The 72089-nt window shown below is 38.3% G+C and overlaps 2 protein-coding genes and 1 pseudogene across 2 annotated transcripts; 2 read left to right on the top strand and 1 right to left on the bottom strand.

The window, feature by feature from the left end:
- The first annotated feature begins 28839 nt into the window (after positions 1-28839).
- Positions 28840-32686, top strand: LOC145040954 (senescence-associated carboxylesterase 101-like; annotated as a pseudogene).
- A 20167-nt stretch (positions 32687-52853) lies between these two features.
- LOC145040953 (protein MIZU-KUSSEI 1-like) lies at positions 52854-54752 on the bottom strand. The gene is made up of 2 exons (XM_078988836.1): positions 54143-54752; positions 52854-52894 (listed from the first exon to the last, which is right to left on the bottom strand). The coding sequence occupies exons 1-2, from the start codon at positions 54750-54752 to the stop codon at positions 52854-52856; spliced, it is 651 nt and encodes a 216-aa protein (XP_078844962.1).
- A 724-nt stretch (positions 54753-55476) lies between these two features.
- On the top strand, positions 55477-57482 carry LOC145044136 (senescence-associated carboxylesterase 101-like). Its single transcript, XM_078992965.1, has 3 exons — positions 55477-55617; positions 55704-56016; positions 56099-57482. The coding sequence occupies exons 1-3, from the start codon at positions 55604-55606 to the stop codon at positions 57371-57373; spliced, it is 1602 nt and encodes a 533-aa protein (XP_078849091.1). The 5' UTR covers positions 55477-55603; the 3' UTR covers positions 57374-57482.
- Positions 57483-72089: the final 14607 nt, after the last annotated feature.

Genomic DNA, 72089 nt, shown 5'->3' with positions numbered 1-72089 from the left:
GAGTTTACATGTTCGTAGTCATCCAAGGATTCATGGAGCTTCCAATATATAATCCTTCTTCCATCACTACCACGATTACATCACTATTTATCCAAGACATCCCCATCTCTAACCCTACTTTGGTTATGCTTGGAACGGAGTCCAGAAGACTAATGGTGATCGGAAAGTATACGACAATTCCAACTGGAGATGATAATTTCAGTGCTCAAAATCGGAAAACTGGTGGTTTTCAGAAAACTGTTGGGGAATTTTGGAGGAGGGAAGTGAGATCAATAAAGAGAAAAAGAAGAAAATCATCTCAATGAAGATTTTGATGGTGTTGTTGTGTGTACAGGACATTATACAGATCCCTGAATTGCATAGATTCCAAGTATTCATTCCTCTTCTCTTGATTCAGTACCCTTTTGGTTAATTCATGATCATTAAACTGAAACTATGCACCCCCAAATTCTCAATAAAATTGAAATCAGAAGAATCTTAAACGATATTTGGTTCCTACTAGGTACCGATCGGTAGCTGAGGAAACAGAAACATATACGCATACCATACACCGGAGCCCTTGTGAGAACACGCATCATTGTTCTTGTATGTCTTAAGGTTTTCAAACATGGAATTTGAGAAAAAATAATAGATGAGTAATAAGTTGACAGGTTGTGGTGATAATTAGGAGGTCTGCAACTGTTGTCAATATTTTTAGAGAGATTGCAATTATTGCTAAGAATTCTATGTTGTATCTTGGTCAACCTCTAATGACGGAGGTGATGCAGCTGGATGGTGGAGAAGATGAAGTGACGAAGGGTGTGGGTGGTATAGTAGATGTTAAGGGTTTGTGGTAGAGGTCCCATTTTATTTTATTTTTTAATTGTTAATAATATAAACAAATCAAAAAAATCAAAAAAGAAATTGATAAGGGTAAATTTGTCTTTTTGGGTCCGGTTAATGAAACTAGGGACGAAACGTGCACCTTTTAAACAAATCAGGGACTGTCCGAGTTAATTTTTGAAAATAAGGACTAAACGTGCCTTTTGACACCTACACGAGGTACGATTCATGTAATTTACTCTTAATTTAACTAGCCCGAATCTGCGAGCATTACAATTATCTCCCCCTTAGGATGATTACATCCAAGAATCATCAAGGAGATACGGCGTGTATAATGACTTCATATGTTATCTCTTCATCCTAGGTAATAATCATAACTTCTATGTTCCTTCGAAGGAGTATCTAACTCTTAGACTTCTTACTACAAATGGTGCTTAATCTTACACTCGCTCTTTATGTTGGGTTTTGGTCATAAGACATCCTATGTGCTCATACAAACCCTAATGCTTGGATCTAGGTTTCTCTATTGTACATGCTTTGAATCCAAGACTATAAACCCTAATTCTAGCATACATATAATCATATTAACATGAGAATAAGTTTATAGTGTTACCTTGATTGTTATGTAGCAATAACAATCACAAATCTCCTTGAATTGACTTTGGAAGGCTTAGAGTCACAAGTGTCACTCCTCTAATGGTTCACAAACACCATAAGCAAGAGGATGAAAAGGAGAGAGGTTGGAGGCTGCCAAAAACGTGTGTAAACCCTTACAAGAAGCTTAGCCACGTTTTTGAGCCTTAAGGGTTCTTTATATAGTTGGGCTATTAGGGTTATCTAACAAGGAAACCCTAATTTGGATGCTTAAGCCCTAAGCAACCCATAGACTCCTTTTATTAAGCCCATGGACGATTTCCTTATGGGTTTCCCACTAGAATTCGTCCATCCTTTAATACAAGGCAATCCATGGCCCAAATTGCAATTATCTTATAATTACAATTCCAGTCCCTTAAGTTTAATTAATCTCTTTTAGTCACAAAACTAATTACCAATTAATTATTGACTAATATTAATTAAACAATATGATTTCTCCTTTAATATATTATTCCCATAATATATTAATAAACCATATTTAATCCTTACTCTCCATAATTCATCCTATCAAGTTGCTTTGGTGAAGGCAACCCAAAAGGACCATGCACTATCGGGTCAAGTACATACCAAAATAGTTATGGACTTAGACACTAATCCAACAGTCTCCCACTTGGATAAGTCTAACAACTATTCTGCGTATGACTTCAGATCCTGATCTGCAATCGTAGCTTTCCAAAGCCGCTGTCAACTCTGATCATATCAGATACGCGTGTCCTTAGATAAGGGATCATATATTCCTCCATTCTTGATATCGTCTGAGATATGATTTCTAATCATTCTCTTTGTACTACTTCTCGATTTCTGATTTATGACGACAGACTAATTGAACAAATCAAATTAGCCCTAGCCCGGCCGAGCATTTACGTATGTCATCACTAAACCATCGAGGGGCCCAAAGATATCGCTTTTATCCTACTTTGGATAAAAGGAACGGATAAACTTTGATACAATGCTTGCTTGCACTCATTAACCAAATCACACACAACAATATGTTTTATAACACCAAGTTACTGGTGCGTTTACATATTATCAATGTGCAACCGATTCGCAAGATACAACTCACACATCTCGATTTCAAGAATATAAGATGTTATCGTCTCACTAATCACTCGTAATACAATTCATGGAGTGATCCAAGTGAGCGTGGGTTTAATCCAATGCTCAAATCATATTCATAAGCACTCATGAACGTTGCAGCAAACATTTGCTTATGTCTAATACTCTTCTAGACAATCCACACACCAATTCACGACAGTCTTCATTCATATCTACTTCCAACATATGAACGACTGTGGCCCGTTTGAATAATTCGATTATTCTTAATAAACTCAATTATTCTGGAAGTCAAAACATGCAAGGCGAAACACAAGAATAATACTAATCCCATATGGCCTCAAACCTTTGAGTATAAACAAACACGTTTTATTTATCACCATATCGATTACTCATTATTTGTCGTTTCGGGTAATCAACTTCGCATTTGAATTCCAACACTTGTCCCATGCTCCTAGCATGCACACAATGTTTACCTATGGTTCTTACTTTTGCGAAATAGACAAATTTAACACATTTCCAATCATTCTCATTTTACAACACCAATTCCATTTTTCTTAAGTGTAAGAATGTCAAATTCTTGTTACTTATAGAATATACTAGATTCTAACACTTTATGCAACGATCCTTTTGTAATGTCACTGCACCAAAGTCTCAAAGACTATTGCCAATGATGTTACAAATTCCTCTATCGGAGATTGTTACAATACAATTCCTTAGATATGATGTCTCTCACTCAAAGTACATTCCTTTGAACATCCTTTCGCATAAAGTTTCTAATCTAGACATAGATTTTACTTCCCAACATGGACACACTTCCATATTTTCTATATGACAACTCATTCTTAATAGAATCTTATCTATTCGTAATGATGTCGATATCGTCCATCCAATATGGAAACACTTCCATAATTTCCAATACTATACTTCCAACTACTGGCAAGCGACCAATCCTCGTCGAACTTTGGATTGTCCTTTGATAGTTGTTTAATTATTTTAGTCAAAACCAATTCTAGTCCCTTTTCCCTCTAAATGCACTATACATTTGGAAAATTTTAGAATGGTCAAACATTAAAGCATTCGCAATCGATCCTATACCCGAAGCGTATGGGACACGACGCATAATGTTTTATTTGCTATGTTCTCAAAACTCGAATTGCGAAGAGGAATGCCGTAATCACAATCGAAATTTTAAGAACACACTATGTACCTTTGACTAAATTTATCAACATTTCGCAACCTAATCCTTTAGATTTGAAATGAAGCATAATATTCTCTCCCTTAATTATAGCAAAACAACCTTTCAACTCTTACAACTTTGCAAAGTATGACTCTTGTTTTCTATAATTAATATTGCCAACTATGCAATACGTGCCTTAATAATCATACAATCATAACATTTATGCTCCCACTATCATGATGATTATTATAAAACATAACATCTATGCTCCCACTAGCTTCGACATGTATTCATAAACATCTTAACTTTCAGAAAAACAATACTTATTGAATTTCTTAAGTTCATGTTTCTAATACTTAGTGCTTTGATAATCTTTTATCAAGGCTTCTTGAACTTATACACTTTTGCCTTAGATAGTTCATATGTGTGTCTTAACAATTAAGACTAATTGCCAAACCTCACAATTCAAATTATGGAAAGGGATGCCGTAACCATGATCGAATTTGAGAATGCAATTTTACAATCACTATCTTTTAAAATCTTTCTTAGTGAAAGCATTTTCTCACAATCATTTTCATGAAGGAGGAAATCTTATGACACTTAGATTTAAACGGTGTATGTGATCCTATCCATGTGAATTTGTTAAAAACCAAAGTTTACGACAAATTCAAACTCATATGGATCGAACTTTCTTAATCTTGATTTCTTGCCTTATGGTAGCACAGCTGCCCACCACGTCTTCCAAGTAGTTAAGCAGCTCACCTTTTCCTATCAATGTACTTTCCATTGATCAAGGTCCTTGCCTTTTATGCATTCAAATAAGAACTCATAGGACTCACATGCATAATTAACTCGATTGGATTGGCACGGAAACAAAATAATGTCTTCACGATAGGTTGTAAACCTCAACTCGTGTGCTAGTGATGATCAATAAGGTTTATTTGATTTGTCCTTGAAACCTTTCAAGACCATTAAGACTCCCACTGACTCCTTGACATATAAGATTCTTTTGTCAATAAACATTTCTTGACAAACAAATATTCAAGATTTAGTGTAGTTTTTATCAAAACACTTCACAATTGGTCCTAGTTGGTCTTTTGTCTTATCCAAGACATCACAACTTTCCACATTTGATGAATGTTATAAACCTTTAATACTTTTCACTCAATGTCACAATCTAGACTTTAAGACTTGTTTTGGAACTAAGTATGATTGTCTTCTTGATTTGACCATTTCATCAATCTTTGATTCCTCTTCTTTGACATACAATTGTACCAAGACTCACTTGGAGGATCAATTGAGATATGGTTCTTAATCATTAAGACCTATCATAAAGCATAAAAGCTACTCTCCCTTCTTCTTAGAATGGAGAAACTCTTATCTTTCTGCCTATTTGATTCTTCTTATTCGTTTTGCTATTGATCTAAACCCTTTAATCAAATCAAAATTACACTTAATCTTGTAAGTATAATCATATTTACTAAACCATTAGTAAATGATGACGAATATCTTTGTTACTCTTATGGTGAACTTGATCAACACACAACTTTGTGTACTCGATCTCCTAGTCCTTCACTTGACACTTTGTCAACGAATTAGTCTAATTATCAAATATGAAATTTCTCATTCATCATGCAACCAAGTTGCATGATTCCAAGTTTCTGTCCAATTGAAACTTGGGCGATGAGAAACTCTCCCTATTTGGTAAATTCTTGACTTTCCATAACACAATAAGAAAAAAATCCATTATTGCTAATAATTTTAACATCAATTTTTCATACACGCCATTGTAAGGATAAATAAATAAAATTTAAAATCAAAATTTATTTTATTGCGGAAAAATTTGTCCTTCACAATGCAACTCATTGAAAAACTTATGCGAATACATCTTTCTTAGCAAGCTAATTCTAACTCTAAGTAGTAGCTCAAGAATCTAATCTTCGAGAAACGCAATCGAAATCCATTCCTTCACGGTTAGATTCTGCTCACTTCTTCCCTTAAGCTTCTTTTCTTTTCTTTGATCCTTCTAAACATCATTTGTAATCTTATCACATTATGTATTCAGAACCTAGAATGAAGCTTAAAAGAGTTAGTCAATGGATTTTACCTAAATTAGAGCCATACGTTTCGACTCTCCCATCTCTTAGATCTCTTAGGTAAATAGGGCAGCTTCGTCTCCAATGCCCCTTCTCTTGGCAATAAAACAAATTGACTCTTTTTGGAACAACACATGGAACTACTTCAGACATCGCCTTTCTCTTATGATCAAACTTTTCGATCATTGCATGTCTTTCATTGCCATTATCTATATCCACAGAGGTCTCGAAGGCAGATTCACCAATCAACTTTGCTTTTCTATTGCGCCAAACCATTGCTAATTCAGCAGCAATAAGCATGTAGGTGAGATCTATAAGGTTCACGTCGCAGTTCATCATATAGTACTCTCTTACGAACTCACTATATGAGTTAGGAAGTGACCGAAGAACCCAATCAACAGCCATCGCTTCACCGACAACGGATCCCATCATTCTTAATCTATTAATGTGTGATTTCATCCCTAAGACGTGTGCACACACCGACTTGCCTTCTTTATGTTTACTTGCCAAAAGGGCTTGAGTGATATTGAACCTTTCAATGTTACAATCTTGTGGGTTAGGGAGAATAATTGGAGGAGGAGGAGGAAGTGAAGCATGATTTCTTGTTCCTCGATCGAATCGTGGAATATCATCTTCATGTGGAATGCTTGTTCCACGGGATTTGAGAAGACCATAGTTGTCGAACTTTGACATCGGGAGAAAAACGAATTCAAGTTAGTTGATTGATTGAGTCCTTGGTAAATCACCCAAATGAAATTCCAAGGCTAGGACCCAACACAATATCCTACAACTCGGGAGAGGGATGCCATAACCCAAATCGTAGAACATTTGAAGGTAAGTGAATGACAATTCACTAGTTTTCACCATGAGAAACGAAAAAGAAATTTAAGTTTTAAATCTATGAAAACTCCTAGATCCTTTGAGATTCATTGAACATTTCAATGGCATGTTTAAATCTCGATATGCCCCTCTTGTTTGTGACTGGGATGCCGAGGATCACAAAGCGGGTGTGAATAACCATGCAAACTACATGGTGCCCTCACATGTTACAATCACCTATTCGATGTGCCGGTAAACCACACACGCTCCACCGAACTATGACAAACATTGAGTCACCCTTTGCTACCTTTGCTTAGAACCATTTAGTGTGCCGGTAAACCACACACGCTCCACTAACGTCTTCGCAAGGGCAAAAAGTGTAATTTCATGGAATTGCATCAATTCACTTTTGCCTAAGTAACTAAGATTGGGAATTTGTGAAACATTTAGTTACCCTGTATTTCATTATACTTATAATGGAAGGTTTCGTCCTATCCTACCCGTTCGGCTAACGACCCTCCACTAGTCAAGAGTGCGGTGGGTAAGAGTGGATACCCATTCAATCGCCATTTTATAGGCAATTTCCTTAAACACCCCTTATAGACCAGCTTCGTGAATGAGGCCTACTAACGGTAAGACTGACTTTTACTTATACATATATATAATGTTAGACTTTTAATGTTATATATAGTATAGGGTGTATTTTATACTTTTAAATATTATATGGTTAACTTTAACAATTACACCTTTAATTCAATTAAAAGGTTAACCTAAACTTTTATGGATTTATTAAACCTCTTTTAATTATACTCCTTAATTAATTAATAAAACCATAAGGGTGTGATTTGAACTTTTCAAAACATTACTAGAGTTTTAGAATTTAACATTTCTAATTAACCTTTTAATCAACTTTAAATTCCAAAACTTGAGGGCAAGTTTTTGAAACATTTCAAAACATTAGGGTTTTAACTATTTAAATTTCAAAACAACAAAACTTTTGGGGTTCAAATTTAAACTATAAAACCTAAAGGGATAAATTGAAACTATTTCACAAGATAATTCAAATCTAAATTACAAATAATCAAACTTTATCTAATAAAACAAGTGATTATCTAAATTTTGACAATTATCTTCTATTTTGGTAAGGATAATCACATAATAATGAAAAAATTCGGATTTTATCACAAAAACAAGTTTATGGTAATTATCCAAAACCAAAACAAGAAGAAAATCGCGAATCTGAGCTGTCAGACCCTTTGACTCGTCGAGTCTGGACCTGGACTCGTCGAGTACAGCTGACTCGGCGAGTTCACCAAGTGACTCGGCGAGTCAAACATTCAAAAACTCCAAAAATCGATTTTCAGTGCTTATTTCGATCAAATATGCATCAATACAATTGAAACCAATCTAGGCTCTGATACCACTGTTGGGTTTTGGTCATAAGACATCCTATGTGCTCATACAAACCCTAATGCTTGGATCTAGGTTTCTCTATTGTACATGCTTTGAATCCAAGACTATAAACCCTAATTCTAGCATACATATAATCATATTAACATGAGAATAAGTTTATAGTGTTACCTTGATTGTTATGTAGCAATAACAATCACAAATCTCCTTGAATTGACTTTGGAAGGCTTAGAGTCACAAGTGTCACTCCTCTAATGGTTCACAAACACCATAAGCAAGAGGATGAAAAGGAGAGAGGTTGGAGGCTGCCAAAAACGTGTGTAAACCCTTACAAGAAGCTTAGCCACGTTTTTGAGCCTTAAGGGTTCTTTATATAGTTGGGCTATTAGGGTTATCTAACAAGGAAACCCTAATTTGGATGCTTAAGCCCTAAGCAACCCATAGACTCCTTTTATTAAGCCCATGGACGATTTCCTTATGGGTTTCCCACTAGAATTCGTCCATCCTTTAATACAAGGTAATCCATGGCCCAAATTGCAATTATCTTATAATTACAATTCCAGTCCCTTAAGTTTAATTAATCTCTTTTAGTCACAAAACTAATTACCAATTAATTATTGACTAATATTAATTAAACAATATGATCTCTCCTTTAATATATTATTCCCATAATATATTAATAAACCATATTTAATCCTTACTCTCCATAATTCATCCTATCAAGTTGCTTTGGTGAAGGCAACCCAAAAGGACCATGCACTATCGGGTCAAGTACATACCAAAATAGTTATGGACTTAGACACTAATCCAACACTTTATTCTATGTTGGACTTCCAACCGTGACCTTCAAGTTATAAAATCGATCTTTATTGGAGACAACTTCTTCCTATAAACAAAATTAACTCAAGAGAAGTTCTTTACTTCGATTATCATGACAGGCTGATGGGTCATGTTCTAATGGTGCTTAATCTTACTACAAATGGTGCTTAATCTTACACTCGCTCTTTATTCTATGTTGGACTTCCAACCGTGACCTTCAAGTTATAAAATCGATCTTTATTGGAGACAACTTCTTCCTATAAACAAAATTAACTCAAGAGAAGTTCTTTACTTCGATTATCATGACAGGCTGATGGGTCATGTTCTAATGACCTCTCATCGTATGATGCAATGCTTAGACTTAGGTCTCTTAGAGTCAAATTCCAGAATGGAATATACATTCCTTCATGTTCTAATGTGATATAATCACATCCTAGCATGTAGTACTTCTAGCTACAAGCTTCTTTACTTTAATGGTGATCACTGATAGCTTATTTTATTTCCTTATTTTTATTAGTTTATTTCATATTTTTAGATCTTTTTATCAATATTGCATTGTATTTTATTTATTTTCTTTATCATGGATCGTACTGGGGACTTTTTATTTTGCATGAAGTATTTTGTAGGGTTTTGGAGCTTGTTGCGGTTGTGGATTAACTTGGAATGGGCTTTGTGGGCTTCCGATGCATTATTGGGCTTTGTGGATCCATTAAAGGAGATTTGGGCTTAAAAAGCTAAAGAGTTGGATGAAGTGGGCTTGTGAAGATGGGTCATGGATTATTGTTTTGGGCTTACAGCATCCATATTTGAAGCTAAAAGATGATTGGTTAATTTGAATCATGTGGGATATGGAGGGGACCAAGGGAATCTTGGGTAGTGGAATGGTGTAGTGGAGGAAAAAAAATAAGCCAATAGCATTCCAACAATATTTGTACGGGTGGAATCTCACATGTGCGGGTACCCTGCCAACTGCCTAGTTTTGGGCATTTTGGTCATTTGGCTTACCATTTACCTTAAGGGTTGGATCTTTCAGCTATGGCTTCAATTTTCCACCATTGAAGACCAGAGGAGGCGATTTTTGGAGCTTCGATACGCATTCTTCTTATCTTCCAAGGTAATTGTTAGTTTCTTGATGAAATTAGACTTTTGTGATTGTTATTCTATTGCCACGAGTGGCAAATTTCTCTATTTTGGTTGACCTTGGTTAAAACCTTTGAATGTTTCTAGATTTTTGAAGGATTTATGCTTATTTATCCTTTATCTTATGTCTATGATTCTTGTTCATATTTCCTATGCTTGTTTAATGCATTGATCTTGAGCTTGGTACTTTAATAAGCAATTGTTGGTTTCACTACTAGAAAAACAGCCTTTTACGACGCTCATTGCGCGTCGTAAAAGGCTCAGACGACGCGCAAATGCACGTCAAGGAAGGCCCTGTCATAAAGAGAGACGACGCGCTTTTGCGCGTCATCTATAGACGACGTGCATTTACGACGCTCATTTACGACGCACAATTACGACGCGCGTTTACGACACGCAATGCGTATCAAGGAAGGCCCTGTCATAAAGTAAGACGACCCGCATTCGTGTGTCATAACCTTACGACGCGCATGTTAATGACACACAATGCGTATCAAGAAAGCCCCTGTCAAGAAAGGCCATGTCATAAATGAAGATGACACACATTTTTGCGTATCATAATTTTAAATGTTTAAAAAAAATATTATTTATAGATTTTAAATTAAATTTTCATTTAATGTATCATAATAGAAATAAAATACCATATACAAAAAATGCAATCCACTACATAATATAAAATAAAATTTCATACACAAAAAATAAAATAAATTGCACAAATTATAAAACTTCATACAAATAATCATTCAAATGTTAAACAAAAATAATACATTGCTAACATGAGTTATATATTCCTATAAAACTATCAAATAATCATCCAACTCTATTTCTTATTGGAATATGTGTGTAATTGTCTCCTTCATCTGCCTCCATGTCCCAAGTCGGATCTACCTTCCTTATCTATATGTATAACAAAGACACATAAATATATTGTGAATTTGTGATCTTATCTGAAATAAGAATCTTGATTGTTGGTTGTACCTTGTGCTTAATTTCAGCGTCTTCAATCCTTCTACAAAGATTTCACTGAAACAAGAGAATGAAATCTTTTTTGAAAACACAGCTACACCATTCTATTGGGAACAACTAAGATGATGCAATAATAAAAAACATGATATTAAGTCCATTTGATAGGAACTAATATAAACCAAATTCTAACATGATTATATGTAATATATACATGGAAAAGAACGAAAAAAACTTAATACCTGATATCTGAAACTGAAATATAGGTTTTAAATGCAACAGTGAAAGAAAATGGTTTTCGATATGTGTTTGTATTTCTGACACGAGATGTTAACAGCAAGCTTGCTACATTGCTATTAAGGGACAATTTCGGCAATGTAATGCTATACAAACTAAAAAGATATACACAAATATGATAAACATCAAATTCCAACTAAGTAGAGTTGCATCTTTCCTTTCATAATTCTTTAAGACTAATGAAAACCCTGCTCCGATAATTCTTGTGACCTGATCAAATAAAAGTCAAAAAAGTAATTTACAAATCTAATTATTAGAAGAATCAATGTTCGTTGCAGATAATACCTCAGGGTAATAGACAATCCTTGATCCTATGAACTAGAGAGTATATCATCACAATTTCATCTAACATATCATGTCATGTAATGTATTTTTTGTCAGTATATTTTCACATAGAAAAAAAGTGAAATAAATAAAAATTGTAAGTACCAATAATGATGTATGATTTCCAGTGAGCTGGAGCTTGTAGACTATCTCGTATTTAAATATGAAGAACCACAAGCACAATATAGTTTCAAGTACACGCCCTCTGATTTTCTGGATATGTGCCTGTTCATCCCGCCAAGATTCCCAACTATTGTCTCCTTTCACTCCAACTCCACCTTTATACATAAGCCAATTAATCCAATCATCAAAATCTTCCACAACTCTGTTGACATCACATCCCAATCATCATATCTTATAATATAGATTCATGAATTTGGAAAAAGAAAATAAAATAATTGGAAGCATACTTCTGCCATTCGAAGCTAGATGGGTTGAAGATATATGGTATAAACAACCATTTTCCTACTTATTATCCAGTCCCAACTCCCAAATATAAGCACTAGACCCCAATAAAAGCAACAAGGTCTCACTTGACCACCTCCACTGTCCCTATCCCTGTCCCACATAATAGATCCCTTTCATTAAATTAATTATTAATACAAAACAAGAAACGCAAACCAGTTAATCAGTCACATACATAATCTCAATCAATAATACATAACAAATTTGTTTTTCATTTTTCCCTAAAAGCTCAATCAGGTGGAGCGAGGGGGGCTATAGTTTGATCAATATTTTTGTCTAATTTATTTTTTCCTATATACAAAAAACTATAGCTCTCAAATATTACACGACACTGTGTGTGGTTGGGTGGCTGACGTCAGCACACAACCTCCCTCCAATGACCAATGACTACTGACCCTTGCCTTTCTTTTTATCGTATCATGTTCATGTCCATGTCCAATTCAAAAAATTAAATAAAAAGGAATTGAGAGAGAGAGAGAGGGGGGGGGGGGGATAGGTACCTGTAATATTAATTCATCAGGGACATGGGGAAGGACTTCACGAACGGTTTCAACCATGGCGATTATGTTTGACAAGTCAACATCCGGGACAAGTGGAGTTGGCATGGTTCTGATAAGGGACCCACCCCCACCCCGAGTAGTGTGCCCTCCTTGGTGTCTTACAGTACTTGTGAAAGGATTTGGATTGTTTGAAGAAGAAGTGGATGTAGATGTGCTGGCCTGAGAAGGATTTACATGCCACAGGTTCCAAGCAGCATCTTCAAGGGCAGTTTGGGCATACGTTTCACCAATAGCTGCCATGTGTCTCATCATCATCTAGACTCTTCCTAAACCCACCGATCTCGGTAGACCCCCTCCCAATCAAATCCCAACCAACGTGAATCCGCCTCTAACCTCCTATCCCCCCTCCCCCCCCCCCCCCCCCAAAAAAAAAGCAAAAGGTTTAGTTAACACTCGTCCACTCCCACAGTGAACCTGCACACATCCATTCCCATGATTTGGTTAACAAGTCAATGTGACTCAACAGAACAGAATGATAAAAATTAGAGTCTTACATGCTGCAGACATATCTAAAAGTTTCGATATTTTGGAATTTGGAATTTATGAAAGCATATAAGCCCATTAACATCTTAGAAATATAATGCCATCTCAGCGATTAAACAAAAGTATTTTGACTTCTGTCATATTATTAATTTTTATATTTCTATTTGGCAAAAAACTTTTATTAAAGAACCTTTTCAATGGTGAACCTTTTATAAAGCTTTTCTCAAAAGTTAATCAAATTATCTTTTTATCTATCTTAAATGTTCTATTAAATCCACTCGTACAATTTATAATTTTACCAACATATGTAGTATTTTCGGAGAAAAAAACTCTTACATGAAATTATTATTAAAATTAAAAAAAAAAAAAAAAAACATTATTCAACATTATAATGAAAAAACGATAAAAGATTATGTAACTGCATAATTTTTATTTTGTTTATTAAATAAATTAATTAACTAAATACAAAGCCTAAAATAAATCTAATATGTAAATATAGTTGGTGTATAAATAAAGAGCTAGAAAATGTAAATATCAAATGTGACAGAGCTTAAAAGACAAATAAAAGGTTAGGGAAAATAAGTGTTAGTCTTCTTCTCCAATGGTAAGCTTTTTCAAATAGTAAAAAGCTTTAAAAAAAAAACTATCATTGGAGATGATCTCATAAAAAAACATAAAGAAAATTGAAGAGAAAAAAACAAAAACTGGATAGAGAGAAGAGCTAAATTAGAAGGATCTTAAACCAAAGTTAAAAAAATTATTAATCTGATCTTTAATAAAAGTAAAACAGCTATGCCTATCTATGTTAATTTATAAAGTTGACATTTAGTATGATTCATATGGTTTATTAGTATGATTCATATGGTTTATTTAGTCTAGTAAAGAAAGACTTTGTGTATACAACAATTTATCCAGACAGAAAGACTTAATATTAAAAAAATGTTTTATTGGTTTCAATTTTTACCTGTGCTGCAGCAGATCTTCCCCACCCAGACGACATATTAACAAGAATCCCTTGTTTTTTCTCAATCATAAGAGGAATGAAGTGACGTAACATATTTTCTACTCCTTTTAGATTAGTATCTATCACAGTTTTAAATTCCTCTTCTGGAACCTCCCATAGCTGTTTAAAAATACAACATGGATTGGTGTACTACAACAGCCTCCAAGAGGATCACCAATAGCTGTTTAAAAATACAAAAATGAAAAATTATAGTCCAAAAAACATAACTTTATGAACACCGAGAGTTAGTAGAAGTAGAACTGACCTGCATCAAATCCTACTGAAACTAGAATTATATCAGGTTTAAATTCTCTTGCAACATGGATTGGTATATGGTCCCATGCTGCAATATAATCTGCATAACCACATTTTCCATCTCCCATGGAACATTTATATTGTACCCTTCACCTTCTCCCTCACCCTTCATGTCATATGATCTATCATCACCACAAGGATAAAACATCTCAATCAACAATTAGTATCTTGTTAATACCTAATTCCTACACGAATATAAACATCATGCAAACTAATTTGATAATTATTATGATAATGTCTTAAATAAACCTCATTTTTAAACCTCAGATATAGTATACTTAGCTAAAACTAAGCCTTCAGTTGTGCTTGCAGCCAAAAAAAAGAGATGATTTTGACTTCACAAAGTTGTAGCATCTGAAGAAAGAGGATTTAAAGCTATTAATGAAAAAAAATCCTTTAATAAATTTAACATAAGATCGTAGTTTACAATAAGAACTTACAATAGATAAAATCTTTGAGTTTAGCCTAGAAACCACCACCATAAGATGAGAGTCTTTGCATTGAGGAAGTTTCATCTTGAACCAATCAAAGAACACCACCTTATTTGCGAAGATCCTGTAGAAGGATAGAATGAGTATTGTTGTTAGAAAGTGGAAGATAGATACAATTAAAGATAAAAAATGACACAATAAAAAAGATAAAAATGGAAGAAAATATTTCTTACTTTAGGCGAGTGGCACCAAATCTCTCTGCAAACAACTGGAGGTTAGCTACTGGGTCATGGTTAAAACTAGCAGCAGTGGCACGAGCACAAGCTGTATTCAAATCCTGCTTCACAGCTATCAGCCTTACATCAATTTCCCTCAAAAGCTCCTTCCTGTAAAAAAGGAAACGAATAGTCAACTCAACAGTCAACACAGACTGCAACAAAACCAAAAAAAGATAGCACATTCAATAAAATTTAACTATACTTTATTGCATCAGCCCTAGTTGTTGTGCTTGATCTACCATCACCTATGTTACTCGATGGTTAATCAGATGATCCCTGAAACTAACATGAAACCTTTAGTTAAATGAACACCCTTAATTATATATGTATATGAACAATTATACATAGTTTAAAAATTAAAACCACATACATGTGAAATATATTTTACGAGCTGCTTCTAGTTGAGACATCTCAGCATCAAAGGTGATCACTAGTTCAACAATTTTAGGTGTACTTACAAAAAGAACAAACCTAATGACAAAAGCTATCAATTATATGATTATATCCAAATTTCAAACGTATAAGCTTTAAATTTTGTATAACGACACTACCTCTCAAGTGTTCCCTTTGTGCACCATGAGTCCACATTTTTACGTTTATTTACTTCAAGCTTAATGAATTGAGCTGAGGATCCAACTTGTTCCTCCACAACCTTCAAATGTGTCAAAATTGGCTTCACTAAACCCGATGTGTAACATCCAGATTTTTTCAGGTATTATATAAATTTAATTGTGTTATTTTGTGAGAGGGACTCGGCGAGTTGGGGCTTGAACTCGCCGAGTAGGGACGCAGAACTGATGGGGGGTGCGGACTTGGACTCGCCGAGTCCAGGGTATGGACTCGGCGAGTACTCGTTGTGTATTGGAACCCTAAATCTCCGGGTTGTGGCCTATTTAAAGGACCTTATGGCCGACTTTTGTGCTCACCCAACCCCCAGAGAGAAACCCTAAAGAGATCTAGAGCGTTTGTGAGGAAGGAGAGGCCAATCTTGAACTTTTGTGGGTGTTGTTGCAAGAAGGAAGTGTTCAAGGCAAGAGGAGGCTGAAGGAGGTGCGATTTTTGTGGTCTTTGAGCTCATAGAGGCTGTATTGAGGTATTATTCTCGGACCTTCTTCACTTTTTGGTGTTTATTCTTAGTGTTAGGGTTTTCTAACCCTTTTAGAGGTTGATTAAGTGGAGTAGTTGGTCCCTTCTCGAGTTGTGTTTTGGATCTGGACCCAAAGAGGTCCAGAGACCTTAACCCATGGAGCTTTATGAGTCATTTTGGGAGTCTTGAGCTTGGAATGTCATTTTTGGGGCTAAAGCACCATTTTGGACCATTTAGATGTTATATGTGTGTCAAGGTCCCAACTTTACGTGATTATCATGCTTGGGGAGGCCAGATCTATGATTGTATGGAACAGATCTGACCTCAGAAGTTGTTTTGAGTTCGTGCATGGCATGAACTCGCCGAGTCCAAAGAACGGACTCGGCGAGTAGTATGAAGGTGGCCCGTTAATCACTCAGTGAGTGGACTTGCCGAGTTGGGGGAAATGACTCGGTGAGTCAGGGAGAGTCAGGGGTCTAAGTTCAAGTTGGAACTCGCCGAGTTATTCTGAGACTCGGCGAGTTGAGTCGGGGTGGCCCCACGATTCATGCTAGGTGGAACTCGTCGGATCAAGGGGAGTACTCGACGTGCCAAGAGAGGATCTAAGAGAGTCAGTGGACACGTGTAGACTCGCCGAGTCGCCCTAGTGCACTCGACGAGTCGGGTCAAAGTTTGACCGTTGACCTTGTTGACTTTTAGGGTTGAGTACAGTTGTATTTATGAGAGTTTTATGTGATTAGGCGGAGGCTAGATCACACTTCTTCCGAGTCAGATATTTACCGAGACATCGAGGTGAGTCTCCTCTCTATACTTTACCTTGAGTAGGTAACCAGAGTTATGTGATTGAGTAATTGTATGCTATGTATGTTATGTGTTGTACTGCATGATTTCTATGTGATTTATGTAGTGCATGTTATTCAGAGCTAGAACCTGAGGGTTCACGGATTTTGGGTGCACGGACCCACAAAGTTATAGCCTCGAGTGGCTAATATGTGTTATATGTGGTATTTTGGGGAACTCACTAAGCTTTGTGCTTACAGTGTTGATGTTATTTGTTTCAGGTGCTAGTGACGACCGCGGGAAGGCGCCGGCTTGATCCGTACACACACGTTTGGAGTTTTTACATGTTGATCTTGGGATTTTGTACTGTTATGTTGAACTATTGAAATGGTTGTTTTTATGAGGAACAAGTAAAATGGTTGTTTTTATGAATATTAATGGAATTATGTTTTTATAAAAAAAAAATTAAAAAAAATAAAAAAATTTGGCTTTAAATTTCCGGTGTTACACGATGCAAGCTTTTCAGTGTTTCCAATACTGGAAACAATCAATTCACATCTGCACAAAAGGTGGATAAAAGGATTAAATGCAGTTAGACAAAATCATCAAAACAAATTGTACTATTAAGTATTAAAAATTGAAGTTACCTTGAATGTTTTGGTGAGAGTTGGAATGATGCGTAATCAAGAGGCATGTCCAATTCCATCTTTTTTTAACATAGGATACAAGATATCAGTAAGTAGCCTCAAAGATCCCTAAAAAACAACGTGAATTATTTACGTTAAAAAGATTAAATGAATTGTTCGTAGTTGGTTCGCCATTTTGTGTACTAAAGATCCTACTTTGCTAATCAAACCAAAATGTGAACCATTTGACCTAATAAAGACTAAAAACGCGATACACCTGAAATGAAAAGTTGCCTCATATCTGATTCTACACAGAAGAATCGAAATGCTCATCAATTGGTTGTTGAAGCAAAAATTTCCAAATTCACTTTTTTTGTGCTAAAATCATTTTTCTATGGAGACTGATTTCAATCAGGTAAATCAAGTAATTCTCATAAACATTGATCATAAACTTTTTTAATTTCTTCAGATACAACACAAAGGGAAAAACTCACATGGATTCGTGTTTGGTAAATCGGATCTCATTCGCGAACCATGGGAAGGCAAGAAGTAGGCGATACGGAGAACATTGGTTAGAAGAGTAAGTCGATGACTGAGAATGAGTTGTAGTGGTGTTGTTGAGATGTGTCGAGATCATGATAAACATACCTTAATCAGCCCTAGGGCTTGGAAACTTGAGCAGTCGTTCCATTCTCCAGTGAGGTGAGGTGAGCCTAAGGTCTATGGTGGAAAGAGGTGAGTTGAGGTCGCTTGCAGGTGAGGAGAGTTGAGGTAGAGAACGTTGCAAAGAGCACTCCTTGAAAAAATCCCTAGATAATGGCCCCTGTGATTTTTTGATAAGATAAATAATCTGTTCAATGAAGACGAGGGTTGGAAGACGATGTTCAATGAAGTTTTCAACAGTGAGGGTAAGAACGTTCATCCAGAAAACCATACATGTGCATCCTCCTCATGAGAGCTTCGCCTTCGAAGATTCTTCATGGATCTTTATCCTCAAGAGTTAGAAGCATTCTCACATCATTACGGATTTTGCTGAGTCGTTCCTTTTCAACTTTGCATCGTAGACTGTATTCTCTGACCAATTTCAACTTTGCATCGTAGTCGTTCCTTTTCATTTGAGCATCGATAATTAGGGCAAGAGGGAAAGGAGGGCAAGAGGGAAAGGAGAAAAAAGGAAGGCGGTGTTTTTAATTTTTTAGGTTTTCATTTCCCCCCTGGTTATTAAGGGATGGAACGCGCGTTCCATTAAAATTTATAAAGCGACATCCATAGACGACGCCTATTTTATAATAGGTGCCCTCCATGTTTTTTTTTTGGATTACACACTAATTTAAGGGCGCACAGTAATACGCGACCTAAATCATTAAACTTTTTGAATAGATGACACTTTTTTAATGTCACTCTCTTTTACGTAACGTAAATCAGTGAGTGTCGTGGTTTGTGCGTCGTAAAAGGCTATTTTTCTAGTAGTGTTTATTTCTTTGGTTTAGCATTGAATCATTGAATTTACTTAGAATAAGGGCTTTATTATGGTAGAAATCATCCCTAGCTTATGAATCATAACTCCTTTATGGATATGTAAGCATTGGCATCCTGTAGGAATTGGGTATTCCTTCATTCTTAAGGCTAATCAACGTCTTGGGTTCAATTGTTTCAATTAGATCCTTGATTTTGATTAATAAGGTGTGTTGTGGGCTTCCCCAACCTCCATACAACTTATGAGGAATCTTGGAATCTCATGCTTCATGATTGCTATAACCAATTTAGGATGAATGATAAGCTTCAAATTAAATCCTAATGATAAACACACAAATGTTCATTGTGTTGAATTGCCTTGGTTAACCAATTCTCTCCAATATTTGAGCATCTCATCACTTTGCTTAATTGCAAGTTTTATAGTTATTCAAGTCTTTTAGTTTTCAAGCAATCATAACAACCCCCCCCCCCCCCCATTTTAGTTTAATTGTAGTTAGTTAGTTTATTTACACTAGTTCTATTGGATTGCATTGGTGATTGAATACAACCATTTCCCCGAGGATCGATACCCCTTTTTACCATTATATTACATTTTATTTGCAAACAAAGGGTGTAATTTGATTGGTGGACTTGACATCCCACCAATCGCAATACTTCTATTAATCGTTTCGATTATCTTTCACTTCAATCTTTTGGCTTAAGTAAGATGTTATATCGATCTTGGTTCTCTGAACCACGTAACATACTTATCTTATTCGGAATCAATTTGATATGACCATTAGGGTCAAAATAACAATCATCTTTTTAGTCATTACTGAAACAATGGTAAAAACAGACATAAACAAAACAAAATCAATTACTAGCGCCTTGGTAACCTTGTGACTTTCCATGTTCTAAGTGCGAGTCATGTGCTTCCGGTAGTACACACCTCTACTACCTTTCACACCTACTAATACTCGTCCCAAGTATTGTCTCGCGGTTCTCCAATTCATCATACAAGAATTTCACATAGTCATTTAGCATCTCAGATAACATAACCAAGGTCTATATTATTTCTTGAAATAATTTCATGGATGTTGAAGTTCACCCTATACTATGCCTCTAATAGGCTACACCACATGATACTATTTGAAAGGCTACTTTATATCCAGATCTTCAGATATACAGATCTTCACTCCTGATCCCTTGCATTGTCACCTACTCGTCGAGGATCATCTGGAATGCTCTTGCCTTTGGCTTTGGCAGTGCATTTGGATTTGCTGCTTCATTTTTCTTCGGGCAGTCCCTAGAAATATGACCTTCTTCTTTACATCCGAAACACACCTTCTTGTTGAATATGCACTCCTTGGCATAATGCCCAAACTTTCCACACTTGAAACATATCACCTCCTCGCCATATTTTCCAACGTGTTTCTTCTTGCACTTATCGCACCATCTTGCTTCACCTCCTCCTCATCCAGAATTCGAGAATTTTCTCTTCTTTTGTGTAACGCCCGTAGATCAAGGCTAGTCAATTTAGAGACAATAAGCGTCAAAAATGACTTTTTGATAGAATATTATTTAGGATGAATAATCCTAACTAAGTTGTAGTATATGTTACAAGGTTTCCATGCATATAAAGAACGCCAAAATCCGAGTTATAACGAAGAAGTTATGACTTGTTAAAGTTTCGCGATAGAACCGGCACAACACTGAATGACGTAAAAAGTAAATTTACGTTAGAGTGATATTTAGCCTTAGCGATCTAAACGAGAATCGAAGATCTCGTTGTTAGTAGCGAAACGACGAAAAGTTAGGCGAGAACGGACGTCAAACGAAGAAGTTATGAATTTATAACGAAATTTTCTATCCCGGCCTATTAAAAATAAATAATAAAAATAAATTCAAAATTAGCCGACGGAATCTAAACGAAAGTTGTAGAGCATAGTCTCACCTACGCGTGGATATAAAGAATGTCGAAAACGGAGTTCGTATGAAGAAGATATGAATTTTTGAAGTTTATTAATTAATTAATAATTAAATTTAATTATTAAACCCCGGCAATATCCGAAGAGGAGTCAGCGGTCCGATCCGAAGTACGCCCCGCGTACAGCGAAGATGTCGACACTCGCACTCGAGGACTTCGGATGACGCATGCAGTGACGAATTCGGACGCGTACGCCCCGCGTACTCCGAGGCTCCAGCCTCCTATAAATAGGATGCGAGGCTGCCGAGTTTCTTTGCTATTTTTCTCCATTCTCTCTCCCGTTTTGCCTCGATTTACGTGCCAGAAATACCCCGAAGTCCCAGTAATATTCTCGAGCCCCGAAGCAAGTTCCGAGATCCCGAAGACCCCGAGAAGTGCGGTTCCCGAGCCGAAGCTCTGCCCGCGAGAAGTTCGATTTTTGTGGAGATCTTCCAGATCTACCGAAGAATACTACTTCTGCAAGTCGTAGTGTTGTCCGATCATCTTCTGATCAAGTGAGTGTATACTACCTTTCATAAACACGATAATAATACAAGTATGGTTTGAGTATATTAAGTTTATTGTTGTTTATATGTGTGAGTGTGTAGTTACTTTCTTCTAACACATAAATATGATGTATTTGCTATGAAATACGTGCTGTGTGTTTATATGTTATTTGTCTATTTGAGATGGACATGGAAATTGGAGTTTTATACAGGTGTTAAATGATTTAAATTGTGTAAGTATTTATATCTACAAAATTGTTGGGTAGAACATAGGTAGATAGAATAGTTGGTGACTATGGAGTTAGCGCTTATTGTATAAACCTTGGCGACTATGGAGTTAGCGCACGTTGAGTAAACCTTGGCGACTATGGAGTTAGCGCACGTTGAGTAAACTTTGGTGACTATGGAGTTAGCGCTTGTTGAGTAAGCCTTGGCGACTATGGAGTTAGCGCTTGTTAAGTGAACGTTGGTGACTATGGAGTTAGCGCCAGATAACTATGGATTTAGTACTTGATAAATAAGCTTTGGCAGCAATGGAATTCGTGCCAAATTCCTTACGAATAAATGAATGAAGGATAGTTGGTTCTTAGGGTAAAACCTTAAGAAGATAATGGGGATGGGTAATTGGGTTAATTGTTTGCTGATTACATATAATAATTATATTATTGTGGGTTGAAAACCCTATATGCTCACCAGGCTCCCAAGCTTGACCCACTCAGTTTTCTTTTCATTACAGGTAATGGCACAAGGGCATAAGTTGGTGGACTTGACGAGAGATTTTGGATTATAGATCAGTAGTTGAATAACTATTGTACGGTCTATTTTATATTGTTTATGCTTTTGGTCTGTATCGAACATGACATCCCAAGGTTTTATTATTTAATGAAAATACATTCTTTTCGAGAAATGTTTTGATAAATGGTTATCATATTTTATTTTAGGAACAAATTCCGCAACTCTTTTAATCAAAAGATTACTCTTATTTTATAAAACAAAGCATAAACAAATCGGTCTTTTCTGGCCATGAAATTGGGGATGTCACATTCTGGACCTTAAAGATCTGTCAAATTTGCTTTTCTCGCCAACCTTAACTCTCTCCTAGCCCTTTTATCTTATCTAGGTCTCAACATTCTTAGCTGCCCAAATGGCGGCTTTCAAAGTGGTTGCTTGCTTGACAATCAGACCAAGGTTCGCTGGCAATCCATTAACAAACTTGTTGACCTTGGAGAGTTTAGTCGGAACTAGGTAAGGAACAAGCTTCATCTTCTCCGTAAAACTTGCAGCACACTCGGTGAAACTCATTCTTCCCTTCTTTAGGTTCTCAAATTCGTTGTTGATCTCCAAAAGATCTTGCTCAGAGCAGTACTACATTTTCAGTTGCACCAAAAAGTCTTCCTAAGACATTTTTCTAACTTCTCCCTTGGTATCAGCTAGTAGCTTCCACCAACTCAGTACTCCTGAATTTAACAGTACAACAGCGAGATCGGTCTTCTGTTTGTTGTTGTAGTCGCAACTTTCAAATATCATCTCTATCTTGGAGATCCAATCCATGACTTCCAGCGACGTTGGGCTTCCAGAAAGACTCGTTGGTTTGGATGTCATGAAATCCTTGTACTTGCATCCACGTCCATCATTTCCTCCATCGGGGTGGTTTATCCTACCCACTCGTGGTTCAGCTTGACTGACAGTCTGACTATAGCTCCTTTCATCATATTGCTCAATGTTCAGCTCGGGTTGTTCAACAGGCATAGTAGGCTCCTCTGTATTCTGTTGAAGTAAATGCCTTGTTTCCTCCATCTGACGGTCCAACATCGTTTGGATCATTGCTTGCACTCCTGCCATCGTGATTGGCTCAGGTCCAGCTGTGACTTCTGGTGCACGCTCAATCACAGGCTGTTGATTAACATTTCCATTAGCATTTCTGAATCCACTTCGAGTTCTTTCCATGTCGATCTATACACGAAATCAGACGTTCGGTGTGCAATGACGATAATTTAGATAGGAAAGCTTTATTTGCGATAGACATATAAATCTCCTTATCTTTTCGAAACGTTATATGTCAATTCTAGTACCGTAATTAAACATTTAGAAATCTGAACACATAAAGTTTTCAGATCCGGTCGGCAACAGACCATAAATCCGATCAAACGATAGCATCCTAAAGCATATAAGGCATCTTATAGCATAAATCATTTGGCACATAAAACCAATTTAGGAATCTTCTCAAAATAAGCTAGTAAAACCAATTTAGGCATCTTATAGCATAAACGTGTAACAAAAATAAATAATAGGGACCAAGCGTGTAACAAACACAAACAGTAGGGCCTTCCGAGTTAAAAAATTTAGTTAGGGTTCAAACGTGCAAATTACTCCAAACCATAGGGACCATTCGTTTAATTTACTCTAAAATATATTAGACACTCGTCTCACAATCTTCGCTTAGCATTTTAAATTTAAGTCTAGAAATAAATCCTTATTCCTAGTTCGCTTAAACTAATGCTCTGATACCAACTGTGATATCTCCAAATTCACGGCCATTCTAAAAATTTTATTTACACTTATTTGAAAATCAGAGTATCCTTTTTAAAGAATAATATTGCGGAATTTGTTCATAGAAAAAATGATAAATATATTATCAAAGCACTTCCAAAGAAATGCGTTTTTGTATATATTAAAACTTAGGGATATCATCGTCAATAAAAAAACATAAGCATAAACAGACCTTACATTCATTTACACTAGTGATCTACATTTCCTTTAATCTCTTAGTGTAAAGTAGTTTCATATCGATAACTGTGATACAAGTAGACTGAGTGGGTCAGGCTGGGAAACCTGGTTAGTACATAGGGTTTTCAACTCACAATAATATAATTGTTATGTTTAATCATCAAACAATCAACCTAATTACCCATCCTCATTATCTTCTTTATTCTTAAGGATCTACCCTAAGAAGCAGCTACCCTTGATTTATTCATTCCTAAGGATTATTCTAAGGAATAGGCACCAAGTCCACCGCTTCCAGGATTTATCTAACATGCACTAAGTCCATAGTTTTCAATGTTATCTATTAGGCACAGATGCCACCATTATCCTTTAGGCGCAACTCCTAGGATCTGGTGAACATGTAGTTCAAAAACATCTATAGGTTGTGACGCAACTGCTAATGTTCATCTATAGGGCACTAAACCCATAGCTGCCAGTTTTTTCTGTTATCGACAGTATTATTTTAGAGAATCCACCCACAATACATGTCAATGGGTTTTTAGAGTACATCTAGTGAAAACATCGTTCACAACACATACAGGTTGCGAGTCTGCTAGTGTTCTACTGGACTATCTATAATAGTATGTGGTTGTCATCTCTAATCTGCTAGATGACTAGGCCATCGCTTGGGTCATCTCTTCTCATCATATATATCATCTTTCATCTCCCATCATTCATCTCATCTCTAATCTAGCCATCTTTACCCATCATAATTATAGGTATAAAATACGTATACAATTTAAATCAAATAAAACATGTATAATTTTTTCATCCAGCATAGATATCAAGAACACAGAAATATGAACACATAGCAAGTAATTTATATTAAACACTTCATATCTATGTGTAAGATGAAAGTAACTATGCACTCAGATCTTAAAGTGATGATTCCAAACTCGGGTAGTGCTTCGCTTCTAACGATTCTATTTTCCTTCGACGAAAGCTAGCATTATTATCGCTAAGTTTTAGTCTAATCTTTATTGTGGCTCATTATTAGACTAGATTCATCATTATCTAAAAGTCTTCTTTCATGATCTATCAAGTTAGGAGCAACCATGTAGGATCATATCGGACGTAGGATCCGTTTAGTATACGAAGTATACTGTTTGGAAATATCATTTTAAACACCTCACTAAATCACAGCCCATACATCATCCCTGTAAGTAGATCAATCAGTATAACGACTTGGAATCACTGATAAATCTTGTTTATAGGTTCATAATAACGATAATGAACTGAAACATAAGTTATAGTTAAAGTACAGTAATCGTAAATCTACTTAAAGGGGGGTTTTGTGAGGAACCAGGCTCTGCGGGGGGCAGACATTTCGAGCCGAAATCTCTTTTTTCTCGGATCCTTTTAGCTTTCCAGGGCTTTCCTTTAGCAATTAGGATTTAGTAGGGCTTTGAGAGAGGTTTAGAGAGAAGTTAGAGAGAGATAGTGAAGGGTTATGGTGTGAGGAAAAAGGGTGGGCTTCGCATGGTATTTATAGGCTAAAAAAATGGCCAAACTTGTCGAGTTTGAGCCTCCAACTCTTCGAGTTGGTGCCACATGTCACCATTTGGTGGCAATGCATGGGGAGAATGCAATGATCCAGATTAAGCCACGTCACCCCTTTCGCAGTAGCACCCTTCTGACTTCTAAAATCCATAACTTTTGCATACAAGCTATGTTTTCGAAGTTCTCTATATCCACGCATATGTATTGACAAGATCTAAAACTCTCCTTTTGACTCCATAATCTAACTTTCGACCAATTTTAAATTTAACAGTATGAGAATATTATATTGTTAACGACCGTGTAAAATTCATAACTTCTACATACGGACTCTATTTCCGAATGTCTTTTTATCGTTGAACTACTATTAATGAGATCTTCAATTCTCATTTAGGTTGTGTTGGCTAAAAATTGATTGATCTAAATTCGAATTCCGGTTGTGCACTACTATGCTAAATCTTAGAAAAATCATAACTTCCTCATACAAAGTCAGATTTTGGACGTTTTTTATTCATGTTCTCGGTTTAACGTATACTAAGACTTTCATTTAGATCACTAAGGCTAAAAAGTAATTTATCAAAAATTCACTTTTTACATTACACGGTGTCATGTTGGTTTTGTAGTAAAACTTTGACGAGTCATAACTTCTTCGTTATAACTCGAATTTCAGCGTTCTTTATATGTACGGAACCCTTGTGACATATATTATAAATTGGTTAAGATTATTTACTCAAAATAATCTTCCATAAAAAATCATTTATGACGCTTATTGTCTCTAAATTGTCTAACCCGAATCTGTGGGTGTTACATGATTGGACCCGATATGATTATATGGTATATGGTGAGAATGTAGTGATTTGTGCATCAATCAATATGACTAGGGTATTCAAACCCGATGGTTGATTGGACCCGACATGTTTGGTATTCCAACCTGATGGTTAATTGGACCAACACGCTTATGATACGAGGGTATTCCATCACAAGGATGACTAGAGCCATTGTAGACATGCATGGTATTCCAACCCAATGCTGATTGGGCCAAACATGAGTATTTGAGGATGCTTGTTTGTATATGTTATTTTTTTGTATGGTGGTATTTTTAGGGAGCTCACTAAGCTACGTGCTTTCAGTTTTGGTTTATGGTTTCAGATACTTCAGTGGACCGTGGCAAGGCGAATGCATAACCGTACACATCCTTGGTTTTCGACTGATTTAATCTTGGGAGACTCTGATTTTAAATAATGTTTCGAAAACAATAATTTTGTAACACTACGATTAGAAAAACGGTTGTTTTGAAAATTTTTAAATTTGTTGAATTTTTGAAATGTTACATCTTAAACCATAATAACAATGCATTTTAGTTGATGTGACTATTTGGGCCGATAAGCTACAATAGCAATAGGGTACCATGTCTAATTTTTCTTGTCTTAACATAATAATGAATTTTATTTTCTTTTTGAGCTTTTTAATGAAAAAAAAAACATCTATTAAAAAATAAAAAGCTCTTTTTATTATGGAGTACCCTAGCATAAAAATGACATCTACATTTTATTTTATCTAATCTCATTCTCATTAGATTTATATATTATTTTTTATTTATTAGATCAATAAGAAATTGATAATTTATATATGAAAAGAAAACATGAAAATGATGATCGTCTTACTTTGTTAGACCGAATAGGTATACTTATTACTCACTATTCACGTTGTATATAGTATCAACTTTCAACCCACTCACCTTTATACAAATACTATACTTTATTTTTAGGGAATTAAAAACCCTAATATATTTTTTATATTTTTTCTCTCTGTGTGTGTGTATATATATATATATATATATATATATATATATATATATATATATATATATATATATATATATATATATATAATAAAAAAAGAAATAGAAATTACAATTAAAGTCAGCAGCCAATGTAATAACGAGAGAGAGGAAGCAGAGAAAATACCACTCACCTCTAAACCGCACCTTGTGTATGGTATTCCTAGACGTTGTTCGCTATCTTTCACCTTTTTCCAGCTCCACTCTTTCCGGATTTACTGTGAGAGTCTCACGTTAATTTTAAGCAATCAGCTCTCTAAATGTGGGGCCTAAATATGAGAGAGAACACACATCCGAGTCAGAGTTTGAAGGGATGTCCATACAACCGAAACGACAAAAAGAGGGCCTAAACTCTCACTAATTAAAGAAAAGAAAACTAGTAGATGTTAATCTGAAGGTTTTATTATCACATATTTGCCCCCTGAGTCAGGTTTTGTTAGGAAAAGGGTATTAAGTTTGTATAAAATAACAAATTTGCCTTAACTTTTATATGTATTATTAAATTTTGGTATATTGACTTTACTATGAGCCCACCCACATATCTTCAGATCCTTCAATGAAACCCTTTGTTTTCAATTTTAGTTTATTGTTTCCAAAGGACTTAGATATTTTTGGTCAAAACATGATATCCCTTTCAAGTCTGTGGTTTATGGTGATTGTTTCATCTCCAAGTTACGGATGCTTCATAAATGTCAATAAACAACATGTTTTAATTAGTGCATAATAGGGTTGAAAAGCATCAGGACAAAAATAAAGTATATGATGAAGATATGTGAGTAGCTCCATACAAAAATGAATTTTAACCAAAATTAACAACAAATTTAAAAGAAAAGGGCATATTTGTAATTTTGACCCAAGGCTAAAAGTGAAAATAAGTCCTTAGGAGGACGAAAACATTAGAAATGAAAAACTGCAGGGTGTCCAAAAAAATTATGAGACCCATAGGGACCAAAGAACAAGTTCGATGGTATATTGAGTACAAACATAAAGTAAAGAGATGAAATGAGAACGAACTCAACAGTTGGTTACCCTCCTGAGTCATTTTTCCTGAAAATTTAAATGAAATTAAAGTTGCAAAATTATCAAAGATTGCAACCTTCTTTGGCTATAACGTATATGAAGAGCGTTTCAAAGGGATAACCTTGTTAAAACATGGTCTACGTTATGCTTATTGTGGTTAGTTATCAACACCTCTCTGCAAAAGGATATGACTGTGTATGAGAGGTATATTTGTCAGTATAAACGTTTATCTCAAGGTATATTATGGTGATGTATCTACAAAAGCAGCATGATATTGTACATATTGATGTTGTATCTTATCCAATGAATTCGATCTTAAAGCTAAGTAAACTAAAAAATCACAACACTTGTGATTCCACTCGTTTGTAGACTTGTTTAGAATCCATGATACGATAAATCATTTGATTGGAAATGTAAATGTAGTCATGAAATGCGTCTGCTTAGTCAAGATTTTCCTAATAAATATTCAAGTGCATTACAAAGTTGTACATGTATGAATAATGTTCTTTCGTGGGTTATGTTTTGAAGAGAAGTAAGAATGAATCTCATAAAGTCATTAATATCAGTCGGGGATGACGTGGGATTTGCTGTAAATGAGTAAAAGGAATATGAATCAAGAGGGTAACCAACTTTTGCATTTGTTCTCATTTGATCCCTTTCCTTTTTTTGTACTCAATATACCATCGAGTTTGTTGTTTGTGTTCACCATAACCCTTTGACCGGCTATCACAGGTCAAAAGCCTGTCAAAAGGGTTTTGGTGAACGCAAACAACAAGTTCGATGGTATATTGAATACAAAAAAAAAAAAAAAAAAAAAAACGGACCAAATGAGTACAAATGCAAAAGTTAATTACCCTCAAGAGTCATTTTCCCAAAATGTAATCTACACCAATTTAAATAAATAAAAATTTCATCAACAAGTATTGGAAAAGAACTTGCAACTTGAAGACCTCCACATTTAAATAAAATGCAATGCAATTATCACGAACTTTCGTATGAATTAGACATCCGAATACCAACGAATTCTTGTGTATTATAAATCAGTCTTTCTCAACATCTACATTATTGACACAACAGATCATTGAAAGCTTCGTTCCATTGTGTAACACCGTAAATTTTCAAAACAAATTTTCACTTTTAAAATTTATAATTCCATTCATAAATTTTCTCAAATCCAAATGTATCACATATCAAATTCAAAAAAACACATCCCAAGATCAAAATGTATAAAAACTCCAATAGTGTGTATTGATCATGTCGGCGCCTTCCTGGGATCCTCACTAGTACCTGAAACACATAACACAAAACACTGTAAGCATAAATACTTAGTGAGTTCCCCAAAATACCACATAGAACACATAATAACCACTCGAGGCTATAACTCTGTGAGCCCTCTAGCTCTAACTCTGTGGACCCTCTAGTCCTAACTCTTTGGACCTTTCGGTCCTAACTCTGTAAACTCTGATATACACACAACATAAATCACATAGCAATAATGTTGTGCAACACATCACATAAATAACATACAAGATACTCTATCACATAACTCTAATTACCACTCAAGGTAAAGTATAGTGAGAAGACTCACCTCGGATAACTCGGTAAACCTCGAACTCTGAAAAATTGCACTAGCCTCCGCCTAATCAAATAATAATTACTCTAATTAATACAACTTTTAAAGGCTAGGCTAACTCCTCTCTATAAGTTCTCTAAGAAGGGTAAAAGGTCATTCTACCCCTCTAATGGCTCATAAGTCCAAACATTGACTAAACCCTAAAATTCAATGAACTTAGCTCCGGTCAACGGTCAAACTTTGACCAGACTCGTCGAGTGCACTCGGGCGACTCGGCGAGTCCACACTGGTCCTCGGAATTCTTCTAAGCCTCGCTTGGCATAACGAGTTCCCTCTCCACTCGTCAGGTTACTCAGCAACGAATCGTGGGGCAACCCCGACTCGACTCGTCGAATCCACTTATGACCTCGGCGAGTTGCTCCTTTTACAACACCCAAAATGACCTTCTGAGGTCAGATCTGCTTCTATAACCTATAGATCTGACTTCCTCATGACCAATAACAAGGTAAAGATCGAATATTGGTATACATGCAAGGCACTCTAGGCTTATTTTGGTGAAATCCCTTCTAACATGGCAACCTATGTCCCTTACCTCGTTAGAACCACAAAAGGCAAGGTGGTTCAGGCTCCTTGGACCTCAAAAGGTCCGGATCCAGAGTTTATTACTTAATGGGAAACTAAATCTCAACCACATAAGCCATAAAAGATATAGAAAACCCTAAGTTCAATGCTCTTAAGCAAAAACAGAAGAATAAGATTGAATAGCTACCTCAAAATGAAGATCCAAGCTGAAAACCTCCTGAAATGAAGTCCTCTTGCCCATTTCTTGCTGGAAACCCTTCCTCCTTGGCTAAATCACACCAAAAACGAACAAAGAAGCTCAAACTCTCTCACAACACGCTCAAAATCGCTAGGGTACCTCTCTCTGGACTGGTAGCCGCAAATGGAGGCTATAAAGTCCTTTGAATAGGGCTCAGTCCTAAGGATTTAGGGTTTCAGTCATCAACACGGACTCGTCGAGTCCACCCTTACCCACTTGTCGAGTCCCCTCGTTTATCAGACAACAAATCGCGATCCTACTCGACGAGTCTAGGTGTCAACTCGTCGAGTCCATCTCTTAAACCCTAATTTACTGTCGTTAATACCTGGAAATCTAGATGTTACACATTGTTTTCAACATCTAAAAGAAAAACACCAAAAAGTTTCTCAAAAAGAAACAAGAAAGAAGATGAGCCAAAAGATGTAAGATACATTTGCCTTGATATTAACCTCTTTCATCATAGAAATATCAAATCTTGAAAATAGGTTTCATTTTTTAGATGCTCTACATAATTTACTACCGTTCATGGAGTTTTCGTAACAATTTGCAGGTTCAACAGTGAAGTCGAAGTTGGCAAGTTTCTTGGCAGCATAACTGTCGTTCAAGATGCTTATGGAGCAATTTCTCAAACTTCTTCCACTTATCAACTTCACACGAGTCCTTCTGGGATCAAAGTTTTGGCTTTCAACTGTTTTTCTGATTATACGCTTCGTTTTCGTAATGGAGAAGATCTGGTTTCATCAGATAAGCATAAAGTCGTTGACTTCGTTTCGACAAACGTCAACCCCAAATTATCCATTAACAAAGTTGTTGTAGAGTTGTTTGAGCTTCCTTTTAAAGAGCTTTCCGAGCTCTCAAATCAGGTATATCTTTACTTTAGCAGATTCAAAACTCAAGATCAGATGTAGCATCTGTTCTTAATGGTTTAAATCTGTTTTTTTTCACCTTATAAATAGTCCGTTGGTTGTCACTGGATGTGATCTAGGTGGATACCTCGCCATTCTTAACACCCTACTACATCAACATTACACAGATTTTGAAGAATCTAACGGTTCAAAAATTGTCAAACGTCCGATTTGCATAACATTTGGTTTGCCCCTTATCAGTAACCAACATCTCCAAGGCGCCATCTCTGAACTCCCACAATGGAAATCGTCTTTCCTGAATGTGGTCGCGAAGCCAGATCTTCTTATTAGTTTTTTCTCATCGACTAGTCAATACATGTCTTTCGACACTTTCCTTTTCTGCGCAAAATCAGGTGGGCATACAGCTTTTGAAGATCAAGATATGATCTTGGCATTTCTAGATGGTATGGTGTCATCAAATGCTTGAAACTACCAAACACACGATTATAGTAAAGAACTTGTTTCGATTAGAAAGAAAATATTGTATCGCAGGCCTTCCAATTTTAGTGAATCTCACTTGAGTCCATTAAGGTTCTGGATTCTTTTCCAGTTTCAAGAAATTGGTATGTTGAACAATATTTCGAACGATTTTATCGAGAAAATCGAAAAGAAACAAGTGAAGATGATCAAAATCAAGAATGTATATGAGCCCGCAAGAAAGCTAAACGACACCAAGATAAACTTAATGTCTTGTAAGTATTTAGGGCAGCTTCATTTCCAGTGCCCCTTTTCATGACAATACAAGCACTCTACTTCCTTTGGATTGGATGAGGGAGAAGCAGAACCACCTTTGGACCCACTAGAAGAGGATCCATCGTGAGACTTTCCCTTGTGATTCTTTAAATGAGCTTTCCTTTTCTTCCCTTTCCCATGTCCAATTGCCAGGACTGGGGCAGCAGTAGGTGTGGATACAACAAACTTTCCTTTTAAACTACTTACAACAGTTATTAGTAGGCCTCGAAGCTTGCTTAGAGTGACTTCCTCCTTGTTCATATGATAAGTCATCATGAACTAATCATAACAATGAGGCAAGGAGTGTAGGATAATGTCAATAGCCAACTCTTTGCTGAAATTGAAATTCAACTTTAGAAAGCGGTCCACATATCTTTGTATCTTTTTCAAGTGGGTCGTGATGGACTCTCCATCCTTCATTTTTGTTGTTATCATGGAGGCAATGATTTCATACCTTTCTTGTCGAGCACTCTGATGGTACGTTTCCATCAAGTCTTGGTGCATCTCGAAAGGCCAGAAGTCCTCGTAGGACTTCTGAAGCTCAAAAGTCATAGTGGCTAACATGATGCACGACACCTTTTCCGCGTCCTTCTTATGAGCCCTATAGTCAACCAGTTGCTCAGGATTAGCAACTTCTTCATCAATCTCTTTTTATCTCTTTGTTGAGGATATATTCCTTTTCCTCGTATCGAATGGCCATGCGAATGTTTTGAATCCAGTCAATGAAATTCGACCAATCGAAAATGACCCTCCCACATAAGTTCATGAGGGAAAAAGAGCCAAAAGCATTTGAGTTTGAAGCGTTGTTTGAGGTAGACATCTAAAAAGGAAGAAAAAGTTTTATTAGATAGAAATTCCTTAATATAACACCCAAATGACATATTAAGGCTAAGGCCCAAACACAATATTTCACAATTCGGAAGAGGGATGCCATAATCCAATTGCAAAATATTTGAAGGCAAGTAAATGATGATTTACCAATTTCACCACCCAAAACTAATTTTTTAAAGAATTAAGTTTTATGAAATTCCTAATTCTTTGTGATTCATTGAACTTTTTCAATGGCATGTTTAAATCTCAATTATGCCCTTCAAGTTTGTGACTGGAATACCGAGAATTACAAACAATGTGTGAATAACCATGAAAATTATCTTGGTACTCTCGAGTTATTTACCACCTAATCAATATGCCGGTTAACCACACACGCTCCATTGATCCATGAACATTCACAAGCTACCCTTCGCCACCCTTGTTAGTCCAAGTTAGTGTGTCGGGTAACTGTAACAGCCCAGAATTCCAGGTATTGCTTTAATATTATTTTTGGGGCATTTTAGGAAGGGTCTCGGCGAGTTGGCGCAAGACTCGCCGAGTAGGACCACAGACTTGGTCGCGGGTTCGCGACTGGACTCGACGAGTCCAGATATGGACTCGGCGAGTCTACGCTGTTCAGCAGAAACCCTAGCTGTTTGGTTTTGGATAGTATATAACGCCCTATATGCCGTTATTGTCCGTCTTTTAGCCGATTGAGAAGAACCCTAAGCGTCTGTGGACATCTAGAGCAAGATTGGAGGCTATTGGAACTTTGAAGAAATTGTTTGGCAAGAAGGAGAGGAGTTTTGGCTAAAGGAACAGCAAGGGACTCGAGCCCTGAAGTTTGGGGACACAGAGAGTGCGTTTTTCAGGTAATACTTCGGATCATTTCTGTTATTTTGATGTGTGCACGGATTTAGGGTTTATGAAACCCATTTGGTGATTAGATGGATTATTACCTTGTTACCCAAACGTTTATAGCCCTGTAATAGGATGTTTAGAGGTCCAGAAGGTCCCATGCTTGTGTATTTCAGGACCATACGTATTTCAGGAAGCAGTTTGATCGACTGCATGGCATGGACTCGCCGAGTCCAATGAACAGACTCGGCGAGTAGCTTGAAGATTGACTGGGACTCGTCGAGTTGTTCTTCAGACTCGGCGAGTGGAGTCGGGGTGGCCCCGCGATTCTTCCACGAGGATCTCGTCGAGCCAAGAGGGATACTCGACGAGTAGAAAGGGAACATCAGGGAAAGTTGGGGAGGACGTCTTGACTCGCCGAGTCGCCTTTGCACTCGACGAGTCCGGTTAAGTTGACCGTTGACCGTTGACCGTTGACCAGAGTTGACCTGCATGTAATTTCTTAGGGCCAGTTGTCTTGAATGATAAGAGTATTAATAAGGGTATATGGTATTATAGGGAGTCTGCAGATCGGCGGATCGAGTGCGAGTGATTTCAAGAGTTGATAGTTTTCATTACCACGAGGTGAGTCTTCTCACTATACTGTACCCGGAAGGGTTTGACTGTGAGACCGGAAGGTCGGATATGATATGTGTTATATATGTTATAAATAGAAAGGTATTTGTTATGCGTGCTATGTATGTCTATATGGGCCGGAAGGCATAATGTTATGTGACCGGAAGGTCAGGTATGATATATGATATATGTGTTATATGTGTTAAAGTAAATGTATTATGTGCTGTATATGTTTATGGGCCGGAAGGCAATATGTTATGGGCCGGAAGGCAATATGTTACGGGCCGGAAGGCAATACGTTATGGGCCGGAAGGCGATTATGTACGGGCCGGAAGGCAATGTGTTGTGGACCGGAAGGTCAGGGCCTGGAAAGGCGTATATGTGTAAGTCGTATACTGGGGAACTCACTAAGCATTTATGCTTACAAGTTGTTATGTATGTGTTTCAGGTACTAGCGAGGACCGTGGGAAGGCGCCGGCGTGATGCATACACACTGCTGTTATTTGAGATCTTGGGAATTTTATAAATGTATTTTGATATGAAACTTGGAATAAATATAATTAGTTGAATGAGATCACTTTATTTTAAATGAAAATTTTATTTGAAAATTTGCGTTGTTACAATTGGTATCAGAGCCTTGGTTTGAGGGATTCGGGTGTACCTTCGGGTGTAACTGAACTCAAACCGAGGATTTGAGGAAAAATCTTTTAAAAATAATAAAGACATAAATTTTTATAAATGGTAAAGTGGTAAACAAGAACGGAGCAGTGTGTACGATCAGCCAGCGCCCGAACGGTAAAGATCCCCAGAATACCTTACAATGTTATGTTATGCACTGAATTATGAATTGTTATGCATGCTAGAAGACTAGGTATTCATGATAGGACTAGAATGGCCTGTTTTGTGATGCCTTAGTCTAGGGAGTTTGCTTATATGAGATATTCGATAGCGTGCAGGTAGATAGTGATGGGTTTTAGCCATAAGAACTTTCCTATGTGCGCATGCAAAACCCTAATGCTTGGATCTAGGCTTTCTAATAAACATGCTTTTGAAACCAAGACTTCAAATAGCTACTTAGGTCAAATAACAAAATTGAAACAGATCTAGAATCATACCTTTGAATCCCTTGTTGATCTTGTTTGTCTTGGAGCTTCTAGAGTCACAATTGTCACTCCTCTAATGGCTTACAAACACCAATAGCAAGCAAGATGATTTAGGAGAGAGGAGAGGGGAGGAATTCGGCCAGAGTATCCTTGCTTAAGGTTGTGTGTCGAATTCCCTCACCCATAGGGTCTATTTATACTTGTAGACTCCTTAAGGGTTTCACCCTAAACCCTAATTGGATAATCTTCTCTTAAGGCTATCCAAATCCATTCCATAGATAACCATATGGACGATTTGAGCTATCCTAAAGCTCTTAGAATCCGTCCAAGGTCTATCTTAATGGATTTACAGTCTAAAGTTTAACTATCAAACAATTGACAGTTTATACCCTCTTATTTAATTAATCTCTTTAAGTCACCAAATTAATACCAATTAATTTATGACTTATATTAATCAAATAGCTAAATATTATTTCTTATAATATTTACTCTCTCTTAACAAATCATCCTTCAAGTTCCTATGGTGAAGGCAACCCAAAAGGACCATGCACAACCGAATATAGTTATAGCCTTAGACACTATTCCAACAGTCTCCCACTTGGATAAGTCTAGTAACTATACAAGTACAATTCGGTTTGCAATCGTAGCTCTCAAAGACGCTGCCAACTCTGATCTAATCAATCTTGTCCTTTAGGTAAGGGATCATACAGTCCTCTGTTAGATATCATGCTGACAATCCTATGGAATGGTTAGTCAAGCATTTAGATTTCTCGATCTCCGATTTATTTGACATAGAACTTAATCGAACACATCAATTCAGTTCTGACCGGGCCCGGCACATAAGTCAAATCAAATCATCGAGTGGCCAAGATATCTCTTCTACCCTCTTAGGATAAAATTTACAGATAAACTTCGACTTATATGCATTTACTTATTCATTAACCAACTATACACAACAATGCGTTTTATAACATCAAGTTACTGATGCGTTTTCGCATTATCAATGCACAATCAATCAACAAATAATAAACCATATATCTAGGTTTTAAGACCATATGATATTATCGTCTTGCGATCACCTTTTATATCATATTCCATAAGGTGATTCCAGCAAGCGCGGGTTTATTCCAATGCTCAAAACTAGTTCATAAGCACTCATGAACGTTGCAGCAACCCTTGCTATGTCTAATACCATTTAGACATTCTACACACCAATTCATGACAATCTTCATTCATATCTACTCCCAACATATGAACGATTGTGGACCATTTGAATAATTCGATTATTCCTAATAAATTCAATTATTCTGGAAGTCAAAACATGCAAAGTGAAACAATAGTTAAACAACTAACATGTGACAGTAACTTTACTCATAAATAAAACTCCTTTTATTTAATCATCAAATGTTAATTACATTTATCTATTATACGTTTCTAATACTATCTAATCTATACTAATATCATCCTTCAGCCCAATACTCCTGGCATGCTGCAAGTGCTTAACCCTACTCAGTCCCTTCGTAAGCGGATCTGCTGGGTTATCTTCTGATGATATCCTCTTCACTACGAGTTGTCCTTCTTCTACACGATGTCTAATGAAGTGATATTTTCTGTCGATATGTCGAGATCTACCATGATCCCTCGGTTCCTTGGTCAAGGCAACCGCACCTTCGTTATCACAGAAAATCTCCATGGGCTCCTTTATGGCCGGCACAACTCCAAGATCACCGATGAAGTTCTTTAGCCATATTGCCTCCTTCGACGCTTCGCTTGCTGCGATCTACTCTGATTCGCACGTTGAATCAGCTACGGTTTCCTGCTTGGAACTTTACCATGTCACTGCTCCTCCATTTAAGGTAAAGACCCAGCCCGACTGCGAACGGTAGTTGTCCCTGTCGGTCTGAAAGCTGGCGTCACTATACCCTCGCACCTTCAAGTCATCACTCCCTCCAAGGACTAAGAACCATTCTTTCGTCCTCCGAAGGTACTTAAGGATGTTCTTCACCGCAATCCAATGTGCTTTGCCAGGGTTCCCTTGATATCTGCTAACCATGCTCAAAGCGAAGGCTACATCAGGGCGAGTACAAGTCATAGCGTACATGATTGAGCCAACTGCGGAAGCGTATGGTACTCGGCTCATTTCTGCTATCTCGGCTTCGGTACTCGGACTTTGAGTCTTACTCAACTTGGCATTTCCTTGTATCGGTAATTCTCCCTTCTTTGAGTTTTCCATACTAAAACGTTTTAGTACCTTCTCCAAGTAAGTATTCTGACTAAGTCCAATTAGTCTCTTACTTCTTTCTCTTACTATCCTTATTCCCAAAATGTAAGAAGCCTTTCCGAGGTCTTTCATAGCGAAGCACTTCCCGAGCCAGGATTTAACCTCCTGCAGAGTCGGGATGTCGTTTCCTATGAGCAATATGTCATCGACATATAGAACGAGGAAGCTTACTATACTCCCACTGGCTTTGACATATACACAAGATTCGTCTTCGCTTCGTACAAATCCAAACCCTTTGACTTTCTCATCGAAGCAAAGATTCCATCTGCGAGACGCTTGCTTAAGTCCATAAATGGACTTCTCAAGCTTACACACTCTATTCGGATGCTTCGGATCTACAAACCCCTCTGGCTGAGCCATGTAAACATCCTCAGCCAACTTTCCGTTAAGAAAAGCGGTCTTGACATCCATTTGCCAAATCTCATAATCATGAAATGCGGCAATTGCTAGCATCACTCTAATAGATTTAATCTTCGCAACTGGTGAGAAGGTCTCATCATAGTCAACTCCGGGAGTTTGAGTAAAGCCCTTTGCGACCAATCGCGCTTTATATGTGTGTACGTTCCCATCCACGTCGGTCTTCTTCTTGAAGATCCACTTGCACCCTACGGTCTTACGTTCGGGCACGTAATCAACCAAATTCCAAACTTGGTTATCGTACATGGATTGGATCTCGCTATCCATCGCCTCTTTCCATTTCGCAGACTCCGGGCCTGCCATGGCTTCCTTGTAGCTATTAGGTTCATCAAGATTTACTAGTGTACAATCACTAATATACGTGTCCCCTTCGGTAGTAATATGAAAACCATAAAACTGGGGTTGAACTCTAACTCTATCGGAACGTCTAAGAGGTAAGGATTCGTCAATCGGTTCAACCGGAGTTTCCTCCTCGGGTTGAATGCCAGCGGTAGAGGTTCCATCATCTATCGATTCTTGAATCTCTTCAAGCTCGACTTGCCTCCCACTGTCTCCTTGGCTTATGAGTTCTCGCTCTCGGAAAACTCCTCTCCTCGCAACAAAGATCACGTTATCTTTTGGTCTATAGAAGAGATATCCAAAGGAAGTTTGCGGGTAGCTGATGAAAATACATCGCTCACTTCGAGGTTCAAGCTTGTCGTGAGTATCTCGTCTTACGAAAGCCTCGCAACCCCAAACCTTGATATGTGCCAACGAGGGAACTTTCCCCGTCCACATCTCGTGAGGTGTTTTGGCAACCTTCTTGGTAGGGACTCGGTTAAGGATATGGGTGGCAGCCTCTAAGGCATACCCCCAAAAGAAGATAGGTAGTGAAGCACGACTCATCATAGAGCGAACCATATCCAATAAAGTTCGATTACGCCTTTCTGCCACACCATTCAACTGCGGTGTCCTAGGAGGCGTCAATTGTGAAACTATTCCACACTCCTTGAGATACTCGTGGAATTCAAGACTTAGGTACTCTCCTCCTCGATCGGATCGAAGCATCTTGATCTTCCTGCCCAATTGATTCTCCACTTCATTCTTGAACTCTTTGAACTTTTCAAAGGTTTCTGACTTTTGCTTGATTAAGTAGATATACCCATATCTACTATAGTCATCGGTAAAAGTCACATAGAAGCGGTTCCCATCCTACGTGGTGGATCTAAAGGGTCCACATACATCGGTATGTATTAGGTCCAATAGGCCCTCACCCCTTTCACAAGTACTCGTGAAGGGTAACTTAGTCATCTTTCCAAGTAAACAAGATTCGCATGTGTCATCTTCCCTAAGGTCGAATGACTCCAACACTCCATCCTTTTGGAGTTGGGCTATGCGTTTCTTGTTGACATGTCCAAGACGACAATGCCACAAGGATGCTTTATCCATACTAGTGGAAGAATCAATATTCAAAACATCATTGCCTAAGTTATCAACAATCATAACAGTTTCATATATTCCATTACATGGTATAGCTTCAAAATAAAAGACACCATTTAGATAAGCCAAAATAGAACCATTCTCATTATTAAAACAAAATCTAAATCCTTGTCTATATAAACCATGAAATGAAATGATGTTTCTAGCCATTTCTGGCGAATAGCAACAATTGTTTAAATCTAAAACTAAACTATTCTTAAGCACTAAAGAATACACTCCAATCTTGGTCACAGGCAACGATCTTCTGTTCCCCGTGATTAGATTGATCCTTCCTTGCTCCACATCCCTACTTCTTCTTAGTCCCTACACATTAGAACAAATGTGATAACCACAACCGGTGTCAAGAACCCAAGAAATAGCATGATTAGAATCGTTAGATTTGATTGCATATATACCTGCGAAAGATGGCTTGATCTTTCCTTCCTTGATGGCTTGCAGGTAGTCCGGGCAGCTTCGCTTCCAATGTCCTATCTTGTGGCAGTGGTGGCACTCTGCCTCCTTCGGGTTAGAGCAGGGCTTAGAGGGATCAACTTTGGTCCCACTAGAAGAGGAACCATCTCGGGCTTTCACCTTGCGATAGTTACTTGAAGAAGCTTTCCTCTTCTTTCCCTTCCCTTGACCAATAGCCAAGACAGGAGCAGCGGATGGATTGGGAGTAGGTGCAACAGACTTGTCCTTGAAGTTGCTCTCAGCAACCCTCAAGAGACCTTGGAGTTTACTTAGAGTGACCTCCTCTTTGTTCATGTGGTAGGTCATCCTAAATTGGTTGTACATCGGAGGCAATGAGTGAAGCACCATGTCGATCGCCAAGTCTTCGCCAAAGTCAACATTTAACTTGCGAAGGCGGTCGACATACCTTTGCATCTTTTGCAAGTGCACGGTAAGCGATTCTCCATGACCCATCTTGGCGGAAATCATGTTAGTGAAAATCTCGTAACGCTCTTGCCTCGCGTTTTGGTGGTACCTCTCCAACAAGTCTTGATGCATCTCGTATGGATACATGTCCTCGTAGGACTTTTGGAATTCGGAGTTCATGGTGGCGATCATGATGCAATGTACCTTCGTTGCATCTCGCTCATGGGTTTCGAAGGCGGTGATTTCTTCGGGAGTAGCAACTTCGGGGTTGATTTTCTCGAGCTTCTCATCGAGGACATACTCTTTATCCTCATAGCGAGCAATGGTGCGAATGTATCTTATCCATTCGCTAAAGTTCGTTCCATCGAAGGTGACCTTTTGGCAAAGGCTCATCAACGTGAAAGAACTAGCAGCAGCGTTGTTTGCGTTTGACATCTATAGAAAGGACAAAGATAGATAAGAATCCCTAATTATCACCCAATAAGAAAAATTAGGGCTAGGATCCAACAATAACATTTACATACTAGAAAAGGGATGCCGTAATCTAACATGCAAATAAATTGAAGGTAAGTGAATGACGATTCACTAATTCTCCATCACAAAACATAAACTATTAGTCCTAAGTGTCTTTGAGAATTCCTAGGTTCGGATGAGATTCATTGAACTATTCAATGGCATGTTTAAATCTCGATATGCCCCTCTTGTTTGTGACTGGGATGCCGAGGATCACAAAGCGGGTGTGAATTACCATGCAAATTCACATGGTGCCTTCATTGTAACAATCACCTATTCGATGTGCCGGTAAACCACACACGCTCCATCGAACTATGATAAACAATGAATCACCCTTTGCCACCTTCGCTTAGAACCAATTAGTGTGCCGGTAAACCACACACGCTCCACTAACATCTTAGCAAGGTGCAAAGTGTAATTTCATGGGATTGCATCAATTCACTTTTCCTAAAGTAACTAAGATTGGGAAATTTTAAAAAAGTTTTAGTTACTTCGTATTTCTTATTATACTTTTAATGAGAGGATGAGGTTGCCCTATCCTACCCGTTCGGCTAACGACCCTCCACCAATCAAGCAAGCGGTGGGTGTGAGTGTACACCCATTAAGCGCCATTTTATAGGCCGCAACCTTATACCCACCTTATAGATCGGCTTCGTGAATGAGGCCTACTAGCGGTAAGACTAGCATTTAGTTATACATATATATATTATTCTAGTAATATCATATAAGTATAGGGTTGCATTTTAAACTTTTCAAAATCTAGGGTTTGAAATTTAAGTTGTCTAAATTAAAACTTTTAATCACAAATATAAATTTCAAAACTTTAGGGTAGGTTTTAAACATTTAAAAACATGGAGGATCAAATAACAAATAATTCCAATTAACAATTTAATATTCTAATTATCTTTATTTGATTTATCTTGATTTCTTTGAAGATAATTACCAAAATAATTAATCATTATCATATAAGGAAATTAAATATTTTATTAGATGATAAATATCTTTAATTAGATCAAGATAACAATCATATTTATCAAAAAATCGGATTTAGATTGATCTAATATGATTAAGGTAAGTTTCCATAAGATAATTATGAAAAAATCCCGAATCTGGCCATTCCTGACGCTTGGACTCGCCGAGTGCACAAGGGGACTCGACGAGTCAGGCCTACGCGACGAGTCCACCTTGGAACTCGATGAGTCAGTGACTCAAAACCCAAAAATTCGAATTTTGCAGGTTTGTTTCAGTTAATAAAGCAACAATTTAAAGAAAACCAATCTAGGCTCTGATACCACTGATGGGTTTTAGCCATAAGAACTTTCCTATGTGCGCATGCAAAACCCTAATGCTTGGATCTAGGCTTTCTAATAAACATGCTTTTGAAACCAAGACTTCAAATAGCTACTTAGGTCAAATAACAAAATTGAAACAGATCTAGAATCATACCTTTGAATCCCTTGTTGATCTTGTTTGTCTTGGAGCTTCTAGAGTCACAATTGTCACTCCTCTAATGGCTTACAAACACCAATAGCAAGCAAGATGATTTAGGAGAGAGGAGAGGGGAGGAATTCGGCCAGAGTATCCTTGCTTAAGGTTGTGTGTCGAATTCCCTCACCCATAGGGTCTATTTATACTTGTAGACTCCTTAAGGGTTTCACCCTAAACCCTAATTGGATAATCTTCTCTTAAGGCTATCCAAATCCATTCCATAGATAACCATATGGACGATTTGAGCTATCCTAAAGCTCTTAGAATCCGTCCAAGGTCTATCTTAATGGATTTACAGTCTAAAGTTTAACTATCAAACAATTGACAGTTTATACCCTCTTATTTAATTAATCTCTTTAAGTCACCAAATTAATACCAATTAATTTATGACTTATATTAATCAAATAGCTAAATATTATTTCTTATAATATTTACTCTCCCTTAACAAATCATCCTTCAAGTTGCTATGGTGAAGGCAACCCAAAAGGACCATGCACAACCGAATATAGTTATAGCCTTAGACACTATTCCAACAGATAGTGCATACTAGAAGTAGAGTACTCACTATTCGGGGTTTGGGGAGGAAGATTTGGGACGAATGCTGATACGGTGTGGTCGGTAGTATTGGGCCCGTACTACCGAAGACACCGGGTCGGTGGAAGACCCAAGTAAGAATCCCTGGATATCGGAGACTGAGTAGGGTTGCGTTATCGAGTACAATTGTACTTGATGGAGTCTCTGATAATTTTATGTTGTATTTCAGAGACATCATGGTTACCACACGTCATGGGGCGAGTTCGAGCAGTGTGAGCGACGAGGATATTCGTCAGATGATTCAGGAGGAGGTAGATGCAGCGATCCGAGCTGAGATCCCGGAGATGTTTGGGTCTATTAAGACCACACTGATGGAGACGTTCGAGGAGTGGTACGCCGCACTGACTGAGGCTGCAGCCGCTACCGCTACCGCAGCTGTGGCCGCTGCCAGGCCGCAAGGGGGCGATTCGTTGCTGTTCCGGGAATTCAGCAACACGAAACCCCCTGAGTTCGATGGGACGCAGGATCCGATTGCTGCGATGAGGTGGATCGCCGACATTGAGGGGTGCTTCTACACTTGCTCATGCCCAGAGCACCTGAGGGTACGGTTCGCCTTGAACCAGCTCCGTCTGGGAGCGAAGGATTGGTGGAAGTTCGTGACGGCGAACTTCACTCTGGCGGAGATTACAGCGGTGACATGGGAGAGGTTTACTGAGATGTTCAGGGACGAGTACGTTCCCCCAGTGGAGAGGGAACGATTTATTCAGGAGTTCTTGACCCTTAATCAGGGTACTGATTCCGTTGCGGTGGTCACACGGAAGTTTCATGAGAGGGCGATGTTTTGCCCCGAGCTGGTGTCTACAGAGCAGTCACGGATGAGCCGGTATTTAGGCGTTTTGAGGAGGGATATCCGGGAGTTTGTGTCAAACTCCACCTATCGTACTTTCACTAAGCTTCAGGCGAATGCCAGGAAGCGCAAGATCGAGTTGGAGACCCAGGCCAAGGAGGAGGCTGAGTCTCGGCAGGTGGACCGGCGGCCGGCTCAGTCTCAGCCGACAGCCAAGCGGATCAAGTCCGTTGATTCGAGGATGGGAGGTCCGAAGGGCCGCACTTGCGGAAAGTGCGGCAAGGGTCATGAGGGGGCGTGTCGAGATGGTGGTTGCTACAAGTGTGGCAAGGAAGGACACATTACCAGGGATTGTCCTAAGGGGTTTATGGTTTGCTTTCACTGCAACCAGACAGGCCATCGGAAGGCCGAGTGCCCGCAGCTTTGTCAGGGATCTACACCTACTACCAGGACTACTGAGACCCGACCGGCGAAGGTCGAGGCCCCGAGGGCTCGCGGGAGAGCCTTTCAGCTGACTGCGGAGGAGGTCCGCGCTGCGCCCGATGTTGTGGCAGGTATGCTGTAATTCACATATTTACTTTAAAGTCGAAATGTTATGCTTATGTTAATGTATGTGTAGGTACTTTTCTTGTGAACTCTATGCCTGCTCTAGTGTTATTTGATTCGGGTGCGAGTAGATCCTTTGTATCTTTAGCTTTTAGTCAGCATATCAGCATTAGTCGTGAGCCGTTAAGTCGGCCTCTGAGCGTTTCTACAGCGGCCGAGAGGGTGGTTTGTGCCACGGAGGTTCTTCGGGGATGCGTACTAGAGATTTTCGGGGTTGCGTTTCCGATTGACCTAATTCCTATTGCGATGGGGGATGTCTGTGTCATCGTGGGCATGGACTGGTTGAGCCGATTCAGCGCTGTCATCGACTGTGAGCGCCAGCTGGTGACTATACGAGACCCTAGTGGGGGAGTTCTTACGGTATACGGCGAGGGTACCCGTTCGGGATCAGCTTTTTGTTCGGCCGCTAGGGCGAGGCAATGCTTACAGCAGGGATGTAAAGGTTTTGTGGCGTATGTGATGGATACGCGGGAGGCTTCCGAGAGACCGAGGACAGTGGAGGAGGTTCCAGTGGTGCGCGAGTTTCCAGATGTTTTTCCCGAGGAGTTGCCGGGAGTACCTCCTGCGAGGCAAGTAGAGTTTGGTATCGATCTGATTCCGGGGGCTGCGCCTATTGCGAAGGTGCCTTATCGTCTTGCACCTCCAGAGATGCAAGAGTTGTCCTCGCAACTCCAGGAGTTGCTGGGGAAGGGATTTATTCGGCCGAGTAGCTCGCCGTGGGGAGCACCGATTTTGTTCGTCAAGAAGAAGGATGGTTCACACCGGATGTGCATTGATTACCGGGAGTTGAACAAGGTGACGGTCAAGAACCGCTATCCGTTACCGAGGATCGATGATTTATTCGATCAGTTGCAAGGGGCATCTTGGTTTTCCAAGATCGATCTGAGATCAGGGTACCATCAGGTAAGAGTGCGGGATGAGGACGTCCAGAAGACAACATTTAGGACGCGGTATGGGCATTACGAGTTCGTGGTGATGCCTTTCGGGCTCACCAATGCCCCGGCAGTGTTCATGGACCTCATGAACAGGGTATGCAGGCCGATGCTGGATCGGTCTATGATTGTATTTATCGACGACATCCTAGTGTATTCGCGATCTAGAGAGTAGCATGAGGGACATTTGAGGGAGGTCCTTGAGGTACTGAGGTCGGAGAAGCTATATGCAAAATTCTCCAAATGTGACTTCTGGTTGCGAGAGGTCCAATTTCTTGGACATGTTGTTAATCAGGCAGGGATATTGGTCGATCCGGCTAAGGTGGAAGCAGTGATGAGTTGGGAGGCACCGAAGTCACCTTCCGAGATCAGGAGTTTCCTTGGGTTGGCGGGGTACTATCGGAGGTTTATTAGGGACTTCTCCAAGATCGCAGTACCGCTCACCAGATTGACTCGGAAGGGTGTTGCATTCTCATGGGGACCCGAGCAACAGACTTCCTTCGAGACACTTCGTCAGAGACTGTGCGAAGCCCCGGTATAAGCTCTCCCGGAGGGGATGGAAGATTTTGTCGTATATTGCGACGCATCGATTTCGGGACTGGGTGCAGTGTTGATGCAGAGAGGCCATGTGATAGCTTATGCATCGAGGCAGCTAAAGCCTCACAAGGCGAGATATCCCACGCATGACTTAGAGTTGGGGGCAGTAGTGTTCGCTCTCAAGATTTGGCGTCACTACCTGTATGGGGTTCGATGTACTATATATACGGACCATAAGAGTTTGAAGTATTTGATGGATCAACCCAACCTAAATATGCGTCAGAGGAGATGGTTGGACGTTGTCAAGGATTATGACTGTGAAATCCTATACCACCCGGGCAAGGCTAATGTGGTAGCCGATGCATTGAGCCGTAGGGCGGAGAGCACTCCATTGCGAGATGTATGTCTGAGACTGACGGTGATGACTCCGGTATTCGATGTTATTCGTGGGGCACAAGCCGAGGTTGTGAGATCCAAGATGCAGAAGAAAGAGCGGGTCGTTGGGTTAATTTCAGAGTTCGTTAAGGATGGACGAGGACTTCTGACGTTTCAGGGTCGGATTTGGGTACCATTCGTGGGCGGTACGCGTGCTACTTTGATGGAGGAGGCTCATAGATCGAAATTCTCGATCCATCCCGGTGCTACGAAGATGTATTTGGACTTGAGGAAGGAATATTGGTGGCCTTTTATGAAGAGAGACGTCGCTTGGTTCGTTGAGAGGTGTTTGACCTGCCGTAGGGTTAAGGCTGAGCACCAGAGACCGCATGGTAAGTTGCAGACCTTGGAGATTCCTGAGTGGAAGTGGGAACAGATTACTATGGATTTCATCACCAAATTGCCGAGAACTGCCAGAGGAGTCGATGCAATTTGGGTGATTGTGGATAGATTGACGAAGAGTGCACACTTCCTTGCCATTAGCGAGAGTTCATCAGCGGAGAAGTTGGCGGAGTTATATGTGAGAGAGGTGGTATCTCGGCATGGAGTGCCGATCTCGATTGTTTCAGACCGTGATGTACGCTTCACTTCCAGGTTCTGGAAGAAATTCCATGAGGAGCTGGGTACTAAACTGCATTTTAGTACCGCATACCATCCCCAGACAGACGGTCAGAGCGAGCAGACGATTCGGACATTGGAAGACATGCTTAGAGCGTGTGTGTTAGACTTCGGGGGTAGCTGGGATGCGCATTTACCCTTGGCTGAGTTTTCCTACAACAACAGCCATCATTCGAGCATTGGTATGCCACCTTTTGAGTTGTTGTATGGTAGGAGGTGTCGGACTCCCATTTGCTGGGGAGAGGTGGGACAGAGAGTGATGGGCAGTACAGAGATCGTACTCTAGACGACAGAGCAGATTCAGCAGGTTAGGCAGAGGTTATTGACCGCCCAGAGCCGACAGAAGAGTTATGCGGACAGACGTCGGTCCGAGCTTGAATTCCAGGTTGGCGACTTCGTTCTCCTGAAGGTTTCTCCTTGGAAAGGAGTGATCCGGTTCAGAAAGAGGGGCAAGTTGGGGCCCCGGTTCATAGGTCCATTTCGTGTGATTGCAAGGGTAGGTCGGGTAGCTTATCGGTTGGAGTTGCCAGCAGAGTTGGGACAGATTCACAATACCTTTCACGTATCACAGTTGAGGAAGTGTATAGCCGATGAATCGGCAGTGGTTCCGTTAGAGGATATTCAGGTGGATGCGAGCCTGAATTACGCCGAGAGACCAGTAGCTATCAGGGATCGGAAGATCAAGGTTCTGAGGAACAAGGAAGTACCTCTGGTGTTGGTTCAGTGGCAACACCGGAAAGGATCGGGATGACTTGGGAGCCAGAGCGTGAGATGCGGGAGCAACATCCGGAGTTATTCGCAAAGTGAGACTTCGAGGGCGAAGTCTAGTTCTAGTGGGGGAGAGTTGTAACAGCCCGGAATTCCAGGTATTGCTTTAATATTATTTTTGGGGCATTTTAGGAAGGGACTCGGCGAGTTGGAGCTAGACTCGCCGAGTAGGACCACAGACTTGGTCGCGGGTTCGCGACTGGACTCGACGAGTCCAGATATGGACTCGGCGAGTCTACGCTGTTCAGCAGAAACCCTAGCCGTTTGGTTTTGGATCGTATATAACGCCCTATATGCCGTCATTGTCCGTCTTTTAGCCGATTGAGAAGAACCCTAAGCGTCTGTGGACATCTAGAGCAAGATTGGAGGCTATTGGAACTTTGAAGAAATTGTTGGGCAAGAAGGAGAGGAGTTTTGGCTAAAGGAACAGCAAGGGATTCGAGCCCTGAGGTTTGGGGACACAGAGAGTGCGTTTTTCAGGTAATACTTCGGATCATTTCTGTTATTTTGATGTGTGCACGGATTTAGGGTTTATGAAACCCATTTGGTGATTAGATGGATTATTACCTTGTTACCCAAACGTTTATAGCCCTGTAATAGGATGTTTAGAGGTCCAGAAGGTCCCATGCTTGTGTATTTTGGGACCATACGTATTTCAGGAAGCAGTTTGATCGACTGCATGGCATGGACTCGCCGAGTCCAATGAACAGACTCGGCGAGTAGCTTGAAGATTGACTGGGACTCGTCGAGTTGTTCTTCAGACTCGGCGAGTGGAGTCGGGGTGGCCCCGCGATTCTTCCACGAGGATCTCGTCGAGCCAAGAGGGATACTCGACGAGTAGAAAGGGAACATCAGGGAAAGTTGGGGAGGACGTCTTGACTCGCCGAGTCGCCTTTGCACTCGACGAGTCCGGTTAAGTTGATCGTTGACCAGAGTTGACCTGCATGTAATTTCTTAGGGCCAGTTGTCTTGAATGATAAGAGTATTAATAAGGGTATATGGTATTATAGGGAGTCTGCAGATCGGCGGATCGAGTGCGAGTGATTTCAAGAGTTGATAGTTTTCATTACCACGAGGTGAGTTTTCTCACTATACTGTACCCGGAAGGGTTTGACTGTGAGACCGGAAGGTCGGATATGATATGTGTTATATATGTTACAAATAGAAAGGTATTTGTTATGCGTTCTATGTATGTCTATATGGGCCGGAAGGCATAATGTTATGTGACCGGAAGGTCAGGTATGATATATGATATATGTGCTATATGTGTTAAAGTAAATGTATTATGTGCTGTATATGTTTATGGGCCGGAAGGCAATATGTTATGGGCCGGAAGGCAATATGTTACGGGCCGGAAGGCAATACGTTATGGGCCGGAAGGCGATTATGTACGGGCCGGAAGGCAATGTGTTGTGGACCGGAAGGTCAGGGCCTGGAAAGGCGTATATGTGTAAGTCGTATACTGGGGAACTCACTAAGCATTTATGCTTACAAGTTGTTATGTATGTGTTTCAGGTACTAGCGAGGACCGTGGGAAGGCGCCGGCGTGATGCATACACACTCCTGTTATTTGAGATCTTGGGGATTTTATAAATGTATTTTGATATGAAACTTGGAATAAATATAATTAGTTGAATGAGATCACTTTATTTTACTTGAAAATTTTATTTGAAAATTTGCGTTGTTACAGTAACCACACGCGCTCCACTAACGACTTGGCAAGGTGAAAAGTGCAATTTCATGGAATAACACCATTTTCATATTTTTCCTAAAGTAACGAAGATTGAGAATTATACATTTTAATGATAATTAATGTCCTATCCTACCCGTTCGGCTAACGACCCTTCACTAGTCAAGGAAGCAGTGGGTAAGAGTGGACACCCATTCAATCGCCATTATATAGGCACTTTCCTTATTCCGCCCCCCCCCCCCCCCCATATAGACTGGCTTCGTGAATGAGAAAAATCGAATATTATCAATCAAAATAGTTTGTGGTAATGATCCTAATCCAAATTTGGCCAAAAACTCGAAAAATTGTAAACAAATGATCCAACTCGTCGAGCCAAGTAATAGACTCATCGAGTTGGCCCTACTCGCCGAGTTCCTTCATAGGACTCGTTGAGTCCAACAGTCAGAGGCCAAAAATGAAAATTTTCCAGCTTTGAAAACAATACAATTGCATCAATATAATAGAACACCCTATGCTCTGGTACCACTAATGGGTTTTGAGCACTATAACAATCATATGGTGCACATACAACCCTAATGCTTTGGATCTAAGTTTTCTCAAGTTATACATACAATTTTTATTTTTCCAAAGCATGAACCCTAACTAGCATACAATATAGAGATTTACAACATAAAACAAGTTAGATAAATACCTCTTTGTTGCAGCTTGTAGAACTTGGTCTTCCAAGAGCTTAGTACCTCAAGTGTGATACCTCAAATGACTCACAAACACCAAAACAAGAGGAGGCTTATGAGAGAGAGGTTAGGAAGCACACAATCGGCTAGGGTTTCACCTTTGAATTCTTATGGCCGATTTTAGGTATGCTAGGGTTTACTTTTATAGTGTGGAATTCCTAGGGTTTCATACATAAAACCCTAATTTACCTAAACCTTTAGATATTCCAATGATCCATATGATAGGCCCTTTGGACTAACTATTCATGGACTCTCACATAGATTTAACCCATCCCTAATCAACATGGATCATTAGCCAAAACTATAAGTATTACTGATTTACCTAATAAGTCTCTATAAATTTAATCAGTCTCTTTTGATCACTAAATTAATTCTTGATCAATATTAATTAAATAATATGATTTTTCAATTAATATATTATTCATATAATATATTAATAAATAACACATAACCTCTTTCTCAAATATCTATCCTATCAAATTGCTCCGGTGAAGGCAACCCAAAAGGATCATGCTACTATCGGCTCAAGTAAATATCAATTATAGTTATGAGCTTAAACACCTAATCCAACAAAAAAAGAAGTAGACAAAAGTTAGTCTAGTTACCAAGAAAAGTATGGATACAACATTACCAAGCAAACATAACATATTTCATACTTTACCATTATCAAACTTACTAACCTAATTCTAGATATATAAATTAGCAAGCAAATTGAAGACATTGCTTTGACACAATTATTACCAAACAATATCATAGTGGATAGAAAACATGTTATTTATTTGAGTAAACCCACATATCATTGTCCAATTCTTGGTGGGGACTTAACATTTGCAATGGGAACATAATTTTTCCCTTGGACACTAAGAATATTGTCCATTGTTTCTTCAAAATCCTGCCCACCCACCATCCATCCATATGGTTTGCATCTACGCTATCTTCCACAAAAAAGTCGCAAGAAATTTAGGAGAAATCAACGTAATTTTCTTAACTAAGACAATCTCCTTTAGGGACCATTACCATCATCATTTAGCATGGTTCCATGCTAAACGATGACTTCTCGAGTAGTTAAATCGACGATGGCATTATTAAAAGTTGTGAGATTCTTCGAAGCCTTTTTCGGTGTTGGATACTTCAGTTGTATCGTCTCTCTCAAATGACATGATTCGACTTTCTCAAAACCAAATTGATTTCAATTCCAACAAGGGTATGATCGGTTAAAATAAAACGAAGGATATGATCGTGGTGTGTTAGCGATAAGAAGACAAACCGAAGGGATATTAAATCTGATACTCTAGGGCTTCTCTAACAAGGGTAAATTGGTATTTTCAAAGGGATCTAACAGATCTAACTAGATGGAGCTATGGTGAGGGGGACCTCCGGTTAAAGAAATGCAAACCATAAACACTAGCCTTATTAAAAGTCCAATACTAGGACCAAAAATGTTAATTTCGGCAAACAACAAGGATCAAATGTCTAATTTACTATAATTTTTATTCGATTATGGCTGTGCGAAAGAATACATGAAATGATGAAGCCAAATTTTGTTAATGTGGAAAGTTCACACATCGATGTAGATCAATTTGAACCAATCAACTCTACGTGTGGGCCTAGACATGAGAGAGAACACACATCCAATTAGTGTTTGAAGGGATGACCAAACAACAGAAACGATCAAAAGGTCTCATCATAACATATTATTGTCGGTACCCATCAGTTTAAAAACAAATAGTTTACAGAATAATTTTGAAGATATTTATTAATAAACTGTCACAAAATAAAGAAAAATAATTCTCGTACATCCTAATCCGAAGACTCTAATAATTTCAAATGTAAATTACCCTTTTTCGTCCATGTGGTGCAATAATTTTTCATTCTAACATCTTTGTCGGACCCTGTAAAAGTTTTATTGTCACATATTTGCCACCCCAGTCTAATTTTGTTAAGAAAGGACGTTAAGTTTGTATAAAATAACAGATTTGCGTTTAACTTTTATATACAATTATTAATTTTTGTGTTATTGACTTTTCTTTGAGCCCACCCATGATCTATCTTCATCTTCCTTCAATGACACCTTTCTCTTCAAGTTTAGTTCCTGTTTCAAACGACTTAGATGTTTTTAGTCAAAACATGAGATCCCCTTCAAGACAGTGTTTTATGGTGGCTGTTTCATCCCCAAGTTTGGATTATCTTCACACAAGGGATGTTTGATGAATGTTAATAAATTATATGTTTTAATTAGTGCATAATAGTGTTGAAAAGCATCGGGACAAAAATGAAGTATTTGATGAAGATATGTGAGTGCTTGGGCTCCATACAAAAAAGATTTTTAACCAAAATTAACAACAAATATAAAAAGAAAAGGACATATTTGTCATTTTACACAGGTTTAACCCTAGACCTGGCAATGGGGCGAGTTTGGAGCGAATCGACCTTGATCCAAATCCTTTTAACAAATTTCAAAACCCGATCCAAACCTGCTCCATAACCCGCAGAGTTTTGAATTATCAAACTCATACCCTTATACACCGAATCAGCAGATATCCAAACCCGGCACGTAACCCGTAGGTTTTTTGAATAATCAAACATATTTTACTTAAATCATAAAATCACATTTGTTAAATAAAACAAATGTTGATTTAGAAAATACATTATGTACTCAAAGACTTTCAATTGGAATTACAATCATTATTGTAGTTACTTCCAATTGGTTATTGACCCTCGAGTGTATTGATAAAGAATAACAATTACAAACTTTCTTCCAGTTGATAAATTAATTTATTGATTTATAAATGAAATTGATATTTACATGATGAAATATAAATGAAATAACATTATTCTTAGGAGAAGACTGGAAGTCTAAATGTTGAGTCCTTGAATCCTATGTATAAATAGTTTAATCTTCAGCCTTTTCTCTTTGGACTTTTGATTGTAATTTAAAGTAAAATTTAGGCAGTATAAAATATAAATGAATAATTCTAAAATTTATATGGGGCGGGTTATAAATGGAGCGGATTGGTGATCATTCATACCTGACATTTTTAATAAAAGGACAAAACTATAAATTTAGTCCCTGTGGTATTCAAAAAACTTTGGATGGGGTCCAAAAACTTTCTTACTTGCATGGAAGGTCCAAAATCAAAACATTTCCATGATTTTGGTCCAAAAATATTTGAAAAGACGATTATGCCCTTTTATTTTCTATTTTGTATTTTTTATAATTATTTTAATACTATTCTAATTAAAAAATAAAGAAAAAAGAAAAAAAATATCCCACATTGTAGAAATTGATATTTTGCCTTTAGATCTCGTTTCGTCTTCAGATCTCGGTACATCATCTCACCTTCATCTTCTTCATCACCTGCAGGCAACACACCAGCTCCCATGGAGATCGGCTCTACAGCTTTTAGAACTCTCCATTCTTTCTCTCCACACTCCCTTTTAGTCGCAAAACCACACTTCTTCCCATTGCAGAAAGTCCTCCAAACACCCTCTTCCAAGAGCCTTCTTGAATTTCCAACTTTCTTGATCTTTTCATCATCTTTACCACACTCGAGAGCAATTCTAACGAGCCCAGAAGCCATTTCTCTCACCAAACCACTGATCGGAGTTTGAAGCTCGATCAAGAAAGCAGGTTGGGATGTGGGGTTCTTCTGAAATGCAAAATGGACATGGCCACGGCGAGACCCAAATAGGGTTCCGACGACCTTCGGTCCCAACCCATGCAGCAAATTTGGGCGGTTTTTACTGAGTGAAGTAAGAACTGTTCGAAATCTAGCGATTGTAAGGGTTTGAAACTTGTTTCTTGTTGATGGTGATGGTGATTCGTTCAAGTCTTTCTCAATCTGGTGACAAGGATTGAAGGAAGGGGCTTCTTCTTCTTCTTCTTGATCTTCGTTGCTGACTTTGTTTGACCAGTAGAAGTGTTTCTTGTCTTGAGAGGTTTTCGCCATGGCTGTTTTCATATAAAAGAGAGATAATAACCGAAAGAGAAGAAGGCGACTCCTTAAAAGAGAGAGAGAGAGAGAGAGAGAGAGAGAGAGAGTATCGGTAGGGGTGGTGGTGGGCCCAATTTTTTTATTTATAATTTTTGATTAACAAGTTATTAAAGAAAATATAAAAAAATACAAAAAAGAAAATAAAAAGGGCATAATCATCATTTAAAGTTTTTTTGGACCAAAATCAAGGAAATGTTTTGATTTTGGACCTTCCATGCAACCTCGAAAGTTTTTGGACCCCATCCAAAGTTTTTTGAATACCACAGGGACTAAATTTGTAGTTTTGTCTTAATAAAAGGGTTAACGGGTACGGGTTGTTAACGGGTAAACGGATCAAAAACTATACTCCAAACCTGTATAATTATTAAGGGTTTGGATTGGATCAGAGTCAAAACCCGCTCCATTGTCAGACCTACTTAACGCCTTGACACAATGACTGATAGTGAAGATAAGTCCTTTGGAGGATGAATACATTAGAAATTAAAAAGTGCACCGTGTCCATAAAACATACAATAAAAATGTAAGTTACACAAATTTACATAAATTAAGATTTCATCGACGACTTTTGGAAAAGAACTTGCAACTTAAAACCCTCCACATTTAAGTAAAAAAAAAAATTGTAATTATCACGAACTTTCGTATGGATTAGACACACCCCGATACCAATGAATTCTTGTGCATTATAAATAAATCATTCTTGACATCTACATTATTGCCACAACGAATCTTTGAAAGCTTCGTTCCATCGTCTTCAACATCTGAAAGAAACACACCAGAAAGTTTCTTAAAAAGAAACAAGACAGAAGATGAGCCAAAAGATGTAAGCTAGATTTGCATCGATCTTTATCTCTTTCATCATAATTAAAAATATTGAATCTTGAAAATAAGTTTCATAACAACTTGCAGGTTCAGCAGTGAAGTCGAAGGGGGCAAGTTTCTTGTCAGCATAGATGTTATTCAAGATGCTTATGGAGCAATTGCCAAAACTTCTTCCACTTATCAACTTCATACGAGTCCTTCTGGGATCAAAGTCTTGGCTTTCAACTGTTTGTCTGAATATACAATTCCTTTTCGTAAGGGAGAAGATCTGGTTTCATCAGATAATCATAAAGTCGTTGAATTCATTTCGACAAAAGTCAACCCCAAAATATCCATTAACAAAGCTGCTGTTGAGTTGTTTGAGCTTCATTTTAAAGAGCTTTCCGAGCTCTCAAATCAGGTATATCTTTAGTTTAGCAGATTCAGAACTCAAGATCAAATGTAGTATCTGTTCTTAATGGTTTAAATCTTTCTTTTTTCAGCTTATAAATGAACCGCTGGTTATCACCGGATGTGGTCTGGCTGGATACGTTGCCATTCTTTACGCGCTATTGCATCAACATTATGCAGACGTGGAAGAATCCAAAGGTTCAAAAACTACCAAACGCCCGATTTGCATAACTTTTGGTTCTCCCCTTCTTGGTAACGAATATCTCCAAGGCGCCATCTCTGAACGCCCACAATGGAAATCGTCTTTCCTGAATGTGGTCGCGAAGACAGATTTTCTTGCTAGTTTTTTCTCATCGAATAGTCCATACAAGCCTTTCGGCACTTTCCTTTTCTGCACAGAATCAGGTGGACACACAGCTTTTGAAGATCAAGATGCGATCTTGGCAATTCTAGACGCTATGGTGTCATCAAATGCTGGAAACTACCAAACGCACGATTATAGTAAAGAACTGGTTTCGATTAGGAAAAAAATATTGTATCGGGGGCCTTCCGATTTCAGCGAATCTCACTTGAGTCCATTAAGGGCCGGGATTCTTTTCCAGTTTCAAGAAATCGGTATGTTGCTTAATATTTCGAACGATTTTATCGAGAAAATTGAAAAGAAACAAGTGAAGATGATCAAAATCAAGAATGTATACGAGCCCGCAAGAAAGCTAAACGACACCAAGATAAACTTGACATTGATGGAATGGTACATGAAGACCCGAAGATCGAAAGGGGGTTATTATGATGCATACAAAAATGCCGATATCACAGACAAATTCGAGAGCAAAGATGTAATCATCAAACTGCAACGTTTCCAGGAGCAGTATTGGAAGGAAACCGTTAAAAATAGTGATCTAATGTCGCGTATGCGCTGGCTCTACAATGGAACCAATTACAGAAGGATCATGGAGCCACTAGACATAGCCGATTACTATAAAAGTGGCAGAAAGAACTACATAGCGAATCGACCGGAACACTTCGAGTTGTTACAGAAGTTGTCGGGGGATGAAAAGAAGGTAAGGATGAAGGCTGCTAGTCTTACTGTGGATTCTTGTTTCTGGGCGCATGTAGAGGAGGCCTTGATTTCACTAACAGACTTAAAGAATGGAGATCTAAGCAGCACCACAACTGATACCGATCAGTTTGACTTTGAGGTATATCTTTTGGGTGCAATCAACGAAAAATCATTGTCACCGGATGTTTTCTTGGAAGGAAGCAGCTTAATGAAATGGTGGAGTGAGTATGACGCATACAAAGGAAGTTCGGGCAATGCTGAGCTTGCACAATACATGAAGAATGAGAGATACAAATCATATCAGTAACCTGTTAACTACGAGTTTGAATATCATATTTATATGTTGCAGTGGTTATAAACTTGTTAGAATTAAGTAAATACACGAAGTAGAATCTTTCATAATTACTTTTACCTCATTTGGTTTGGTTTTGTAGCATAAAATTTCATGTTTGTTTTTTTAGGTTGATATTTGCTAAGATGATCTCCAACTCATCTCCATTTTTTCCTCTATAAATGGAGTAAATAGCGTTTCATCTCCAATCCTATTTCATTTTCTACACTATTTTTTACCTTAAAAAGTATAATCCTAAAATATTTTATTTTTATAACTTATATATATTGTCAAATACACTCCTCTACTAATTAAACTCTATATTTATAATTAATTAATATAAATTAGTATACAACATGATATTATAAATATTAAAATACTATTCATATCTCCAAAAATAGAGATGAAAATAAGGTAGGGTTGGAGAAGAATACGGAAAGAAATAAGAGAAGAAATGGAGTATGAAAGTTGGTTGCAACCCTATTCCGTATGAGAGTTTTTCTATGGGAGACCTCATATGTGGGGGGAACCCTATTCAAGATGACTAATATTCATATGACTAACATTAAGGTTACAGAATCTTAACATTCTAACACCTTGCCATTTAAGATTTTTTAGGGCCATTTTATCTTTTATTAGTATCTAATCTTAATATTTTGTAGGAAGCGATAATATTCCTAACATTTCATTTTTTTTTTAATTTTCTTTTTCTTATTTAATTAAATTATTATTTTATTTTAATATTCAAGCATTTTTTATGCACGAATATTAAATATATATTATTTTTTAAACCACAAACATTTTGCAATCCAAATCCTCTCCCATTAAATACCTCCTTTTTCTTTATCCATGGAGCACCAGCAACCCTACATGACCTCCTTCATTACCCACCTCTTTCTCTCCATTTTTAATTAATTGATTGACGATATGCAATTTTTTCCGCCATTGCCTCCACCTTTTCATCTAAGGTTAGTTTATAGATTCTCTATCCAAATGATTGATATCTTTTCTCCGTTTGGAACTAAGAAAACACACAAATACATTTTTCTTTGTTTTCTCTTCTTCTCTTCATGAAACCCTTTGAATAACGACATCTCCTTTCCCTTCGACTTTGTAACCCTTAATCATTCATCCTGCAATTAGAACCCTGCTGCCGCTTTCTCCGACTTTGCAACCCTAAAACATTTTTTTTGTCAATACAAGTTGAAGTCTCCTTCATTACCCAACTCCTTCATTGGATTTTGTTCTTGGTGTTTGGAACAGCTTTGCTTTTCGTCTTCTCATTCAAAATTTCTGGTAATTTCTTCAACATTTGTCTTTTTGCAATTTGGTCCAACCAATCACAATGTGTAGTTGTTTCTGTCTCTTTACGCCAACACTTTGACGAGTACCTAGTAGCCACCCCCATATCGAGTGGGGGGGGGGGGGGGGGGGGGGGAGGGAGGGGGGGCATGTGTGTGTGTGTGTATGTGGAGGGGGGGGGGGGGATGTTTCAAGTAGGCCAGCAAGCATAGCGAGGCCGGTTGTGACCTCCGCTCTGCTTATTAAAATAGAGACAACTCCAATACATCCAACTATGGAAAGTAATCTAAAGACATATTTGGTACGATAAACACATGTAAACTAAACAACGATAATTATCGATATATTATAGCATTTCACAAAGTTACAAATTATTAAAACACATTAACTACTTTACATTTTTTGTTGAGTTCTTGTAGTTTTTAAATAGATAGAAATGGTTTGTGTATGAAAAAATTCACAAAATTATCCTTGTTTTTTCTTTGGAAATTGGAATGACAAACCCACCGAAATTTTAGATTTTTCATATTCGCCCCCTTAAAAAAAACATTTTGATCCAAATTTTCAATTTACTTTTATATGTTTTCTAAAAGACGTTATAACTAAAATCTTTATTGCTTGATGCGCCTCTATCACGAAACATGTCTATGTGGATCCATCACACATACATCTATGTATCATCATGGAGGGTGCATAATAGGGATAAGAATATACATTGTTTTTTTTCTAAAATTTGGTTTGTTTAGATAAATAGTTTTTTCAAACTTTTGGTATATTTTCTTTTACAACTGTGTTTTTAAGAATTAGGTTGACACAAAATTGATTTTTTTTATAGAATGATAATTTTTTATATATTCGTTTTGATGTATATTCTTATTTCACTATTATAAAAAGGGGCATTTATGACAGCCAAATACATTTGTATTTCTCTGGTCAGCGACGGATTTGAGGTTGTCGCATTTTAGCTTGTTGGTAACTAACGGATTGCCGACGGAATACTGACGACCTTAAAACATTGATGGAATAGCGACACACTTTTGGCGGTACATACTTCGACCTGGTTTGACTATCTTACTAATGGAAATTCTTACCAATAGGTGTAACACTCCAATTTCCACCATATAAAACTTTTATTTTTAAATAAAAAATAAATATCAAATTTCATAAACTTGTAATTAAAATGAAACCGTTTGTTCATAAACCAGAACCCAAAATCAGACTTATAAATAGAGCACCGTGGAATCTCATATCTTAAACTGTTAATGTGAGTGTATAAAGTTGTGCTTTCGCATTCCTACGATCCAAAAAATACATGCACACAACTAATCCATAACTATCACAACAAATCTCAATGAGTTCCCCAAAATAACACGCACAACAATATACAAAGAATGCAGACACAGATTGCATGACACCATAAAGCTCAATGTTCACAAATAATAGCCTTCAACAAAAAGCTGGCCCTTCCTGGCCCTTAACACAAAGTTGATCGGCCCCTTTGGGCTTAAGCACAAAGTCGGTCCATCCTGGCCTTTAACATAAAGATGGCACGTCCCTTTGCCTTTCAACACAAAGTTGGTCTGCCCCAATCTTCAGCATAAAACTGGTCCTCCCCTTTAGGCTTTTGCATAAGGCTGGTCATTCATGGTCTTTAGCATAAAATTTTCCTGCCACGAGTATATTGGCCTACAGTACATAGCTGGATCGCCCTCAACTCATCATAAAATATGTCAACATACATACATATATATTTATATATATATATATATTGTAACATCCATAAATTTTCATAAAATTTAAAGTCTTCAAAACAACCATTTTTCTATAGAAGAGTTTACAAAAACCGCTGTTTCCAAAAACATTATTTAAAAACCGGAATTTCTTTCAGCATTCAAATTATCAAAGATTCCTAGAAATCATAAGTCCAAAACGCGAGAATGTGTACGCTCACGCCTTCACCAAAACAAGATCCGCTAAAGTACCTAAAACCATAAACCAAAACTGTAAGCACGAAGCTTAGTGAGTTCCCCCAAAATACCACCACCCAACAGATAACATATACCAATAACAACATGCATACAAAGACTTCAGTCTAACTGGAACACCCCACTCGCCTACAGTCCAGCTGGTACACTTATAGAACCTAAAACATGATTGGTACGCCACCTCGGGACTTCAGCCTATCTGGAACATTCCCTGGGCCTTCGATTTGACTGGTACGACCCACTGGCCTTCAGTCTATCTGGGAGGCCCTAAGTCTGTTGGCCTCTAGCACAAAGCAGGTCTGCCTTAACCAAATCGTACATAACATGTCAACATATACATAACAACTAAAAATATAAGCAATCAGTAGACAAACAGACAAATCTAATAGATCACTAAGCATAACATCATCCTATTACCTGGATACAGATCTAATAGATCGCAACAGCACCATAGCAACATTGTACCTACCAGGATACCGATCTAACAGATTAAGACAGCACAATACCAACATCCTACCTACCAGGATATCGATCTAACAGATCATACCAGCACAATAGCAACATCCTACCTATCATTATACGGATCTAACAGATCATAACAACACAATAACAACATCCTGTCTACCAGGATACTGATCTAACAGATCATAGCAACATAATAGCAACATCCTATCTTCCAGGATACCGATCTAACAGATAATAAAAACACAACAGCAACATCCTATCTACCAGGATTCCGGTCTAATAGATCATAAAATCAGAATAGCAATATCCTATCTACCAGGATACCGATCTAACAGACTATAACAATACAATAGCATGCATAACAGGATATCAATCAAATGGGTCGGCATTGGTGCCTTCGACCAGCACAAGTACATTGAGGACAACTCTCCTCGAATGAAGAAACTCCCAAAAAGAAATCCCTAGTTGCTACCCTGCCGGCCTCCGGAGCTATCAAAACCAACAACACACCCAATTAGAAAATGGGTTTCAAGCTATAATCCATAATCCATACTTTGGGTAAAAAGACCATTTTACCCCTGACCCAACATGCACCAAAATTGAGGCCTAAAACCAAAAGATCCATAAAGGCCTACTAATGGCCCAATTTCCAAATTAGGCCCAACCCCATATGAGCCTTATCCTAAGGTCGTAATATTTTCTTATTACAATTCAAATTACTTCAAGCACCCCTTGGGACAAAGTTGGTCAAAGACATAAATCAAAAGTCAAAGTTAACGGTCCAAATTGACCCAACTCGTCGAGTTGTCCTTCAACTCATTGAGTTTCTCCATTAACTGCACAAATCATGAAAACTAAGTCAACTTTCCTAGTTGACTCACCAAATCGTCGAGTTCCTCAATCAATCTAAAAATGTCGGGGAAAACTGAGCCCACTCTTCGAGTTCCTCATAAACCCATCTCATAACGCGTTAAGCACTTAATCCATGAGGACATGACTCCAAAACATAGATCTGACTTTCTTGAGCTAGAAAACCACATAAAGTTGCCAAATTTACATTCATGTATGTCTAAATGAACCTCTTAAGCTTGGAATGGACTTAATTGATGACTTAATGCATGCATGACACCAAAATCCTTATAAAGTTTACACCTTTAAGCTGAAGGGTACCAAAACCAACTCAGATCTAAAGGAGCAACTCCTAAAATGACTCTACTCCATCATCATCCCTAAAAAGAGGTTAAAACACAACAAAATCCAAATAAGGATATCTAAGAAAATATTAAGCAAGATTAGAACTTTATAACCAAAATATGTTGGAAATGAAGCAAAGTATCAAAATCTGAAAGCTCCTACTTGAACCACCACCTTGCACCAAGCTTTTCTTCCCTTCAAGGAGTTTCCAACATACCAAAACACACCCATAATTAGCTCACAACACTCAAGGAGGCTATAAGGCTTCTAGATTAGGGTTAATTGTTATGGAGGATTGGAATGAGGCCACCACCTCGAAGTTAAGGTGTAACAAATAAGTTTCAAAACCTAAAAATTAGGGTTTCTCAAACAGCATCCAACTCGTCGAGTTCCCTTCACCAACTCAATGAGTTGGTCCTTAAAACACGCGCCCCAAAAGCTTCCAACATGTCGATTTTATGCCATAAACTCGACGAGTTTGCTCCTAAAAAAGGAATATATTTCCATAATGACCTTCTAGATTCTGGTTGTTACAACTCTCCCCTACTTAAATTAAATTGTGTCCTCAAAATCGCTCCTTATTAACACTCAAATCAAAACAACCAACCTGATGATCATAACCAAAAATTCTGCGCACAAAATAATCTTCCCAAGGCAACTAGAACCCAAACCAAAACTTCCATCCCAAAGACAATAATCAAAACTTCAGCCCATGCAAACCAATTCTACCTTTATGATACCTGAAATCTATAATGGTCGGCCTTCCCAATAGACCGCCCACATTAAAACAACTCCATGCTAACCTCTCAACAAATATCATACCAAACATAACACTTTCAACTCTGATCATACTGTAGTCTATCCAAATCTAATGAAACCACACATAGAATAGTTCCTCAAGTCGGATGAAAGCCGAATCCTCAATCGTTTGAATAAAAATCAATCTTACCTCACCTGAAATTTGAAACCTAAAGTCTCAATGGTCCGAGTCCCTATCAGACCTTCCCCACCGAACTGTCACCAAGCCAACCACATAGAGTCTTGTACCAAACAAAATGCTTCAAACCCCTGATCACATTGTTGATTCAAAGGGACACAAAGTCACTGACCATATATAGCGATAGTTGACTTATATTCGACTGAAGGTTTAGATAATCCTTCGAATAGAAGATTCATCCTTATAGTGGTTAGACTCCGATGAGAGCTACGTAACAAGGTCTAACCAATTACTTTGAGATTATTTAATCTCGCTATGCGTGACTTATCATTTCCCAATCACGTAGATACTTCACACACACGTGAAATCCCACATCACCAATACTGCCCGAAACACTAATACCGCCCGAAACATTGGCACTGCCCGAAACGTTGATACTAGGAGCCTAAAACCTCCTCACTTGCTCAACCTTCACAATGATAGAACCATCATGGAATACAAACACATAAGCTAAATCCTGAACCCTCCAGCTGATGTCTTAGACATATAGATTTCTTAACTTACATTGATCTGAATACAGACTTTACATGGACCCACTCACGATTCCCAACATGATTTTCCACCAAAAGTCTGCTCGAAAATGGCTACCCATGATACCTTCTCATAGAATTTTCCCTAAAACTGATGAATATCCATTTAAATCTACCCATAGTCCCTAACTGTGCATTACCAGTACCATGAAGTATGCTCCTCAAAACACACCGATCGCGGACTTATCCCAAAACATAACCATATGATGAACCCAAAATCTTAATAACCTTAACTCCTTCCTATGCCATTATCGACAACTGCTTTGACGAGCAACGACGATCAAACAATGAACTTTTGTGATACATCCAACTCCTACTGACCCTGGTGTACCCCCACTTGGGTACCCACTTGATATAATCGCCAAGAACTTTATGACTTACGACGACATAATTAATTTCCAACATAAAAATCACAAATCTAACAACCTCTTGTGAACAACTTCAATTATTGAATACAACCTACCAAGATTTTCTGATACCTGACTAATACATCCCTTAGTCCTTATTGTTTCCCTTATCTAACCAACAGATTTACGATTCGCCCAACCTCCCATCAACGCATCCACACCGAAAACACTACAAGCTGAAGAAATGAGACAACATGATCACCAGGCCCACGACCTATGACTGGAATGCCCCCGATAACCTACTGACATTGTCATCATCACATCATTGGCCCAACACCGGGGCCTGAAGATATCCATTTCATTCCATTACCTTGAAGGAACCTAAACAACTCCCTTATAATGCCAACTAAGCACCACAAGACAACTTCCAATCAAAACCTTATGAAATCAAAGTCACATACGATCCATGGATAGAATAACGATTTCACTCTTGATCCAAATCAGAAGATGAAACCCAAGGGAACCATGCACATAATTTGGACCAAGAGCCCCAATGCCCTCTTGCTCAGCTCACAAGGAGCACTCCCATACACATACTTCAGAAACCTATAATCTCATCCGAAAAGAAAAGAAACACTAGAGATAATCGAAAATGCTACCTTACTTAAAACAGGAAAATCCTCATGATTGGTCAAACAAGATCCCATACTTGTGAGACTAAACAGATTCCATCACTACACCACTAGCCCAAGAAAACGTCCAAGATGATCCTGTAGGTTACCAAAACGTGAGTCTACTATGAACCAAGCTCCCACACTACCATTGAGGGTAACGATACCTGAAGACCGAAGGAAGATAGAATATACTGAACAGGAGGGTGGCTGACACATTCCTTGACCTTTAACTGTCACCACTTAAATCCTTCGGAGAATTCCCACAGAATAACGAACTCAACGACCAGTGGTCTAGGACACCTTAACACCTAAACTAGAGAATCCAGAACCCACCTGGAGCTGAACACACCCAATTCTGAAAAGGGTTCCAACCAACATCTGCCAAAAAATCTAAAAGTAGCAGTCCAAACAATGAACTGACAGAACCCTCAATAACTGACGCTTAACTTGAGAATCCCAATTCTCCCCCACTTAGAACTCGGACCACCGCCCACTGGTGGTGATACCAAATCATAACCTAAGCATCCTATCCAGGTATGGCTATACTTGACCATGAAATGAATATCATTCATAGAATGGTCCTCCAGATACGAGTCACACGAACCCTAAAAGAGACCTAAACTTCAGTTGAAATGAATATCTTTTGGGCCATTGGAATGGAATTGTGTATTAAGTCCAATCACACCATATGATTTATTTAGAAGAGTGATAGACTTAATGGATTAAGTCCTTGATAGGTTAAGTTAGAAACACTTAACCCTAATTGCCATTTTATGTGAAACCCTAATTTCACTTGGGTTTACTGTTGAGCCTTTCTATTGGGCCTTCATGATTGGGTTATTAGTGGGCCATCTGAATAATTATATGGACTGGAATATGTTGATGGGCTTAGGGTAAGGCCCATATGAGGGCTTGGGCCTAATTTGGAAAATTGGGCCATAGATGGGCCATAGGTTAGGCCTTAATGATTATATGATATTGGGCCATTAGAATGTCAATTGTTAGACTGGATTAAATGGTTAGGCCTTAGAGTGATAGCATATAAAGGTTTGGGCCTAATTTGGAAACTTGGGCCATATGTTGGGCTTTGACTCATAATTAACTGTTGGACCTTTAGATTAGGCCTTAGGCTTGGATCAAGCTAAGATTGGGGTAAAGCAGTTGTTAGGCGTGTCAAATCCAACAAATAATAGAAGTACAACAGACTCCAATTATATTGCTTTAATGCACTAAAAAGTAGTACAAGGTAAGTAGGGTCGTACAATAGAGACACATGATAAAATTGTATACCTCTTTGCGCAAGGTACGTTGGTCATAAAGGGGGGTTTGTTTGCAAAAGTCAAATAATGAAAATAACAATCTACTTTAAAAACATGCACAAAATGAAATAGATTTGTGGACAAGTTGTAAAAGTGTTTCCAATTCTAGTTCTCAATGTTGTTTTTCAACTTGAGTATGACTTGATGTAATTCAAGATTGCTATTCTAAGTTGGTACTGAAAGATATTAACACGCTCTAACACCTCTTGGTTTCCAAATTATCTAACCAAAACACACTCTCTGACTAGACCTAGGTTTACTAATTCAACCTAAACACGCTCTTAGATTGTAGTGAAAAACTGCATTAAGTTTTGTATAAGCTTCCCAACAATGTTCATTTCTTCCCATATGCTCGGAAGGGTAAAAACATGTGATATATGTTTTACAATAAGAAAACTTATTGCTTGTTACCAATTATTAACTTAATAGAACGATTAGGTGCCCTAAAAGTTAATTAACTGCACAAAAATTCAATTCATGAAAGTGACCAGTCAAACATAAATCAAATTGAAGGGTTCTAGTTTAAACAAAAACATAATCACTAGAATAGAATCAAAAATCAAACATTAAATCATATGCTTCAAGTCAAGCAATCAACATGTTTTGAACAAGAACTAGAAACTAGGGTTTCTTAGCCACACATGGCTAAGAAAAAATCAAACAAGAATAAAGATGAAATTGAAATGTTTAATGCTTACTAAAATGAAATCAAAAGTGTTTGCAATGATTAGGTCTTCTCAAAAGCTCCAAGAAGTCTCCCAAAATCGCCTAAGATCGCCCCTAGTTGCTCCAGAAACCATCTTGTCCTCCAAAAATGACGTATTCCCTTCTTTTTATTAAAGTTTACGTGCTTTCCATAAGGCCATGCATTTTTAGCATGGTCATGCCTTTTGTCATGTGTTTTTGGCATGGCCCATGCTTTTTCCTAAAAGTCCAATAAGGCTTCACTATTGGCTCCATCTTCAATCTAGCTTCACCAGAGTCATGTTGCTCAAATATGTGATGATAAAGGACAAACACGACCCGTGTTGGTGTGACATGAGCCATGCTTCAAACGTAGTCATTTGCTATGATGATAATGCACAATGACTCGGGTTCCGTCTTCTTGTTCTCTTCATCGCATGACTGGTTCATCTTCTATTCATGCTCCATGCATCCAAGCTCCATGTTCCATAATGCCTGCGAAATAAATCAAAAATAGTGAAGTACCAGACATTCTTGATAAAATATGCAATTGCCCTAATAATCAACTAAATGCAAGAATTATGAAGTAGAATGCTATGAAAGGACGAAAATAAACAAGAAAAGTAGGTGCATAAAATGCACCTATCAGTAGTCTTTCACCCCAAGCATGGACTTATGGTTATGTATTGGAACCCAATTATTATGTAGGTTTTATTTTGATGTTGACAGTTCGGGAACCTGTCATCCAGCAGCTGGGGTTGGTTCTGCACGACTTCAACAGTGTGAGCTGAGTTACCTTCCACTAGAAGTGGGTCTAAGACACCAAGGCCAACCCACTAGTAGTTGATCATAGTTGAGATGATTTTCTTTGTGATAATTGTTTGGTTGCTACTACCTGTATTCTATGTGCCAATATGATATGGTATATGTGATAGTGGTAGTACGAGGGGAATAGTCCTCTGATTCAGTTGTTAGGACTGAAGGGTAGGTCGGACACACCAGATATGTCTGACATAATGATTATGATATGTTATTACGTGATAGTGGTGGGGGTGAAATAGTCCCCGTGATTGGTTGAGATAGACCGGTGGGTAGGCAGGCACCCTAGAATGGCCTGACACAGGTAGGTCAGTACCCCCGAATGGCTTGACATGGGTAGGTCAGAACCCCAGAATGAATTGACATGGGTAGGTCGGGCACCCCATAATTGTTCGGCAATATGTATGATTGTAAGATGTGTGGTATGATGGGCGAACTCACTAAGATTTGTGCTTACGGTTTTCAGTTTTGGTTTCAGGTACTTCGTTTTCATAGGATTGGAGTCGGCTTGATCGCAGCACATCACACCATGACTTCCACTCATGAGATTTTTAGGATTACACTTTGATATTATTTCATGATAACATGTTTGACAACTGACACTTTGGTTTTGACATGAGATGTTATTATGGATGTTTTATTACTTATGATTTCATAATAACTTATTTAAAATTGAAATTTTTGGCCTTACATTTTGGGATGTTACACTATTTATTTTAAAGAGATTTAGGATGTTTTATTACTTATGGTTTCATAATAGCTGATTCACCGCTTCATTCTTAAACTCTTTGAACTTTTCAAAGGTTTCCGAATTTTGCTTGATTAAGTAGATATATCCATATCTGCTATAATCATTCGTAAAAGTCACGTAGAAGCGGCAAGCATCCCTTGTGGTGGATCTCAAGGGCCCACACACATCGGTGTGTATGAGATCCAATAGACCCCTACCCCTTTCACAAGTGCCAGCAAAGGGTGACTTGGTCATCTTCCCAAGGTCAAATGACTCTAACACTCCATCCTTTTGGAGTTGGGATATGCGTTTCTTGATGGCATGGTCAAGGCGACAATGCCACAAGCATGCTTTATCTAGGCTAGTAGACGAATCAATATTCAATACATCATTTACTAAATTATCAACAACCATCATAGATTAATAAATCCCATTACAAGGTAATGCATTATAATAAAAGACACCATTCAAATAAACATTAATAGAACCATTACTATTATCAAAAGAATATCTGAAATGTTGTCTAAACAATTCATGAAATGAAATAATGTTTCTTGCCATATCTGGCGAATAACAACAATTTTCTAAATCTAACCCTAAGCCATTACTCAACACTAAAGAATAAACTATGACTCTGGTCACAGGCGACGATCTTCTATTTCCCATAATCAAGTTTATCTTCCCATGTTGCATCTCCCTACTTCTTCTTAGGACCTGCAAATCAGAACAAATGTGGTAACCACACCCTGTATCAAGAACCCATGAATTAACAAATGATGAGTTATTAGATTTAATAGAATACATACCTGCGAAGGTGGGCTTAATCTTCCCATCCTTTATGTCTTGCAGATACTTAGGGCAGCTTCGTTTCCAGTGGCCCTTCTGGTGGCCGTAATAACACTCTGCTTCTTTGGGTTCGGAAGAGGGTTTAACCGAGCCAACTTTGGTTCCACTAGAAGAGGAACCATCTTGGGTCTTACCCTTATGGTGGCCCTTACATGGAGCCTTCCTCTTCTTTCCCTTTCCTTGACCAATTACCAACACAGGATCAACCACAACAAGGGATGGTGCAACAGATTTGTCTTTGAGGTTGCTCTTAGCAGTCCTTAGCAATCCTTGGAGCTTGCTCCAGGAGACCTCTTCCTTATTCATGTGGTAGGTCATTCTGAACTGGTTGTAGCATGAAGGAAAGGAGTGGAGGATAATGTCGATAGTCAAATGCTCATCAAACTTATCATTAAGTTTGAGAAGACGATCAACATACCTCTGCATTTTCTGCAAATGAGAGGTTAGGGATTCTCCATTCCCCATCTTAGCGGTAATCATATTAGTAATGATCTCATAGCGCTCTTGCCTCGTGCTTTGGTGGTACTGGTCCAGCAAATCCTGATTCATTTCATACGGATACATGTCCTCATAGGACTTTTGGAGTTCGAGGTTCATGGTGGCCAGCATGATGCAATGAACTTTCGTAGCATCAAGATCGTGGGCCTCAAAGGCGGCCAACTCTTCAGGAGTAGCAACATCTAGGATGATCTTTTCAAGTTTTTCATCGAGGATGTATTCTTAGTCCTCGTAGCATGTGATCATGCGAATATACCTCATCCACTCGTTGAAGTTTGACCCATAAAATGTCACCTTTTGACATAGGTTCATCAACAAGAATGACCCAGAAGCGTTGTTCTTGTTGTTTGCAGACATCTGAAAACAGAAAAGGAACAAATGATTCCCTAATTAAACACCCAAATGAGAAATTAGGGCTAGGACCCAACAACATTATTTACAACTTAGAAAGGGATGTCGTACTCTAAAAGTAAATAATTTGAAGGTAAGTGAATGACGATTCACTAATTCTCACCATGAAAAACGAAAAAGAGATTTAAGTTTTAAATGTATTAAAAACTCCTAGATCTTTGAGATTCATTAAACCTTTCAATAGCATGTTTAAATCTCAATATGCATTTTAAATTTGCGATTAGGATGCCGAGGATCGCAAACAAGTTGTGAATAACCATGCGAATCAACATGGTGCACTCAATGTCTCTATCACCTAATCAATGTGCCAGTTAGCTACGCACGCTCCATTGATCTATGACAAACATCGAGCCACCCTTGGCCCTTCTGGTGGAAGTAATAACACTCTGCTTCTTTGGGTTCGGAAGAGGATTTGACTGAGCCAACTTTGGTTCCACTAGAAGAGGAACCATCTTGGGTCTTACCCTTATGGTGGCCCTTACATGGAGCCTTCCTCTTCTTTCCCTTTCCTTGACCAATTACCAACACAGGATCAACCACAGCAAGGGATGGTGCAACAGATTTGTCTTTGAGGTTGCTCTTAGCAGTCCTTAGCAATCCTTGGAGCTTGCTTAAGGAGACCTCTTTCTTATTCATGTGGTAGGTCATTTTGAACTGGTTGTAGCATGAAGGCAAGGAGTAGAGGATTATGTCGATAGTCAAATCCTCATCAAACTTATCATTAAGTTTGAGAAGACGATCAACATACCTCTGCATTTTATGCAAATGAGAGGTTTGGGATTCTCCACTCCCCATCTTAGTGGTGATAATATTAGTAATGATCTCATAGCGCTCTTGCCTCGCGCTTTGGTGGTACCGGTCCAGCAAATCCTGATGCATTTCATACGGATACATGTCCTCATAGGACTTTTGGAGTTCGAGGTTCATGGTGGCCAGCATGATGCAATGAACTTTCGTAGCATCACGCTCGTAGGCCTCAAAGGCGGCCAACTCTTCAGGAGTAGCAACATCTGGGATGATCTTTTCAAGTTTTTCATCGAGGACATATTCTTTTTCCTCATAGCATGTGCTAATGTGAATATACCTCATCCACTCGTTGAAGTTTGACCCATCAAATGTCACCTTTTAACATAGGTTCATCAACGAGAATGACCCAGAAGCGTTGTTCATGTTGTTTGCAGACATTTGAAAAAGAAAAGGAGCAAAGTTTGATTAGAAATGAGTCCCTAATTAAACACCCAAATGAGAAATTGGGGCTAGGACCCAACAACATTATTTACAACTTAGAAAGGGATGTCGTACTCTAAAAGTAAATAATTTGAAGGTAAGTCAATGATGATTCACTACTTCTCACCATGAAAAACAAAAAAGAGATTTAAGTTTTAAATGTATTGAAAACTCCTAGATCTTTGAGATTCATTGAACCTTTCAATGGCATGTTTAAATATCGATATGCACTTCAAATTTGCGACTGGGATGCCGAGGATCGCAAAGAAGTTGTGAATAACCATGCGAATCAACATGGTGTACTCAATGTCTCTATCACCTAATCAATGTGCCGGTTAGCCACGCACGCTCCATTGATCTATGATAAACATCGAGCCACCCTTTGCCACCAATGTCAATCCCAAATTAGTGTGCCGGTTAACCACGCATGCTTCACTAACGTTTGACAAGGGTACAAAGTGTAATTCCATGGAAAAGCATCATTTTCACATTTTGCCCTAAATTAACTAAGATTGGGAATATGTAAAAACATTGTAGTTACTTTGTATCTTACATTATACATTTAATGAGGAGAGTATTGTCTTATCCTACCCGTTCGGCTAACGACCATCCACTAGTCAAACAAGCGATGGGTGTGAGTGTACACCCATTAAGCGCCATTTTA

The sequence above is a fragment of the Lactuca saligna genome, chromosome 4, assembly GCF_052625555.1.
Source record: "Lactuca saligna cultivar CGN05327 chromosome 4, ASM5262555v1, whole genome shotgun sequence".
NCBI lineage: Eukaryota > Viridiplantae > Streptophyta > Magnoliopsida > Asterales > Asteraceae > Lactuca > Lactuca saligna.
Note: the sequence above shows the minus strand (reverse complement) of the source record. Positions and strands in the feature narration are given on the sequence as shown.

What these genes read in the sequence shown, in the direction of transcription:
- LOC145040953 (XM_078988836.1), bottom strand. Translation starts at nt 54,752, where the DNA reads ATGGCGAAAACCTCTCAAGACAAGAAACACTTCTACTGGTCAAACAAA. An exon ending in AGGTGATGAAGAAGATGAAG is followed by an intron (nt 52,895 to 54,142) that starts GTGAGATGATGT and finishes CGTTTGAAACAG; the next exon opens with GAACTAAACTTGAAGAGAAA.
- LOC145044136 (XM_078992965.1), top strand. An exon ending in TTTCCGAGCTCTCAAATCAG is followed by an intron (nt 56,017 to 56,098) that starts GTATATCTTTAG and finishes TTCTTTTTTCAG; the next exon opens with CTTATAAATGAACCGCTGGT.